This window comes from Myxine glutinosa, chromosome 14 (genome assembly GCF_964187855.1).
Source record: "Myxine glutinosa chromosome 14, kmMyxGlut1.1, whole genome shotgun sequence".
NCBI lineage: Eukaryota > Metazoa > Chordata > Myxini > Myxiniformes > Myxinidae > Myxine > Myxine glutinosa.
The window spans coordinates 43,268,446-43,340,534 of record NC_136274.1 but is presented as its reverse complement, the minus strand read 5'-3'; the positions used below and the strand labels follow the sequence as shown (position 1 = coordinate 43,340,534).

Sequence of the window (72,089 nt, the reverse complement as noted above, 5' to 3'; positions counted from 1 at the left end):
GTTGTGAACTTTTTGGAATTTACACAATGCAATCTTACTCTATCTGCTTTAAAGATTACACTCACCACTTTTTAAAGTGTACACTACAATCCTATTATTGCCTCTGATGACGTGCCTCTAACATTTTCCCTGATGCAGCCATAAATCTATGCTGCATGATTCACACGGTCCGTGCTAATGGGGAAGTGCAAAATGCCGAGGTCTATAGTTTAGCGAATGGACGATTAAGGCCGAATCTGGTTGATAATGCACCCGAGAGGAGAATACACAAATTGTACTGAACGAGATCTAAATGTCATCAGTAATTAATAAATGTAACGAACCCAAACTAGAGAGAGCAATCAGAGATTGCAGACCCTCTCCAGGATGTGTTTCTAGTGGTTTTTAAGGCTTTGCGTTAAAACAAATATGGCGACCATACCACGTAACCAATGATGTAATTTAAAAAAAATTCTCCACCAATTTATCCCTATATGATGCTCAAGAAATTTACTCTTGATCGGATGAAGTTTAGTACTTGTCGAATTATGACGTCATAATGGAGGCACCTATGACATCATCATTAACACATTTTATTCCCCAAGTTCTTTACAATGAGCCATGTCTCAATTTTCTCTATGCAGTGCTTTCGGGGATATAGAGGTGCAAAATTTTTCGGATTTTCCAAGATGGCGCTCATACCGCGTGACCTATGACGTCATCCTTATCGTTGAAAAATTCTACACCTATGGTGAAAATTTCCTGTCAATTAGACCAACGGTTGCAGAGAAAATCATATTTATTCTGTGCAGCCAAACAAACAAACCAACAAACAAACAAAGAGACAAACAAACAAACGGACTCGAATGCAATACCCTCTCCTCTGGCGAGGCTAATGAGACCACCAGAGAAAAGCCAATTGTGCCAAAACAGTTTTACCATCCTGGCAGGATGCGGAACGAGGTGGATGTGTGTTCTTACCCAATGGTTACTTAGTTCCTCCAGTCTTCGTTTTGGGACATTGGGCAGCAAATAGTCTCCTTTGTTTTCTGTATACAGAATCGAGGCTCGTGTAGGAGCTAACACATTGAACATGAAAACATGCACAGACACATAAAAGATGCAATGAAGGGAGTGGGAGAGAGAGAGGGAAGCACACAAGCACAACAGTGGAGAACAAGGACGTCGGTATGTCTGTGGCAGGGGGAGGGCTGAGGAGGAGGGAGGGGTACACGAGATAAAGCAAATGGCAGATTGCATCCGGTTCCAAACCAGCTCTTTTGCTCTACTTCAGGTGATTTCGCTCTCATTTAAATCTTCTTTGAAGGCACTCCCCCGAGTCCTTTTTGGCCTCCCTCTCCTTCTTTTCCCACCAGGTGAAATCCATTGAATAGCAACTCCAGCAGGTCGCCTTGCGGGTAGCTGTAGGACAAGACCTGCCAACCTCAGACATCTCTCCATCACAATATCATTGAGGCACCGTTATCAACTTTATGCCAGCACATCCTCATTGGCCTCTCCAGATGATTCCCATGATGTTGTGGAGACATCGCTGATGAAAGAAGTCCAGAATCTTTGCCACATTTACTGTCCTCTTCCATGTCTCACTGGCATCGATTGCCATTGGTACCATGATCCTCTTGTCGAAATGAAGCTTCATGGGTGGTGGATGTCCATACTTTATATATAGATGCTGGAAGACTGAGGCTGCTTTTCCTATTTTTGAGCAGATGTCAAACATAGCATCACCATCCTTTGAGACGTTGCTTCTCAGATCGGTGAAATGGTTGACATCTTCAACACACTGTTGCCCGATGGTAATAAACGGCCATTGATGCTGGTTGATGCACATTAACTTGGTCTTCTCAGAGTTTATGTGTAGCCCAACCTTTGCACCACATAAAGTAACTCCAGGTTTGTGGTCATATCCTGGAGCTGACATGTCTCTTCGGGCAGTAGTGCAAGGTCATCTACAAAATCCAGGTCCATCAGATGATGTTGGTGCCACGGTATGCCGAACTCTGGTACAACCATCGCCTTCCTTCTTCATGATGAAGTCAATGACCAGGAGAAACAAGAAGGGTGACAGGATTTAGCATTGGCAAACTCCGGTGATGATGTTGAAGGGACAGTTGTGTCAGGATAAGAAAAGGCACAACAGTTGGAGTTGTGGAAGAGGGCACAAAAGATGTTAATGTACTGCTTGGGGATGCTATTGCATGACTCCCTTTTTCTAGTCTGGGACATCTTCAGCTGTGCAAAGTGTTGAAGAGGTCAGTGAGCTTTGATGCACTGACATTCTTACCATGCTTCAGCAGTTCTTACGCAACAAGGACAATCTATTCAAACAGGATGGGACAACATAAACATAACAGGCCTGTGGATGAAAGACAGGAACACTTTTACAATAAATAAATAAATAACTTAACAGAGCAGAGCAATAAAACTAAGGGTCACACTCAACCATACACATGGATCTAGACAGAGAAGGTGGGACATGCGGGAAGCAGAAGTAGTGTGTGGGAAGCATAGAGGGTGGTGTGGAGGAAACAGTAGGGGGTGGGTGGGAGGGTGGGGGAAGCAGAGAGGGAGGCATGAGGGAAGCAGACAGAGAGAGGAGATGTGGGGGAAGCAGAGATAGGGGGAAAACAACAAGAGGACAGAGTATGGGAGAAGCAGTGAAGGGGCAGGGAGTGGGTGAAGCGTATGGAGGGGGCAGTGGATGACGGACATCTGATGGAGAGACCATTTGGGATGCAAAGCATTGGGTGGAAGCAAAGCAGAGGTAAGGGCGAGGGACCCCAAGCACGTGCAGGGGAACCGGGGCATAAAAGAGATGATCTCGGGTGGGATACCAAAGGTAATGGTTTTACCACCGTAATCCCACATTCATTATAAAATGGGTTTGAATTGCGATTTTTCCATGGGTAGAAAACCAAAGACTGATATTAGGATTCAGTTGGTGGGAAGGATTAGGGGCACAAAACCAAAGCACTGTATGAACATGATGGGAGAGGAGACTTCCCGCTTGTGAGCGATCCAGGAATGAAACAAGAATAAGGAGGAAGGAATTTCTGAAACCTCCTACCTACCTTACAACACCCGCTGAGACCCCAAAATGTTCCACAGAAGGTTCTTATGTTACCTTTTAGTAAAATATGCAACTATAATAGTTACTAAACGCTGTCTTTCAGTCATGTGACCAGATGCTCAGCTCTGATTGATGTACGTTTGTGAGGACATACGGACAGAAAAACGCTAATCGAGACAGCATTGCTCTTTGGGCTATGCCGTAGAAAGCGGAGATGAGGAAGCAAATAGTTTTGGGACTGAATGACTTCAGGAATGAGCTTAAAATGAATGGAAATAATGAATAACATTATTATGGTCAGTTTGAGAAGAAAGAAGAAGGAAACGAGGGAAAGGTTTTGAGGCAGGGTGTAAAAAGACGGGTTTGATGAAACATAAAGTTTCGCAAGGAATGAATGAGGAAGCAGGCCTGTCGAACACCTGGCCATCTAAAAACAAAGCAAACCATTGAAACATGAGGTAAGAGGCCTTTTATGTTGTTTTTGTTTTTATTAGAGAAGCTATCAGGAAGGATTTAGGGCAAGGGTAGAAATGGGGATGGCAGGAGATAATATCGGAAGAAAGCATTGTTGTGAAAAACAATCAAGTCCACAACTTTGTCCCATAGGTAGGTTTAATAACAATCAGATCTCTGGCATCATCCTGTAAAATACAATCATGCAATATATATCAGGATCTTTGCATCATATAGGAAGGATCGATAATATTCGTCAATGCAAGCAAGCCTAGAATATGAGCGGGTACGTACCATCCGAGTCTACATGTCATAGAATAATGTCGCAGGAGTGGCCCGGAGTCGCGGACGTCCGAGGTCTTATAGATGCCTCTCAGTGGTTTAAGTGAGCATCACACCTGGGTTCAACTTTGATACATTTTCAATACATTCTCCCCGCCGTTAGAACTACACTGCCGCTAGGCAGGAATCAAGCGTGCGTCAGCATTAATTGATTAGTGATGTCAATCCATGTCAGTTGGTCCATCCGTAGCGGTCAGGGCGGCGAATTACCCTGCCAGCACGGGTCCGGAAACTACTGGGTACGACATCCCCAAGCTCGGAGTCCCCTGCATCGGAGTAGCTGCTGGAGGCAGGTGTCGGAGGGGGCACCTCAGTGCCTTCAGGCAGGGGTGTATCTGGCGAAGGGAGGTTCGGCAGATGCTCCATCGGCGGAGCTTCAGGAGAGTCCATAGACTCGTAAATCGGTTCGTCGATATCCCTATAAGGGTCGATGACCCCACAAGGGGCAAGAAGGCGTATGGAGACAGTGGACTCACGTCCATCTGCCGTCATCACACGAGCATGCTCGGGATTAGCCTGGAGTACCTGCACCTTATCCACTAAAGGATCGTACTTGCTCGTGCGAACCGCACGTTTGAGATAGGCCGGCCCCAGCTCAGCGAGCCAACTGGGTAAAGATCGGATACTACCCGAGCTTCTAGGGTGGTGGAACAGTCTTTCGTGAGGAGTCTGGTTGGTGGCCATACATAGTAGAGCCCTGATCGAGTTCAGCGCCACAGGTAGCGACCAAGCCCATTTATCTAGGCCCCGGCCGAGGGTCCTGAGGCTTAGCATGACAGCCCTCCATATGATCCCATTGAAGCGTTCGACCTGCCCATTCGCCTGTGGTCTGTACGGAGTGGTATAACTCGAAGCGACATTATTTTGGAGCAAGAAGCACCTCACTTCCTGGGACAGGAACACCACACCCCGATCTGTATGCATGTAGGCCGGATACCCAAACATAGAAAACAAATTCTGCAGGCACCGTATGACTGTGGCAGCCGTCATATCTGCGCATGTGAAAGCGAAAGGGAATCGCGAGTACTCATCAACGATAGTGAGAAGATAACAAGAGTTACTCGACACCGGCAGCGGTCCTTTGAAATCCATCGCCAATTTCTCCCACGGTCTAGTAGCCCTAACCAGCGTCCCCATGGGAGGGTTGTAAAAACGCGGTTTGAGTTCCGCACATACAGCGCAGTCGCGGCAGACCCGGCGGATGTCCTCAACCGAGTACGGCAGATTACCACGACGCACAAAATGAGCGAAACGCGTCACCCCAGGATGACACATAGTGTCGTGCAAAGCGCGCAGACCCTCCAAAGTTATGAGACCCGCACACGTAGCCAGCCTCGATAAGGCGTCGGCGACCAGGTTATCCTTCCCCGGGCGATATTTGATGGTGTAGCAGAAGTCGGCGAGTTCGATACGCCAGCGAGTGATTTTCTCATTCTTAATGCATTGAGCATGTAAGGTGTCGTACATAAACGCCATGCTTTGTTGGTCCGTGATGATTTGGAAGCATCGCCCGAGCAAGTACGGACACCATCGCCGAATCGACTCGACGATCGCGTACGCTTCCTTTTCGACAGACGAATGCCTCCGCTCAGCGGAGTTGAGAGTCCGTGAAAAGAAAGCCACAGCGTGCCCCCCCTGGGAGAGAGTCGCCGCTATTCCATGATCCGAGGCATCACTTTCTAAGACGAAAGATTTGCTCTCGTCGATCGTCGCCACAGCGGCGCCAGCGATGTCGGACTTAAGGCCCCGAAAGGCAGCCAAGGCGGCTGGGCTCATGGGGAACGCGTCGCAGGCCACAAGTGGGCGGAGTTTCGTGGAGAAATTTTGCACCCACTTAGAATAATGGGCGAGCAGCCCGAGAGCACGCTTCAGCGAAGCTCGATCGCAGGGCAGGGCCATATTGAGCAAAGGTCGCAGACGCTCCTTATCAAGAGCAACAGAGCCGTGGGTCACGGTGTACCCCAGAAGATCTATCGTGCAGAATGGAGTAACGACACTTAGCCTCATTCATGGTTAAGCGATACCTCTGCGTGACCTCGAGGAAGCGCTTCAGATTCGCATCATGATGCCCCTGGTCATGCCCGCAAACCGTAGGATTGTCCAGATATACAAAGACATCGGTCAAGTTCTCCTTAGCGATGAGGTCGTCCATAGCCCTCTGAAAACAGGAAACCCCGTTCGTCACCCCAAAAGGTAGTCGGGTGAACTGGTATAACCTTTGACCCGATTCAAAGGCGGTATAGATGCGGTCGGCCCCGGAGATGGGGATGTGATGATACGCACTATGTAGATCGAGAGTGCTATAGACTGAGTACAGGGCAACCTGTCGAACCAGGGCGTCCATTCCCGGAAGGGGGTAGGCGTCCAGCTGTGTAAATCGATTAATCGTCTGCGAATAGTCGATTACCATTCGTTTGCGATGCGTCTCACTTCGCACCACTAAGACCTGTGCCCGCCACGGCGACCGGCTAGGTTCTATGATACCTTCCTTTAAGAGCTGGGCTGTCTCTTCCGCAATGAATTGCACGTCAGCTCGTGAGTAGCGCTGCGATTTTACCGCTACCGGTGTGCAGTCCGTGGTCATATTGGGGAACAGCGACAGAGGCTCAATTTCCATCCCTGTGAGTGCGCAAACAACAAGCGTATCAGGACCACCAAATTCCATTTCCAAACGTCCATGTCGCTTAAGAAAATCATGTCCTAACAAGATATCAGCACATAGAGCAGGTAAGACCATGAGATGTACATCTGGAAACATTCGTCCCTTTATCACAAGCTTCAATCGACATTCCCCTTTTGTGTTGAGCCTAAGCCCTTGGGAGGCCATAAAGATCAGACGGCATGTCCCGAGGATCGGCCATCCATGTTTTTGCACCAGACGATGATCGATATAACTATCTGTGGACCCTGTATCGATTAGAGCCCATGCAAAAATTCCCTCGATCATAAGTGGGATGATGGCCTGAGCCAGGCCAGGTGGTCCGGCAGATGCCGAGCCATCAGAGCGAGACGATCGCACCTCGCGTGTAGATCCAACGCCAGCTACAGTTCTCCGTTTGTTCGAGTAGCCTCCGGAGGGCGCTCGTGTCAAGCGCGTCGTTTGAAAGCCATCTGCAGTCTTCCATGCCAAAACAGGAGCTTGTAGTTCGTACGAGCAGCCTGCGGATGGCGCTCGTGTCACGCGAGAAGTTTCAAAGCCATCATGAGACGTTCGGATACCAGCCAAGGACAGTCGCTCCGCGTTCGGGCGTATTTGCGCCATTTGTTGTGGTGGCCCGATGAATCTCACCAAGGTCGAGCACGCAGCCAGGGGCCCACGAGGAGGTACGCCGCTCATCAAAGGACCCCACTCTGTGCTCGGCCTCTTGGCCTGGCGATAAGCACATTCATTGTCGCGCGAGTTCGTTTGCCCCGCGCAGCTTTTCGGCAAACTTTTGCAAAATGCCCTTTTGTTGAACACAGATGACATATCGCTTCCCGAGCCAGGCACGCCGACCGGGGATGTTGTCGATTCCCGCAAAAATAGCATGTAGCGTTTCGTCCGGGCTTTGGACCCGCAGCTGCGGCTGCCGCCAAGCCGGAATCAGGGTCCTCCTCGGGAGAGGCCAGGGGTTCCAGCAGTGATGCCGTGTCGGCTTCCGTGTCCTCGGCGGTAGCTCTCTCCGGTCGTGCTTGACGAGAAATCCCCGCAGTGACACACATATGATCGTAAGCGTCAGATTGTTCACGAGCTGAAGTGTAGACGTGAGCCAGCCGTAAAGCCTCCATGAACGTCAAGTCCTCAACTTCAAGAAGCCTCTGTCTAACGGTTGAAGAGCTGATTCCTGAGACAAAAGAATCACGTACAAGGTCGTCCTGTACTTGCTCGTGTGTCCGTACCTCCGGGGCACTATCAGCGAGCAGATGTCGTAGCTCTTGTGCGAAGTGGTCTAGCGTCTCTGTGGGCTGTTGAGTCCGCTTTGCGAGCAGATGCCGGGAATAGACCACGCTTCGCTTCTTAATGTAAATCCGTTTTAGCTCCATCACCGCTGCATTGAATGTCGTACACTGTTCGATTCCCCTGTAGACGGTATGGTGTACTTTAGTCTGCAGTACCTGTAATTTTGTTTCATCAGTGACATCGGCGTCCTGGGCTTTGAACTGATTGTCCAGGGACTTTAGCCAATGCGTCAGCTCCGATCCCGAATCCATTGCTTGTGGGTTGGCGGAGAATTGCGGCACCTGGATCATCCTGTGTCCCGCCATGTTTGCCTCTGGTCCTCGAGTGGACGGTGAGACTGATTGTTATTAAGTGTTGTGAAAAACAATCAAGTCCACAACTTTGTCCCATAGGTAGGTTTAATAAAAATCAGATCTCTGGCATCATCCTGTAAAATACAATCATGCAATATATATCAGGATCTTGGCATCATATAGGAAGGATCGATAATATTAGTCAATGCAAGCAAGCCTAGAATATGAGCGGGTACGTACCATCCGAGTCTACATGTCATAGAATAATGTCACAGGAGTGGCCCGGAGTCGCGGACGTCCGAGGTCTTATAGACGCCTCTCAGTGGTTTAGGTGAGCATCACACCTGGGTTCAACTTTGATACATTTTCACTACAAGCATGACAAACAGGTGTATGGGTCAGGGAAAAATAATAATAATAATAATAATTCATTTATTTTGTATAGCGCTTTTCCAGAAGCCCAAAGGCGCTTTGACAGAGTGGCAAACATAATGCATAACAATACATGAAAACAACAATTGCAAAAAAGACAAGAATCAATAGGGAAATATTTAAAGCAAAAGGAGGGAGAAGGAGAAGAGATAGTCAGGGGTTAAATGCTGTGGGTTGAATGTTGAATGCAGTGTTGAACAGGTGGGTCTTTAGTGATGTTTTGAATGTGGTGAGTGAGGAGGAGTCTCTGATGGTGTGAGGTAGTGAGTTCCAGAGGGTGGGAGCAGCGATGGAGAAGGCCCTGTCCCCCCAGGATCTGAATTTGGTCCAGATGGAGGGGGTCAGGAGGTTGGTACCAGCAGAGCGGAGGTTGCGGGTGGGAGTGTGTCTGGAGAGGAGGTCAGCCAGGTAGGATGGGGCCAGGTTATGGAGGGCTTTGTATGTCAAGAGGAGGATTTTGTACTGGATTCTCTGGGGGATGGGGAGCCAGTGAAGCTTGTAAAGGACGGGGGTGATGTGGTCACGGGTCCGGGAATGGGTGAGTAGACGGGCAGCGGAGTTCTGAATGTATTGGAGTTTATTGGTGATTTTTGAGGGTGAACCATAGAGGAGGCTATTGCAGTAGTCCAGACGGGAGGTGATGAAGGCGTGGATGAGGGTTTCTGCAGCCGTGGAGGAGAGGGATGAGCGGAGACGGGCAATGTTTTTCAGGTGAAAGAAGGCTGACTTTGTGATCTGTTTAGTGTATTTGTCGAAGGAAAGGGTTTGGTCAAAGATGACGCCAAGATTCCGGATGTGAGGGGAGGTGGATACTGGGATACCGTCGATGTTGAGGGCAAAGTTATGGGTGGATTTTGTGAGCGTTTTTGGGCCAATGATGATTATTTCAGATTTATCACAGTTAAGCTTGAGGAAGTTGATTTGAAGCCAGGATTTTATTTCAGTGATGCAGTTTGTCAGGATAGAGTGGGTGTCGGTGGAGACGGACTTGGTGGAGATGAAAAGCTGGATGTCATCGGCGAAGCAGTGGAATTGGAGACCATGACGGCGGATTAAGTGACCGAGCGGGGACAGGTAAAGGATGAAGAGGAGGGGGCCAAGAACTGAACCTTGGGGGACACCTTGGGGGAGGGGAGCAGTGGGGGATTTGCAGTTATTGATGGAGATGAACTGGCATCTGTCAGAGAGGTATGATTTAATCCAAGAGAGGGCAGTGCCGGTAACGTTAAAGGTGGATTCAAGTCGGGTGAGGAGGATAGTGTGATCGATGGTGTCAAAGGCAGCGCTGAGGTCGAGGAGGACGAGAATGTTGAGGTTGCCAGCGTCAGAGGAGAGGAGAAGGTCGTTGGTGATTTTGAGGAGAGCAGTTTCAGTACTGTGGTTGGACCGGAATCCGGATTGGAATGTTTCATACAGGTTATTGGCAGAGAGATGATGTTTGAGTTGAGTGGCTACAGCGCGTTCCAAAACTTTTGACAGAAAGGGTAGGTTGGAGATGGGTCTGAAGTTGTTTAGGGTGTCAGGGTTTAGACCAGGTATGTGTGTTTAAACTGTTTAAACTGAACTGTGTTTAAAAAAATAGATATGTCTAAACCAGTCAGGCAGACACACATCAAAATAACCAAACTGGCACACAAACAATAAGGCAAGGAGCGCATGATATATAGTTGCCTGCAAAAGTATTCACTCCCTTCTGAGGTTTTCACATTTTCATGCCACCTGAGTATATTTCATGATGCGTTCAAATCAAATTTAATATAGGCCTACAGAGTCTTCACAAACTACTCCAAAGGGATAAAGCTAAAAAATGCAGATAAAATGTGAATAAGTTTGAGTAACAGAGAAAATCAGATAATTCTCAGTTGTATAAGTATTCAAACACTTTGCCCAATTAACCCTAAATAATTTCAGGAGCAAATTATTTGTTTGAAAGATTCCAAAATAAGTGTAATAGGTTTCACCTGTATGTAATCAAAGGTTTAAGTTTAAAATTAAACTCCCTCACTTATCTAAGGAGTTTTAAGGTGAAATTCGCTTTGTCAAACAACAAGGCAAACAAGAAGACCAAGGAGCTTTCCAAAGATGTCAGACATAGAATGGTGGAAAAGCACCATTCAGGAGAGGGTTATAATAAGATTTCAAAGTCACTCATCATCCCTTTGAATATGGAGAAATCCATCATTAAGAAGTGGAAGATGTATCATACAACCCAGACTCGACCCAGATCAGGTCACCCATCCAAACACACCAGCCGTACAAGCAGGAAACTGGTTTGGGATGTCACTGGAAGTCCAACAATTACTTTGAAAGAACTGCAAGGCTCGATTCTCGAGATGAGTGTCAGTGTTCATCAATCAACAATATCCAACAATATCGACAATAGACAAAGCTGACCTCTATGGATAGGTGACAAGAAAGAAGCCATTACTGAAAAAGACGCATCTAAAAGCCCGTATAGAGTTTGAGAAAAAGTATCTTAATGACATTGCAGACATGTGGAGGTTTTGTGGTGGGACAAGACGAAAATCGAACTGTTTGGTCTAAATTCAAAGTGTTACATCTGGCACAAGCCTAACATTGTACATCACCCAGTCGACTGTCAAGCCTGGTGGTGGCAGCATCATGGCATGGGGATGATTTTCATCAGCAGGGACAGGCAAAGTTTGTCAGGATAGAAGAGACTGGATGGTGCAAAGTACAGGAGAATCCTTGATGAAAACCTGCTCGAGTCAGTCATTAATCTGAAACTGGGTAGGAGATTCACATTTCAGTAGGACAATGATCCGAAGCACAAAGCTAAAGCCACACTAGAGTGGCTGAATAAGAAGAAATAAATGTTCTTGAGTGGCCCAGTCAAAGTCCTGACTTGAACCCAATGAACATTTATGGCGAGACATGAAGATTGCAGTCCATTGACGATTCCCCGTCGAACTTGGCAGAACTAGAGCAATTTTCACGAGAAGAATGGACAAAGATTCCACCATCTCACATCTCACTGTGCAAAGCTGGTAGAGGCCTACCCCAAAAGACTCAGCAGTCATTGCTGCAATTTATCAGTCATTGTATCAATTTATCAATTTATCAGTCACTCAGCAGTCATTGTGTCCGTGAATAGAGCCTTCAACCTTAAAAAAAAAAAAAAAACTCAATAATGATAAAACAATAAAATTAGGCAATATTTTGATATATTAACATATTATGAAAAAAACAATTTTACCATCACTTTCATTACATGATGGTCTTCTATGCGTGTATAAACTTTCAAGTTCATCGGACCATCGACAGCCGAGATCAGTCAGGGAAAGCTCAAAATCACCCAATCAAGTTAGGGTTAAAATCTTTATTTAATTATAATTGAATTACATAATTGAACACTGTAGAACACAAATCCCCTTATTGGCACTTTCAAAAACCTTTCGTTTAGCAGTACTTGGACAAAATATTGCTGCATTTTACATCATCTCGACCAATCAAATTTGCTGCTCGCAGACACCGTCCATGTCCTTTTTTCTCAAGACTGTGTGGGGTAAGGGTAAAGTGTTCTATGAACTCGGTAGTTGATAATGGTTTGTACCTCGTGGCCATTCTGTGCAGGCTTTTTTTGTTTGTTTTGTATACATAATCGAGGCTCGTGAAAGAGCTAACATTTATCACACAAACAAATCAAACAGACAAACAAACAAAGTATATAAAAAGGGGAGCGGTAGACAAGATGGGGAGAGAAGGGGAAGCACATAAACACAACATTTGAGAGCAGGGACATCGGGAATGTGTGGGAGGGAGAGGGCTTGGGGGGAGGCGACGTGGGAAGGGGGTGGGGGGTGGGAGAAGTATAAACACAAGGGCACCAAGGACTTCCAGGAAAGAAGTTGGTATTTCAAAAAAGTGGATTTGCGGTGAAATTAGCGGGGGTAGAAAAGATCAAGGTTTTGGATGGGGGAAGATAAGAGATGGTGGTGAACAGCTGTTTTAAAGACCTGGAGGGTGGAGTGGGATTGAAGAGAGTGAGGGAGTTTGTTCCAGAGGTGAGAGAAAAGAGGAATGAAAGAGTGAAGGTGAGCAGAGAGTCTTGATTTTGGCAGTTTAACCATAAGAGGGTTGCAGGCAGATCTTGTGCGACCTGTAGGAATATTTGGGGGACAGAGCACAGAGATAGCTGGGGGAGCAAGGCCGGAGAGGAGTCGGTAGAAGACATAAAGACCACCAACCTGCCTGCGGTGAGTAAGTGAAAGGCCCTCGGAGGTAGCATTACTGCTTTACAGTAATCCCATGGGCTGGCAGGCTAGCCACGAGGTGTGCGTACTCACCTCTTAGCTGTGGAGCCTGAGTGTGAATCTCGCCGTGCCTTGCCTCGGATAACCAATAACAGAGTGTCCCATAAGATAACATTAGTTGGTGTATGTCGAAGACCCCATAGCGTCTTTCACGAATAGGAGGTAAGTTAGTGCCGTCACTCTTGCCAAATTTCACATTCCTGCTCTAACCTATAGAGGGCACTACATCAGCGCCAACAACGCATTCTGAGTAATAAGACAAACAGCAGCTGCATGTGAAATGATGATGGAGTAATCCCATCTTGACCACCATGTGGATAATGAAAGATCCCATGGTACATTTTGAAAATAAGTATTTGGGCTGGGATACACAGCTAAGTATGGAATATATTCACAGCTCTCCCAAATTCATGGAGACAAGAGTCAAGATTCATCCTACATCTATGCATTACAATATTCAACATAATTCTTCACTAAAATCTCAGTAACCGTACTAGTCATAGGCCTTGTTGCAAGTTTAAGGTCACAAAGGAAGTTGCTAAAATTAGTGCGAATAAAGTTCAATACAGAGACTGCCCACACGCTTGATGAAGCCTTCCTTGTGGTCAAAACATTGGAAAGAACCTTTCTATATTTAAGGCAATCTGTTGGCATATTTACCTCGCAGTTTGGCCTTGAGTTTTGCTTGCTTGCCTCTAAGCTGTCTAGGCTGGGTTTGAATCTTGGTCGAGCTATAAACTGTCATCCTGGTGTTTCACAGGCAGGCCGATTCATCGATGTGTGCCGCCCCTCGGATGGACGTTAAACCGGGTGTCCCGTCTGGCGGAATTAATTGGTGGATGCTAAAGATCCCATTGTATCCTTCGTGAGGAGTAGGCAAGCTATTGCCTGTGCCTTGAATTCCAAATCCCAAATTCCTGCCCTGACTGACTGCTGGGAATGAAATGACAAACCACCCAATAATAAATAACACGTGCCAAAAAATCCACTTTAACGACATTTTACATCTCATCTCTTCATTGGCACATTGTTATTACCCCGCGCGCACGAAGCGAAAAGTGGGGTTAAGCAATTGTCTCACTTCTGTCTGTCCGTCTGTCATTGTCTCGATTTGTGATCGAGGAACACCTTGATTTCAATTGAATGTTATATTTTGAACACAAGTACACCCGCTCACTCCAGGAGCAGCAGGGGGAGTCATGTTATTATTCTTTTTATTATTGCCAATTATTATTACTTTTACAATATGTTAGATCACGTCATTGAAAGGATCAGACCATACATGACATTATCACATGTTAGATCACGTCATTGAAAGGATCAGACCATACATGACATTATCACGTGCTAGATCACGTCATTGAAAGGATCAGATCATACATGACATTATCACATGTTAAATCAGGTCATTGAAAGGATCAGACCATACATGACATTATCACATGTTAGATCAGGTCATTGAAAGGATCAGACCATATATTATATTATAACATGTTAGATCAGGTCATTGAAAGGATCAGACCATACATTATATTATAACATGTTAGATCAGGTCATTGAAAGGATCAGACCATACATGATATTATAACATGTTAGATCAGATCATAGAAAGGATCAGACCATACATTATATTATAACATGTTAGATCAGGTCATTGAAAGGATCAGACCATACATGACATTATCACATGTTAGATCAGGCCATTGAAAGGATCAGACCATACATGACATCAGATGTTAGATCAGGTCATTGAAAGGATCAGACCATACATGACATCAGATGTTAGATCAGGTCATTGAAAGGATCAGACCATACATGACATTATCACATGTTAGATCACATAATTGAAAGGATCAGATCATACATGACTATCACATGTTAGATCAGGTCATTGAAAGGATCAGACCATACATGATATTATAACATGTTAGATCAGGTCATTGAAAGGATCAGACCATACATTATATTATAACATGTTGGATCAGCTCATTGAAAGGATCTGACCATACATGACATTATCACATGTTAGATCACGTCATTGAAAGGATCACATCATACATGACATTATCACATGATAGATCAGGTCATTGAAAGGATCAGACCATACATGATATTATAACATGTTAGATCAGGTCATTGAAAGGATCAGACCATACATTATATTATAGCATGTTAGATCAGGTCATTGAAAGGATCAGACCATACATGACATTATCACATGTTAGATCAGGTAATTGAAAGGATCAGACCATAAATGACATCAGATGTTAGATCAGGTCATTGAAAGGATCAGACCATACATGACATCAGATGTTAGATCAGGTCATTGAAAGGATCAGACCACACATGACATTATCACATGTTAGATCACGTCATTGAAAGGATCAGATCATACATGACGTTATCACGTGTTAGATCAGGTCATTGAAAGAATCAGACCATACATGATATTATAACATGTTCGATCAGGTCATTGAAAGGATCAGACCATACATTATATTATAACATATTAGATCAGGTCATTGAAAGGATCAGACCATACATGACATTATCACATGTTAGATCAGGTCATTGAAAGGATCAGACCATATATTATATTATAACATGTTAGATCAGGTCATTGAAAGGATCAGACCATACATTATATTATAACATGTTAGATCAGGTCATTGAAAGGATCTGACCATACATGACATCAGATGTTAGATCAGGTCATTGAAAGGATCTGACCATACATGACATTATTACATGTTAGATCAGGTCATTGAAAGGATCAGACCATACATTATATTATAACATGTTAGATCAGGTCATTGAAAGGATCAGACCATACATGATATTATAACATGTTAGATCAGGTCATTGAAAGGATCAGACAATACATTATATTATAACATGTTAGATCAGGTCATTGAAAGGATCAGACCATACATGACATTGTCACATGTTAGATCAGGACATTAAAAGGATCAGACCATACATTATATTATAACATGTTAGATCAGGTCATTGAAAGGATCAGACCATACATTATATTATAACATGTTAGATCAGGTCATTGAAAGGATCAGACCATACATGATATTATAACATATTAGATCAGGTCATTGAAAGGATCAGACCATACATTATATTATAACATGTTAGATCAGGTCATTGAAAGGATCGGACCATATATTATATTATAACATGTTAGATCAGGTCATTGAAAGGTTCAGACCATACATGATATTATAACATGTTAGATCAGGTCATTGAAAGGATCAGACCATACATTATATTATAACATGTTAGATCAGGTCATTGAAAGGATCAGACCATACATTATATTATAACATGTTAGATCAGGTCATTGAAAGGATCAGAACATACATGACTATCACATGTTAGATCAGGTCATTGAAAGGATCAGACCATACATTATATTATAACATGTTAGATCAGGTCATTGAAAGGATCAGACCATACATGATATTATAACATGTTAGATCAGGTCATTGAAAGAATCAGAACATACATGACATTATAACACGTTAGATCAGGTCATTGAAAGGATCAAACCATTCATTATACTATAACATGTTAGATCAGGTCATTGAAAGGATCAGACCATACATGATATTATAACATGTTAGATCAGGTCATGGAAAATATATCATTAATATTATGCCATTATCATAAATGTTGTTATTACTTTTGTAATGAGAAGCGGCTCTGGAGAAACACGACAAAAAAGCCTTGGAAGAACTCCACGTTAGCGGCAGGTAGGATCGTGTTATTAATCCTTGTGGCATATATAGACTACAGTAGATCTACGATCAGGTGCATTCGGCGCCGTGATAAGCATTGGGTGATGTCCGGATTCCTCCAAATTTCTTTGTTTACTGTTATAAAAAGCATTAGCAACTGTTTAGAAAGGTAATCAAACGTGTTTGTGGTTTAAAATATTTTTTACTTCTGAAAGGCCATTGGCCCGTTGCTCACACGAAAACGCCATGATACGCTATTTATAAACGTTGACTCGACGTTTGTTCAAGGAGGAAAAAACCCTTGGGGAGGTGGGATATTATTGGTATTAATATTGTTTTGTAATAACATTAATATTTTGCTATTATCATTCGTTTTGTTATTAGAAGCAGCCTTGAAAAAACGCCACGATCAAGCTAACTTTACACGGATATACGCCTCAACACGCAACCCCTTTGGCGGCAATGGCTCGGAAACCCCCCTTGGTGAGCGGGGGGCAAATTAATGCGCTACAACCTTCATTGTGTAACCCTTAGTCATCCTGTCAAGTTTGGTTGAGATTGGATAAGTAACGATCGAATGTATCGTGATCAAAAATCATCAGACAGACACCAAATTGCGTATTTTAGTTTGATGAATCGGAAAACAAACCTGTAGTTTAACAGTAGATCATTCAAAAGTTTGAAAATGATTCCAAACTGGAAACTTACTGTTTTTAATGATGTCATAAAGGACAAAAACAACAAGGGCTTGTTCCATTACCAATCAGCTTGCTATCGCTTACCAATTAACCAGTCGTTCCTTGTCAACCATTTCGTTTGAGTGCTTTCTCATGTGCTTAAGCCACTTGGTGAACGCTCTACAAGCTGAATGATAATGGAACACACCCCATGCATCAAGAACTAATGTAACGTGTTAAATAAGGTGCTGTAAAAGATGCTGCATCAAGAGGTGTAAACTTCCCCAAAAAATGTTTTCTACAACCTAAAAAATATTTGATCTCAATTGAACTATATTCTTGAACACTGAAGAACACCGGTCGCCCTTTTGTTACTTTCAAAAAACTTCCGTTTAGCAGTACTTGGAAAAAATATTCATGCCCTGAGGGCAGCATAACTATGCGAAAAGCGATGAGAATCAACATTTACACCATCATGCCCTGAGGGCAGAATAACTGTATGAGATTCTGACAAATATGGCGGCGCATTGTGCTGTGTGGTTACCATTATACCTGTTATGCAAGGTTCAACAGCAAAATAAAAAAATATGTAGATCGTGTTCGGAAACGCAAAGAAAGAGTTGAAAAGACCCTTCAGGTGCCCTTTTTCTCAAGACTGTGTGCGTTTAGGTGTTCTATGATCTCTCTAGTTATGAGTGTTTTTGTTTTTGCTCCTTGTATTTAGCAAAAAACCTCAGGCCACAACCAACTAATCAGAAAGATCATATGATGAACCACGCTCTATACAAAGCGCCGAAGCCGTTTCTATGACTACGGTCACATTATTTTATGGGTCGTCACTCCGACACATGAAGTCAGGAAAGGAATTTTGTAATTTGTTCAGGATGCCGGTGAAAGCTCGCCTTTAACATCCACCAACGAATGCTGACAGACGGGACGCCCATTTAACGTCCATCCAAAGGATGGCACAAACATCGATGAATCACCCTGCCTGTGAAACACTGGGATGACAGTTTATAGCTGGGTCGAGATTCCAACCAATGTGAGACAGCTTAGAGGTGAGTGTGTGTATCTCTAGGCCATCCTGCCAGCCCAAACTGGCAGCCCATCTGTGTTCTGCCCCCCAAATATTCCTGCAGGTCGCACAAGATCTGCCAGAAACCCTCTTTTGGTGGAACTGCCAAAATCAAGACTCTCTGCTCACCTTCACTCTTTCATTCCTCTTTTCTCCCGCCTCTGGAACAAACTCCCACACTCTCTTCAATCCCACTCCACCCTCCAGGTCTTTAAAACAGCTGTTCACCACCATCTCTTATCTTCCCCCATCGAAAACCTTGTTCTTTTCTACCCCCGTTAAAACACCCCAAATCTGCCTCTTTAAGTCCCCAACATCTTTCCTGAAATTCCTAGTAATGTTAATTTGCTTTATACCGTGTATCCCCTCCCTCCTCCCCCAGCCCTCCCCCTTCCACACATCTACTGACGTCCCTTTTCTCTACTGTTGTTGTGCTTGTGTGCTTCTCTCTCTCTCCCCCTCTTGTCTCCCGCTCCCTTTATTGTATGTTTTATGTGTCTGTGCATGTTTTCATGTTCAATGTGTTAGCTCTTACACGAGCCTCGATTCTGTATACCAAAAAAAAAACAGAGAGAGCAATTACATTGATAAAAACATTTTTTCATCATGTGCAATTTAAATCTGTTAACTTTCAAAGGGAAACAGGATACTCAATTTTGAGCTTCCATGTCTTGTATTTGAATCCTGCAAACAATGATATCATTATGGTTTAGCATCCACAGGTGGTGCTGCATGTTGAAGTACATTACTTTGAAGCTGACATTAAGCTGGCAGTCCTGGTTTAAATGTAAATGTGAACTATCTCGTGTCATTCGTTTTGGTGTTGCTTTTTGCAAAGCAGCGATGGACAGTTGGTTTTAGAAGTCAAATTCAAAATTCCCTTTGCCAGTTGAGCACTGGCTTGACCATCCCGCCTCATTAAGAACCCTCCAGGTGGTGGCCTGTTGAAAACATGCCCTCCACTGGTGATCAGACGAGATCATTTTCATCTATAATAATAAATGTCAGTGTGTGTCAGTCAGTATGTCTCCTCCATAACTCTAAATCCATGAAATCTAGCGGCCCAAACCTTTGCATGCAAACTATAAGTATAAGAGAACTCAAAGCACTGACGGATCCAGGGGGTGCGCAACCCCCCAGCCCCCCTTCGGATTTTCGATGATAAATGATAAGCTATGAATATCCTGGAGCGGCCCTCGTGTCCAGATTATTTGGAAATAAGGAACGTTCCAGGCAGCTTACCAACGCTCAGAGGTTTCAAATCACTTTGCTTTATTATAAAACACTCCAAGCACGACGGTAAAAAAAAGCCATGGTTTCGTCACATAAATCCACCGTCCAAAGGGAAATCATCCGCAGCAGCCGCTCCAGCGTATATGACGCGAAGATCATGTGGAGATGGCGCAACACATGAGTGGAGCATGAATTGAATATGTGATGAGGCAAACAGTTGTAGTTAATTAGCCTCATTAACTCAGGAGATCATAACAAGCATTTCGGTAGAACTACACAAATCAGAAATTCCACATCAGAAGCTCCAGTAGAACTACACAAACAGGACCAAAAGTCTAACAGCGGCATAGCTGGGCTTGTAAAATATTGTTGCGGTTTTGGGAAAGCACTAAAAAGTAATGGCAACCACCATACCACCAACTAAAAACCACCAACATACCAACCACCAACTAAAAAGTAATCGCAACCCTTCGAATCGTTATTTCTTAACAGTCGATGAATCGACTTAACAGTTATCTTAGCCCCTTCTTCTTATTTCGGGTTAGCATGTTATGCGTTGGGGAAAGGAAAGATAGGTCCTCCACTCATAATGAATAATTTGCCAGTCAATGCACCAGGCTCAAAGGCACAATCAATCAATCATGTCGAGTCTCCTCGGGCAATGATGGCATGCCAGACTCCACGATCCTCCATATACGACCTAATTTCTGCAGTGGTTGCAAGTCCTGTGTTCTGTCTCAGCTGGTCGACGTATGTCAAGTGAAGCCCCCTCTTGAGGCCTGTCCATGCTCCGGCTCCCAGAGCACCAGCTTACTAACTGCTAGGTCCTTATGTCCTCCTGTACGTAGTGTCCTGCCATTCATGGCCTCCGAGTCCTGACCTTTTGAGAGACACGTCGTAGTCCTCTATACAGTATGGTATTTCTGACATGATCTCTCCATGTCACATTCAGGGCCATCCATAACATTCAGGGCCATCCATCAAAGGCACACCATCCAAGCACCAGGTAAAAGTTCCTTTGAGAGAGTTTGTGGGGGCAGGGGAACTTTTCAACAAACCCACCAATCAGGGCCTGAGTCACTTCGGGGGAGCTTGTGGGGTGGAGTAATGGGCTCCAGCAATCGGGAGCCAGGGCATCTCCAGGACACCCCCGCCCCACCCTCGGTGAGTGTGAACAAAGGAGATTGAACATGTTTTTGCAGACGCTGGGCTTGTCTCTCTCTGCTGGGTTCACTGAACTCATTTTTGACTCTCTTCGGCCTGGGACATTGTGATATTGCCACTTAGCACATGTGCTCCACTCTTGTGCCTGGATTGTTCACCCAGCACGTGCCTGCATTATTGACTCTCTTGGTTTTTTGGACATTGTGGACATCCACTTTTGGGCGGTCTCTTTCTGCCCCCTCAGCACGTGTGCATCTGCTCCTGACAGGCCTCTGCATTATTCTGACGCTCTTGGTTCTTGGACATTGTTGACCTGGAGATTGTTTGGCTTGCCTCTGCACGTGATTGACCCACTTGGCGGGTTTCATTCTTGCACGTGTGCACGACGTACACTCTTCTCAGCACGGTCCCCTGGCACTCACTCTGCACAGTTCCCGACACTTCTCACCTGCTCGTGTTCGTGCTGGGATCGACTTTACCTGCCCGTGCTGCTTGGCGGTGGCACCAGGACGGCGGCTGTTGCGAGGAGAGGTATCTAGAGCATCGTAGCCATTTGTGCTAGCAGGTTTCCAACGTTCGTTCGTTCCCCTCCCCCTATCCTTGTGAAAGTGTGCTGGACCCATGTCATGTTTATTTGTAGTAATCGTAGTAAGGCGTAGAATAAGCGACATTTCTGCCTTTTGTCCCTTTTTCTTTCCTATCGATAAGTTTCATTGTAAATATCCATAATAAATCAAATTGTTAAACGTTTTCCTTTCCCTCTGTCCGTGAAAGTATTTTCCTCCATTGATCCGCCATTGCTCGCACCCAGGTTAATAATCAGCCATAACGGATTCAGCATTACCCCGGCGGTTACCAACGGTTTTTGCTCGGCCATCTAAAGTGGTGTACTGCCAGAGGGAACAAGTGGTTACTCTATCAAAGTTCCCCGATTGAAACCATCACGTGGTACAGGTAAGCTATCGCGCGACTGTCCAATTGGCGTTCGTAGTTGCTGGTTCGCAACCTGCCAAAGTACGAAGTTATTCGTGCACGGCAGCCGCGCTTCACGTACCTCGAAAATTTGTTAGGAAAATTTTTATTTTTATTTACTGGTGTGAACCACGGCGGACCAATGTGGACAGATCCCGGTGGGCCTTAGTAATGTGAAAATGGATAATGAAATTACGGTCCAGGTTCGAGAAACGAGAGAGGTGCTCAGTAATAACAATGGCCCCTCATCCCAATCAGAATGGATCACGATGAGGTGGAAGGTACGTGACTTGGGGAGGCGTCCGTAGAGACAGACGGTTTAGTTTTAAATTTAAAACGGCTTCCCCAGAGTGTTACGGATTCGAACCCGGTGCGGAGAAAGCCGACCGGAGGGGTGGTGCAGGGAGTGCTGCATGTCGGAGCATGCATGCAGGCTGTTATGCTTGGAATTCACATGTTGTAATTCACACGTAATTCATATTGGGAATTCACACATTATAATTCATGTTGGGAAAACGGCAGTGACGTCAGGGGAAACAGAAGTGACGTTGGGGTTTGGAGAGTGGGAGGAGCTGAAAGGACAGGGGTTTTTGTGGGCTAATGCTGTGCCGTGTTTCAAGTTACTGATTAAACCGTTGATGTTACAAGCAAGTACGTTTCGCATGAGTGCTGGATACAACATTTGGTGACGAAGATAGCTGATATTTCGTTACCTCCACCTGCACCGTTCCCAGGCGAGCCCACTACAATGGCGGCGATGGTATCAGTCGTTCGAAACTTACTTAATTGCGCTGGATTTACAAGACACGGCGGCCCCACATAAGTGAGCCATTCTTATACACTGCTTGGGTGCGGAAGGCCAGCGGATTTTCTCTACTTTGGAACCGGCAAACGACACATTCCAAGCAGCCTCGGCAGAGTCTTCTCAATCGCTTTCAGTTTCGTCAGCGATCTCAGCGGCCGGGTGAGTCAATGATCCAATTCGTGTCTGCACTGCGAGAGCTAGTACAGTACTGCAAATTTGGAGCACTGCAGGACGAGTTAATAAGGGAGCAGCTCATTGAAAAAACGTCTTCGGTGCAGCTGAGGGAACGGAGCGCCTGTTGTTAGAATCTGATGATCTATCATTGGGGAAAGCAGTGGATATCGCGAAGCAAATTGAAGCAGCTTTAGCAGCGGCATGTACACTGGCAGACACCTCTACAGCGCCATCTCTGGATACTACAGCACAAGTGCTTGTACAAAAAGTACAAAATACCTCCCGGCGTTTCACTAACTGTGGATCATTCAAACATGCAGCCTGGTCCCCGGAGTGCCCTGAAAATGGACAACGCTGGAGGAATTGCCAAAAACTGCACCACTTTGCCCGGTGGTGCCGCTCTTCACCCGTCCTATCGGCTACCGCATCTGACACAGCAATTGCGTCATGAGTCGCAATCAACTCGGTGACCCAGCCAGTTACTGCATTCAAAACCTGTGGATGTTATGTGAATGACAATTTAAATCCGCTTCTGGTTGATACATGGCCAAAGTTTCGACTCTAAATAAGGCAACTTATGACAAAAAAATTTACGCATTCTCCTGACACAGACTTCAGTGGCTATGTCAGGTTATGGCATTACCAACATTACTGTGCTGGGAATGGTCAGCCTACTGGTGCAGTACAAAAACCACACTGCTGCTCCTTCAATTTTCTACATCACCACAATTGGTGCCAATCTGATGGGGCTGGACTTATTCCACAGTCTTCACTTTCGCCTGGCTGATTCCTGTGGCACAGACGTCCTACAGGTCACGACCACCTGGCAACACATGACTCCCACATTGTTTACAGGCCTGGGGTGCATCTCCGACTTTGTACACCAGCCTACAGTTAACTCTGATGTTGCACCGGTCATTCAACCCCTGCACAGGGTGTCCCTGTCCCTCCAGGACCAGGTCACAGCCGAACTACAGCGCCTCTGTGACGCTGATGTCATTGAATCCATCAATGCGTCCCCTTGAATTTCAAACATGGTCGTTGCACGAAAAAAAATCTAGGGAGCTGTGACTGTGTATAGACCTCCGGGCAGTCAACAAAGCCATCATTCCAGATAAATATCCCCTTCCCACCACATAAGAACTCGCCACACATTTCCATGGATCCACTGTTTTCAGCAAACAGGATTTAAAGCAAGGTTACTTACAAGTGCCCCTGGCACCAGCCAGCAGAGACCTCACAGCCATTGTCACGCACATGGGGGTTTTCCGTACAAGCGCATGCATTTCGGCCTTTGCTCGGCTCCTAGCTGTTTTCAGAAAATAATGTCTCTTCTCCTAGTCAGCATACCTGGGGTGTCAATCTACTTGGATGATATTGTGGTGCATGGTGCCTCCCAGCCTCAACATGATGCTCGACAACAACAGGTTCTTCATCAGCTCTCTGCCCATCACGTCACACTCAACCTCCTCAGGGTTCCAGAGATATAATTTGTGGGGTACAAGATCTCAGGGCAAGGAATCACTCCTATCTTATCACATGTTGACACCATCCATACACTTCCGGAACCACAGTCAGTATCTCAACTGACATCCTTCCTGGGTATGGCCACATATTATCTCCGTTTCCGACCACAGTTTGCCTCTACTACAGCCCCACTCCTCAAAAAGGATGTACCTTGGGAATGGACCACGGCTTGTAGTCACGCTGTACAGACGCTTAAACATCAGCTCACTTCTGCTCCCACGCTAGCGCACTTCAGTCTCACAGAATCCACGATGGTTACCTGTGATGCGTCCGGGGTGGTACTGGGTGCTGTACTGTCACAGCTTAATGATGGTGTTGAGAAACCAGTGGCATTTGCTTCCCGTCCCCTCACTCCGGCTGAACAAAAGTTATCGGTGGGTGAGAGTGAAGCATTAACATGCATTTGAGCATACGAGCGCTGGCATCTTTACCTCTATGGCAGAACCTTCACGATGCGAACTGACCATGAAGCTCTCACAGCACTTTTGACTACCAGCGGCTCAGGACATAAACCACACTACGGCAACTCAGGTAGTCAGACCGTTTGAATCAGTACAATTTTACGTTACAATTCACGCCGGGCCGCCAGAACACAGTTGCAGACCTTCTGTCAAGAGCAGTGGTTTCACCATCAACTGTTCAGCAGAACCTGATCTGGTGCAACTGCTTCAGGCACCCCTGTCCACTGTCGTCTCCATGGAATCGCTTTGGAAAGGGTCGCAGGATGACGCTCTGTTTACCACGCTCCATACCTACATCAGAGGGGGGTGGCCGTCCAACGTGGAAGGGGAACTGTTACCCTACTACAGAGTGAGGGCAGAATTATCCTGCTGGGTGGATGTCTGTATTGCCAAGGGTCACCGCACCTTGATTCCAGTCTTTTAGAGGGCCGGTTTTGCGAATGGCACATAAGGGACACCTTGAAGTAGTAAAAGTTAAACAGCGCTGCAGGGACATTGTCAGGTGGCCCACCATCGATCACAACATCAAACTGATGGTCAACGATTGCACTGCACGTCTCCTCAGCGGAAAATCCTCTCCACCAACTCCGGCCTCTCTATCCCCGGTGCAGTGGCCATCCGCACATTGGAAACACCTCCAGGTGGACCTCTGTGGAGAAGTGCATGGTGCACCAGCCCATGTCCGTTACCTTCTCGTGGTGTGTGATTTCCATTCAAAGTGGCCTGAAGCTTTGCTGCTAGGGTCAGTCACCACTCAATCGGTTATTCAAAGGCTTGATTCATTGTTTGCCCGGTGGGGTCTCCCAGATATCATTACCACAGACAACGGGCCCCAATTAATTTCCACTGACTTTACAACTTACCTGGCAAAGAGAGAGCTATCAAGCACATTAGAACAGCTGTATACCATCCTCAAGCTAATGGAGGTGTGGAACACCTCAACCAGACGCTAAAGAACAGCATCCGTGCTTCCTGACCAAAGGTTGGCAGTTTGAAGCAGCTCTCCTGCAAACACCCCTACGGCCTACACCTCCGTGCCTCCAAGCACACAACTACAGAGGTATCTCCAGCATCACTGATCCTGGGAAGGGAACTACAAGAGCTTAAAATGTAATCTTTTACTCGGAGAGTTTCAGTTGCAGAGCGGGTACACAGGAGGTGGCAACCGTAGTTTGAGTCGCATCCTCAAGGGAAGCCCATGTTATAATCTTTTAAAATGGTATGTGCTGTTTGAAAGTGATAGGTGGTATTGCTATCCTGTTTGAAGGTGCTGTTTTAACATACTCTATTTCTTTCAATCGAGTACTAATGCCGACAGGTGTAACATAGTGTGATGTCATATCCTTTTTCCAGGCTCCGCTACCTGTTGGGCACCCCGAGGGCTTTTTCCTGTGTCGTCACTTCCGGGAGTAAACCGCTGTTTGGACGTTTGCTCTGTGTCTCTGAATCCCTCGATTTGCAATGCCATTAATCTCGTAAGGACTTTACAACAGGTGAGACCAAACCCCCAACCCCCCACTTCCAATAAAGTATCCCTACCAAATGCAAATTGAAACCCATCCCCCTACCCCCTTTCCCCTCAAGTCCCACCACCAAACGCAAATCAGGAACCCCTCCTCTTTCTCCCTGAAGTCCCCTACCAACACAAGTCCAGAACACCCCCCTTGCCCTCTCTACTTTCCCTCCCCTCCTTGGTCCCCCACACTCCTCGCTCCCACTCCCTCCTCGCTCCCACTCAAACTCCCTCCTCGCTCCGACTCCCACTCCCTCCTCGCTCCCATTCTCACTCCCTCTTCACACCCCCTTCCTCTCCTCTCTTCCCCCTCTCTCTAGTTCCCCTCCTCCTCTCTTCCCCTCTCTCTAGTTCCCCTCCTCCTCTCTTCCCCTCTCTCTAGTTTCCTTCACCCCCCCCCCCCCCCATCCTCGCTCTCGCTGCCCTCCCTTCCTCACTCTCCCCTCCCTCCTCACTCCTCTATCCTTCCCCCTCTCCCTCTCTTTTGCCCCTCTCTCCCTCCCCCCACCCTCTCCCACTCTCGCCACCCCTCTCTCACTCTCCCCACCCCTCTCTCACTTGCGCCCATCCCCTCTCTCCCCTTTCTCTCTGCCCTCTATCTTTCACTCTCGCTCTCTCTCTCCCACTCCTCTCGCTCTCACTCCTCTCTTTCTCTTCCTCTCTCTTCCCCCTCTCCCCCTCATAATATTCCTGTCAGTGAAGCGATGGATTGTATGTGTGTGAGTATTTAAATAAATTCACATGCATGTGGTTCCTATTCATATAGAGCAGAATCCATTTACATTTGAGGGACAGAAGGTGGGAGGGCTATTTACAGTCAATTGGACCTACAAAGACAAGACATAGCTGCTTCCACAGAAATTACTGGGAGAATCAATAAATTTAACTTGCTATGTAAGCAGGAAGAGAGTGAACATTTTTCAAAAGCAAAGTGCATTGCCTTGGTTAAAGAATGGTTGTAATAAATAGGGTGGTTAATGGGGGATTTTGCAAAGACAAAAACGATTCATAAAACTCTCAATGATGATGAGGTGATCAAGAAACGTGCTTAGGTTATACGAAACAAGTCTAAATGGTATTCATTTGTTGAGCCAACATCTACCAGTTGTAGTTTGACTAACTCCAATTACCATTTTCACATGCAGTTGGCTGACGTCAGGTTTACACCATTGTGTCACCCTATCGAGATATATTTGAGTGTGTGGAGTGAACTGTGTACACACCATGTCTGCTGTGACATATTCAAATACTAATGAACAACCTTGAAGGCCTCTGGATTCCTATGCTAGACTTCTGTCTAACACTTAGCATTGCTGGCTTGAAAGACCCAATTATATTTCTCACCTGCAATTGACAGAAACCATTGATCATCTCACCTGTTCGATTTCCTCTTTCTGTGAATGGGATTTCATAATTGTACTTCCCAATTATTTTTTTAACTGGATACGAGCAAGCTCACCAACAGTTCTCATCCAACCTCAGTGGCTCCAAAGCAAAAACACAGACAAGTGGCGCAAATACAGGCAAATACCCGCCTTATTAGGTTTGTCCTATAGCCGCTTCCTGCCTGCAGGAGGTGAGGAAGCATTGCTCCCATGTAGAAGAGGGTGCAAGAAGGGTCTTAACTACAGACGAGTTAGCTTGCTTCCACTTTCCTGTCTTCAAACAACCTGATCTCTGATCATCAGTTTGGATTCCATCCTCATCACTCAACTGTGGATATGCTGCTGCTCCTTTATCAGCAATAGATGGAGGCCCTAAATCTTAATCAAGAGATCGGGACCGTTTCCTTGGATGTATCTTGGGCATTCAAAACAGTCTGGCATCCCTCTTTGCTTGGCAAGTCTGTGGCATAGAAGGCAGCCTTCAATCCTGGATTTCCGACCTGTCCTCCCCACTCATGCAGTCAACGCATTGCTGTCAATGAAGCCCTCATCTCCCCTCTCTAAGTGGAGACTGGAATTCCCCAAAGCAGTATTTTGGGCCCAGTGTTGTTCCTCATCTTTATAAATAAGCATTCTGATGCTTTGGAAAACTATGTCCAACTTTTTTCCAACAATCCACATTGTGTGTGAATCCCACTGTTAGGCAGACTGCAGCGGCGTGACTCTCTGCTGATCTACAATTGATTCGTTTCTAGTCAGATAAATGGAACACGTCTTTCAATCCAGAAACATCTCAATGTCACACTATCGCTCTGGAAAGATTGTCAAACAAACTTACCTATCTATTTCAATGGTTATCCACTGAAAGAAGTGCAGTCTCTTGAACTTCTAGGCCTCAGCATCAGCCATGACTGCTCCTGGGACAACCACATACCAAAGCTAGCCCCCAAAACCAGCCGCAGATGGGGCATCCTCCGTCGATCCAAGTCTTTCCTTGGAAAATCAGAGCTATTCACAGTCTTCAAGGCCTTTACCCATAGCTCTGCGGAGTAATGCTCTCCTTTATGGACTGTTACCCCAGCATTGCTTGCATGTCTCTTCTGGATTTCTTGGAATCTAAAGCTCCAAACATTATTGCAATCTCCCATGACGAGGCCACAGCACAAGGTTGGTTGCTTTCACACCGCAGGCAGGTTGATGGTCGCTCTGTTGTCTCCGGCCTCTTCTCCGATATCACTCCTCTGCTCTCTCAGTCCTCCGACCTTCCCCATCAACTCCAGGATGTACAAATTCATCTAGTAACCCGCTCCTGGGTAATCTTCCAAAATCCAGGCAGACTGCACACCTCAACTCTTTTGTTTCTCATTTCTCCTTTCTCCTGTCTGTGGAACTGCTTTTAAGAGGCCATTTTTACTCACTCTTCCCTCCATTGGCTTCAAGCAGACAGTGCACCGCCACCTCATGTCATCCACCATCCTGACCCATGATCTTTATTATCCCCATTAACCCTTGATCATCTGACCCTGTTGCTTGCTGATTTAAGTACTCTCTCTCTCTTTCTCTTTCTCTCTTTCTCTCTCTCTCTCTCTCTCTCTCTCTCTCTCTCTCTCTCTCTGTCTCTCTCTCTCTCTCTGTCTCTCTCTCTCTCTCTCTCTCTCTCTCTCTCTCTCTCTCTCTCTCTCTCTCTCTCTGTCTCTGTCTCTGTCTCTGTCTCTGTCTCTGTCTCTCTCTCTCCTGTCTCTCTCTCTCCTGTCTCTCTCTCTCCTGTCTCTCCTGTCTCCTGTCTCTCCTGTCTCCTGTCTCTCCTGTCTCCTGTCTCTCCTGTCTCTCTCTCTCCTGTCTCTCTCTCTCCTGTCTCTCCTGTCTCTCTTCATTTCCTGCTCCAAATACTCTCTTGTGGTTGTGAACAATTGTTGCCTGCTACCCCACTTTCAATTTAATCCATGATCCCCACTTTTTCAGAGAGAGAGAGAGAGAGAGGAGGGAGAGGAGAGGAGAGACAGAGGAGAGACAGAGGAGTAAAAAAAGAGAAAGAAAATATTACAAAGCTGTGCAGTCATTCAACTGTGAGACTCATTTTGCCACCAGTTGTTGGTACGACATTGTGGAATGACCCTGCAACATACATGTTACAAGAAACACACCAGAAGCAAGACAAAGACAACCTCACATATTCCAAGTACAAACGGCGTTAAAAAGGCAAAAGGATGTAGGGATGGCAATACCAAAACGTATGCATACACGGTAGAGATGGAACCATGAAAAGACTAGAACTGCATTTGGTGGAGCGCATACCTCTGCCAGGATAAACAGTTCACGTTTTGTATCCCACTGATAGGCCGGATCTGGATCTGGACCAGAACCAAAATCTAATCGGCTTGTTCTTGTCAACTAACCACCTCATCCGCCAAGTTTTGTCAAAATGTCGTCTACAACTTTTTGAGATATCCTGCTATATATTGGCTTTGGCCCTATTTTTCAAAAGTGAAGAATCGCTTCAAAAAAAAATCGAATCATTCGGTCTGTTTCACACACCCAATCTCTCCACCAAATTTCATCCAGATCTGCCCACGACGTTTTGAGATACCCAGCTCACAGAAAAACAAAGAAACACACAAGAAAGATGCCATGCGGAGCACAAAAGATGCCGTGCAGGTAGCGAGACTGTTCTGGCAGTCCACATTCCCTGTTGAGCTTGGCGAACGTGGTTAAATGGGAGTAATTCTGGATGTTCCACCGAGATGCTGCCAACACTCCTCGGAATCTGGGTCGAAAGTCTCGGTGGGTAAACACTTCGAAGAATGTTGATTTTCAGCAGCGGTAAAGATAAAAAATAAGCAGTGGTGAAACGAGGGGTGGGAAAGATGAATATTCCACCAGCTAAAGGCGATCCGAAAATGGCGAAGGAAAAAGCATGCTCACGGAAGTGTCTTTCGTGGGGAAAAAATACCCAGGAAGAAAAAAAATTGGCAGGTCCACATGGATAGTTATCCACATGGATAGTTAGGCCGCAGCAAGGGACATCTCTGCCGATAGTCCCGGGGAAAGTGAAACACGGTGCAGTCTGGTGTTTGACCAACTCCACGACACTTGTCTTGAAGCTCTCAAAACCACCAGAGAAGTATTCTCCCACAAGAATGTTCGTCCTCTTTTTCTTGTTCTTCTCTCATTTCTCATGTTCAAGTTCTGGGAGTTGATTGGTTGTTCCTGGTTTTAGACCACACCTAGCTATCAGAACGTCTGCTAGGAGCATCAGTATGTGAGGGACAAGATTGGTGAATTAATTCCGCCCTGTTGTTTGGTCATGTAGAAAATGATGCATGTAAATATGATGATGGTGTGACTCGTCGTTTTCGCCAAATCGCTTCCCTTCATCGGCATGCTCACTAAGCGTTGTGCGATGGCTGTATAGTCCAATGCGGGACACACAGAGTCTACCACAAACATCACATGCATAGACTGGTCCTTTTGGAGATGGACGTCAGCAGGTTTTCCTTTCTTGCCTTCACTGTCTCTCGATAGCAAGTCTCTCACATTCAAAATGGTCCAGACCTTTGCCGCAAATGTTACGCCAAACGGACCTGTGTGTAGCCTGATGTTCCCAGGTGACAAATAGAATGGCACAAGACTTGAGCGTAGACTTAAGGATGTCCTAATAGCACTTTCTTTGTCAGCCACTTGACCGTTTACCAAATTTAAGTTGGCCGTAGAAAAGCGTTTTTGGCATTCTGTGTTCTTCCATGTGTGTGCGGTGTCCTGACTTGCCAAGCTGGGCCTGAAGCAGGAAATACTCAATTCCTTAGATACCACAGCGGTCTAGGATTGAGGTGTTAGGGATTCTGTGTCACCAGACGATGCCAATTAATCTTACGCTGGCATCGAATATGGAATATAAATATAGAAGCCACTTCAAACTGATGTTTTGTACTTTAATAATTTACATTAGGAGTTGTTTTAAACTTTAAAACCACAAAACAAGAATGATATGTGCTAAAAGCTTAACAAACATGATTTTGTTAACTTTTAAAAGATATTTTGTGGACGGCAGGTATTTGCAAAAGATACTTGGACTAGTTGGTCATTTCTCTGTATAATTATTTTTGACAAACAACTTTTATATCAATCAATCAGCCATGCCTAGATTTGGTAATCCCTTTGTACAGAGGTACCGCGATAGTTGTACAGCAACCAAATGTTGTGTCTGTGTTTATTGTTGTTGTTGTTGACCATTGATTAGAGCTTTATTTCAGACTTTACCTTTAAGTTTATGAAATAATCTTTTTGAAATTGCCATTTCTCCAAACCGATCCATCAGGATGTACTTTGGCGTGAGGCTTTTCTTGCTGGTGTTGATGTGCCGGATGGGCTGGATGGGCTCAATGCGCCGGTGGTGGGCTGCAACTCTTCCCTGTAATGTCACACAATTACATTCTGGTTTTGAAGTCGATTGCAGTGGTCAAAAGCTCACTAAAATGCCCAAGGATATACCGATAAACACAACCAAACTAGTGCTGGCACAAAACCATATCCGGTAAGTGGTGCAAGTCAACATTTCATTTGTCTTTAAATGTTGTTGCTGCGATGAGTTAAACACTTCCTTTCAATGAAACTGAACTCAGGAAGACCAATATATCATTATTATTATAAAAACAGCTTCATCATCCTTTTTCTGTCCTTTCAGAACACATTGCCCCTTAACGTCCCGCTCTTCCCACATTTTCTGTTCCTTTACTTTAATCTCTGCGCTTAGGCATCCTACATCACCACTTTTCTTTGTGGATTGAATAACCCTTCCCTCAACCTAGTTACTATATCCGTCTTTATTTGGTAGAACTTGGTTACGGCCAGTAACCCTTTCCTATCTATACCCAATGCACACCCTGCCGCCCCCTTCCTCGCCCCACAGCATGTCCAGCCTCCCCCCATAGTGAACCGTGCCCCCCTCCTCCACAGCATGCCCAGCTACTGCCTTATCTACCCATCCCTCCTCCATAACAGTGTAGTCCAACAATATTTGCAGTCTCCATTCTAATATTACTGATCTTTTCATTCAGGTTACTTTTGCAGCTGCGGACACAGTATTCCCAATTGAAACGTTGCTTGCAAAGGATGTCTCTGCTTCCTTGGATAGTCTCTTTTCTCTCGATGTTCTCTCATATCTCTCCCTGGCCAATGGACAGTCTCTCTCCCTGGATGTTGTCTTTTCAGTTTTGACAGGCCCCGCACCCATTGCAGTGGTGGTGTTGCTGTCTATGTCAAGGATTCCATTGTCCACAACTCCTCCTATCTTCCTGGAATACATTATGCCTCTCTGAAACCACCTAATGTGTTTGTCTGTGTCGTATTGTTCACCAAATTAAGATTACTTATATATTTATATGTATGTGTATACATACATTACCGGTCAAAAGTTTTAGAACGCCTCAATTTTTCCAGTTTTTATTGAAATTTACGCAGTTTAACGTCCAATGAATAACCTGAAATGGCACAAAGGTAAGAAGTAAACTGCTCGAGGTTAAAAAAAAGTTTAGGTAAGCAAAAACGGGAAAATAATGTAAATTGCACAGTTACAGTGCATTCAGAAAGTATTCAGACCCCTTCACTTTTTTCACATTTTGTTATGTTGCAGCTTTATGCTGAAATCGTTTAAATTCTTCTTTTTTTTCCCCTCATCAATCTACACTCAATACCCCATAATGACAAAGAGAAAACAGGATTTTAGAAAGTTTTGCAAATTTATTTTTTTTTTTAAACGGAAATATCACATTTACATAATTATTCAGTCACGTCATCATATATATATATATATATATATATATATATATATATATAAAACAGTTTGTGTGTGTGTGTGTGTGTGTGTGTGTGTGTGTGTGTGTGTGTGTGTGTGTGTGTGTGTGTGTGTGTGTGTGTGTGTGTGTGTGTGTGTGTGTGTGTGTGTGTGTGTGTGTGTGTGTGTGTAATGTTACCGATAGACTCCGAAACGGAGAGGCTCACGTGCTTGATATTTGGCATAGACATGGCCATTGAGCCTGGGACGAACATGGCTGAGACTGTGGCGGACACAAAAGCCCACTGGCGTGGTGACATCATCCCGCGCACCAAGTGGGCGGTGGCCACGCCCGAGGGGTAGGCGTGGCCTCATGATATACACCGGGCGCCCAGCCCGGAGCGGGCCAGTGTTACAGTGAGCTCCTACAATAAAGACGTTTATAAGTTACCGCTTGTCCGCTTCCTCCTTGCTCGCAAGCAGCGCGCGTAACGCCGCGCTTTACTGGTGACCCCCTCGACGTTGGATCTGCCGGAGCGATCCTTCCACACGCGACGCCATTGCCATGGCCAACTTCGTCAAACTTCCGGAATTTTGGGAGGCTCAGGCCGAAGTCTGGTTCGTCCAGGCCGAAGCCCAATTTCAGCTTCGGCGCCTCACCGGCGATGACACGCGCTATTGCCACGTCGTCGCCTCCCTCGGGCCCGGCACGGCCGCTCGAGTTGTGTCCGTCCTTCGCCACCCACCGGACGGCCACAAGTACGAGGCACTCAAGCGGCTACTCCTAGCCACGTTCGGCCTCACGGACGACGCACGGGCCGACCGCCTCCTGGATCTCCCCTAGCTCGGTGACACGCGCCCGTCGGTCCGAATGGACCATATGCTGTCACTGTTGGGCGACGAAGCCCCCGGTTCTCTATTCCGGGCGCTTTTCCGGCGCCAACTTCCAGCGCAGGTTCGCCTCGCGTTGGCCGGGACCGGGCTAACGGAACCCCGAGCATTGGCAGCCGAGGCGGACAGGTACTTCGCCGCTTCGGACACGTGGGCGAGAGTCGGCGTGGCCGTCACGGCCCTCGAGGCTGATGCTGCTGATGCTGCTGATGCTGCTGTTCCACAGCATCAGCTTCTACAGCATACGCAGCATGTTCCACAGCATCAGCTTCTACAGCATGCGTATACGCACCTCGTGAACGCCGCCACGCCCCGCCCACCGCCACGCCCCGCCCACCGCCGCGGCGAAAACCGCCACCGCGGGGAAACCCGCCAAGTCCACCGGCCTGGCGGAGCCAGCCGCGCTCCTCCAGCTCCACCACCTGGTGCTGGTTCCACGCCAAGTTCGGCCACGAAGCTCGGCAGTGTCATCCGCCATGCTCCTTCAACAGGTCGGGAAACGCCGGGGCCGGCGCTCAATAGTGGCGATGAGCGCCGGCCGTTCGAGCAGCCTGCTGTTCATAACGGACACCTTCTCCGGGCGCCGTTACCTGTGCGACACGGGAGCGCAGGTGAGTGTCATTCCCGCCGGCACGTCAGACAAGCACGCCGCGGGTGGGGGCCCCGCGCTGCTTGCCGCGAACGGGACGCCCATCCGTACGTACGGAGAACGCTGCCTCTCTCTGCGGTTTGGAGGGCAGGTTTTCCGATGGACGTTCGTCACCGCCGACGTGCCCATGGCACTGCTTGGCACGGACTTCCTGTGCGCTAATGGGCTCCTGGTCGACGTCAAGCGCAGACGTCTTGTCCAGGCCGAGACGTTCAGCTCGCTCGCTTGTGCGTTGCCCAGCTCAACGAGCGGCTTGCCAAGCGGCTTGCCGAACGGTTCGGTTCCGGCCACGTTGGTCTGTACGCTTCCGGCAGCGGACGCATTCACCCGCCTCCTCGCCGGCTTCCCGGCCCTCACGCGGCCCACCTTCTCGGCGGGGGCCGTCAAGCACGGGGTGGCCCATCACATCCCCACCGTCGGGCCACCGGTCTACGCCCGGGCACGCCGCCTCGAGCCGACGAAGCTGGCGGTGGCAAAAGCGGCGTTCGCTACCCTGGAGCGACTCGGCATCGTTCAGCGCTCAGAGAGCGCTTGGGCGTCGCCGCTGCACATCGTGCCGAAGCCCGGCGGGGGATGGCGACCGTGCGGGGACTATCGCCGTCTCAATGACGCCACGACTCCCGACCGCTACCCCGTCCCCCACATTCAGGACTTTTCCGCCCGTTTGGCGGGCAGGTCCTTCTTCTCGAAGGTGGACCTCATACGCGGCTACCATCAGGTCCCCGTCAGGCCGGAGGACGTCCCGAAGACGGCGGTCATCACGCCATTCGGACTCTTCGAGTTCCTGCGCATGCCCTTCGGTCTGAAGAATGCGGCTCAGGCGTTCCAGCGACTGATGGACAGCGTCCTGCGCGACTTGGATTTTGTCTACGTCTACCTGGACGATATCCTCATCGCCAGCGCGTCCCGCGAAGAGCACCTACGCCACCTCCGCACGCTCTTCAAACGCCTGGGCCAGCATGGCCTGATTGTGAACCCCGCAAAGTGCCGGTTCGGCGCCTCCACAATCGATTTTCTGGGGCACCGTGTCACCAGGCACGGAGCCGTCCCCCTGCCGGCCAAGGTGGAGGCGGTGAAGGGGTTTCCGCGCCCCCGCACGATCAGAGGGCTGCAGGAGTTCCTGGGCATGGTGAACTTTTACCATCGGTTCCTGCCCCGTATCGCCCAGCTCCTGCGCCCCCTGCACGAAGCTCTCCGAGGTAAGCCGGGCAAAGGCGACGTTACCTGGACCGAGCAGATGGACACGGCGTTCACGGGCGTGAAGCTCACCTTGGCTAACGCCACCATGCTCGCGCACCCGGCGCCCGATGCACCGATCGCCCTCACCACCGATGCCTCGGACTACGCGGTGGGCGCGGTGCACGAGCAATGGGTGCGTGGAGCTTGGCAACCGCTGGCGTTCTTTAGCCGGCAGCTTCGCCCGCCCGAACGCCGTTACAGTACCTTCGACCGCGAGTTGCTCGGACTTCACTTGGCGGTCAGGCACTTCCGCCATCTGCTCGAGGGCCGTGCGTTCACTGCCTTCGTCGACCACAAGCCGCTGATCTTCGCGATGGGCAAGGTCACCGAGCCGTGGTCGGCCCGGCAGCAGCGTCACCTCTCGGCCGTGTCCGAGTACACGATGGACATCCAGCACGTCGCGGGGAAGGACAACCTGGTGGCGGATTGCCTTTCCCGGGCCGTCGCCCACGCAGTCCACCTCGGCATCGACTATGCCCGGATGGCAGCGGACCAGGCCGCTGACCCCGACGTCCAGGCCTTGCGGACCGCCGTCACGGACCTCCGCGTCACCGAGGTGCCGTTCGACGGCGTGGGCGTGGCCCTCTTGTGCGACGTCTCCCTCGGGCGTCCTCGCCCCATCGTGCCCGCGGGCTGGCAGCGCCAGGTGTTTGACGCCATCCACGGCCTGTCCCACCCGGGCGCGAGGGCCTCCCAAAGGCTGATCGCCGACAAGTTCGTCTGGCATGGCCTCCGGAAGGCCGTCCGCGGCTGGGCCAGGACGTGCCTCGCGTGCCAGCGCGCCAAGGTGCACCGGCACACCCAGGCCCCGTTGGCCCCGTTCACGGTGCCGGAACGCCGGTTTGACCACGTCCACGTGGACCTGGTGGGACCTCTGCCCCCCTCACGGGGTTTCACCTACGTTCTCACCATGGTGGACCGCACCACCCGGTGGCCGGAGGCCGTGCCCTTGGCGTCGACAACGGCGGCCGATGTCGCGCAGGCTTTCATCGCCACCTGGGTCGCCCGGTTCGGCGCCCCCTCAGACATCTCATTCGACCGCGGCCCCCAGTTCACCTCGGAGCTCTGGGGGGCGGTTGCGCAGGGGCTCGGGGTCCGGCTGCACCGAACCACGGCCTACCACCCCCAGGCTAACGGCCTGTGTGAGCGATTTCACCGCTCATTGAAGGCCGCGCTCCGTGCCACCCTCCGCGACGGCGGCTGGGTCGACAGGCTCCCCTGGGTCCTGCTGTGCCTCCGGACGGCGCCCAAGGAGGACCTGCGCGCATCCGCGGTGGAGTTGGTCTTCGGGCAACCGCTGCGGGTGCCTGGGGAATTCCTCCCCGACTCCACGGCACCATGGTCCGCGGCACAGCAGCGCTCCGCTCTGCAAGAGACCGCCCAGAGGTTCGCCCCGGTGCCAACGGCATGCCACGGGCACCCACCGACGCACGTCGCCCCGGAGCTTCGCGCGGCGGAGTACGTCTTCGTCCGCCACGATGCCCATCGGACACCACTGCGGCCCCCGTACGACGGGCCTTTCCGCGTGCTGGAGACCGGGGCGAAGCACTTCACCCTGGACATCGGCGGTACTCCTGACCGCGTTTCGGTAGACCGCCTCAAGCCGGCCCACCTCGATGTGGACCATCCACCGCCAGTGGCCCGACCCCCACGTCGGGGCCGCCCTCCTGCGGGCGGACCCCCGGCACCGCCCAGCCCCGCCGCCACGCCGCCCCCCGGTCCTGCACCCATCCCAGGGGCAGCCAGGGGCATCCCACCTGGCATCCCTGCACCCCGGACGCCGCCGATCGCCAGGGGGCGCTTCGACCGGGTCATTCGTCTGCCCCGCAAACTGGCCCTCCAGGTGCGCGGGAATTCTGGGGGGGGCGCGTGTGGTGGACACAAAAGCCCACTGGCGTGGTGACATCATCCCGCGCACCAAGTGGTCGGTGGCCACGCCCGAGGGGTAGGCGTGGCCTCATGATATACACCGGGCGCCCAGCCCGGAGCGGGCCAGTGTTACAGTGAGCTCCTACAATAAAGACGTTTATAAGTTACCGCTTGTCCGCTTCCTCCTTGCTCGCAAGCAGCGCGCGTAACGCCGCGCTTTAAGACCATATTTGACGAGATCCATATTTTTTATTCATATTTACCTCAGCGCATTTCAGCGAAGTACCCGCTAATCTCAGCCAGTGCGAGCAGCTCGCTGATTCGCTCAGAGCGATCACGTGATGTTCCATCCCGTCACACGTCACACGTTTACACGTAATTCAGGGCGAAAAGCGATTACGGTTTTTCACCTTTATGCGATCGTGTTTTGTGTCGATTTTGTGCGATATGAATTAAATTTTAATTCATATTTCGTGTTTACGAATTCGAATACGAAGGATTTCCCCTTTCCCCTTTCGATTTCGAATACGAATCGAATACGAGCTTGATAGGCCATGGGGCATACCATTAAAATCCACTTTTTCGTGCAACAGGAATGGGGATTACTTGATTTATTCATGAAAATCAGCAAAATATTCGTTCCATTCGATATAATAATGTCCCCAATAAATATACCTGCACATTAAAATACAAATAAAGAAAGAATTTCGATTTAAAAAATCAGGTTTAAAATTCGCGGACAAGGTTGTTCACGTGATAAATTCAGCGAATGAGCGCTCCAGATACGTCAGGTGCCGTAATTGGCCAATCACGCAGCTCATACTAAGCTCCGTTCTGTAGCTGACAAACCAAGATGGCGACGCCCATTGCTTCGGCAGTGACAGGAAAACCTGTTCAATTTTCGTCCAAATTTTGCGTGATGCATGTTGTCCATAAAACTAAAAGCAATTTCATTCAATTCAATGATAAAAACTGGGCCCGCTTTGTTGAATTTGCGAGTAAATGGTTGCTCTATGACTGTAAAGAACGCGATTTACTGGCCGACTGTGCGGTAAAGCTGGGGCTTGATTTTGCCGATACACAATCCTGCATTGAAGCCAAACCAGAAAATCCCAACATTGGCTACCATTATGATTGTTCACGTCGCTTTTGTGACATCAGTAAAGTGAACAGGCTGAAGGAGAAAAAGACCGAAACATCTACATCTCATGGTATAAGGTCGAAATCATGAACACAGGACTTTCATTTAAAAAATGATTGTACTTAAGAATAAATTAATTTTAAACATGTCAACCACACAACATCAATGACAATCAGTGAAAAAATCACTGATCATACAGGATCGAACCTGGGAACCTCCGCTTTACTAGTAAGATGCTCTAACCTGAAGTTGAAGTTGAACTGAAATATACGATCAGATGGAGAAGAACGGATGATTTTAAATCAATACGCTTCTCAGATGAGAGGATGTTAGAGGAACGGGACTAGAACTGAAGACCTATTGATTTAAAATCATCCGTCCTTCTCCATCTGATCGTATAGCTCAGTTGGTTAGGGCGTCGCACTAGTAAAGCGCAGGTTCCCAGGTTCGAATCCTGGATGATCAGTGATTTTTTCACTGATTATCATCTATGTGTGGTTGACATGTTTAAAATTAATTTATTCTTAAGTACAATCATTTTTTAAATGAAAGTCCTGTGTTCATGATTTCGACCTTATACCTGTGAATATAGTTAATAGTACAAATTTCTCAAACTTGAAAGCTGTAAATTGAACAATGATGTAAATTATAATGTAATGGATATCATAAACAAATTTGATTGTCTCAATTATTTATGTCTGTCTGCCTTATCCTGGCATGTATACATTATCTATTGAACATGGAAACGAAGCAAAAGTAACAGTACTCTTAAACACTGTTAATCATGCAAGCACTTTCCATGACATGCGTAATGTATACATGTTGTACTGTTTTAAATAAATAAGTTGAAAATGAATCTTCTAAAAAGTAAAAGGAGTCAGCCGTCAACTGCCACTCATTGCCATTCTTCAAATCAAAGAAGATGAACTGATCATAGAAGGTAGAAGTGAGAAGTTAATTTAAAAAAAGTAAAATGAAAATGATTTATTTGCGGCACAACATGTGTTTCAGCTGCGGCGGACCATATTTTCAGATTGGATTCATTTTGAACTTATCGCTATGACTATCTAGATACAAAAATATCATGTTTATTGGTGTATTTTAGTGAAAAGGAGGTCTAGAAACAATATCACAATCAATTTTTTTCATTTTACTCCTCAAACTATCCAGAAATAAAAGAAAATGCAGTAACGTATAGTTGATGAATATATATTTACTTGCATTTTCATCAAGTGCGCGTTAAAAATTAATGAGCACCCCTGGTGTCTGGGGACATGGTGTTTCTTGTTCAGGAGCACATCCCCAACCCATCTATAGCAATTTTAAGTAATCCCCTGCGTTGTTGCACGAAATTGTCAAATTGAGCACATTTTAGCCCTATGCCCCATGGCCCATGAGTCGAGAGGGCGAATGTACGGGTTGGGAATGTACGGGTCTCCCCTCCCCCACCCGGCAATGCCGGGTACTTCTGCTAGGATCACGTGATGTTCCAACTTTGCCGCCATAATCTCACAGTTATGCGTTCGCACGTAATTCAGTTTTTTCACATTTCAGCGAGGAACATTGCCATTCACACCACATAGGTTTTTTTTCACTTTCATCTGATATTTGTGATTTATTTCAAACAAACTGTATTTCCCATCTACACGGCCATGTATTCCTATTAACGTTATGTAAAGTACATAAATTGTGTGGATTACATCATTTCTGGATGTGATCAATTGTCAGTAACCATCTATATCCCTCCCCTCCCCTTCCCTCCTCCCGCTTCCTCCCCCTCCCTTTCCCCCCTCCCCCTCCCCCTACCCTTCCCCCTCCCTTCCCCCTCCACCCTACCCTCTCCCCTTCCCCCCTCCCCCTCCCTTTCCCCCATGCCCCTCCCTTTCCCCCCTACCCCTTCCTTTCTGCCCTACCCCTTCCCCATCCCCCTCCCCCCTCCCCCTTCCTTTCCCCCATGCTCCTCCCTTTCCCCCCTACCCCTTCCTTTCCGCCCTACCCCTTCCCCATCCCCCTCCACCCTCCCCTCGCCCTTCCTTTCCCCCATGCTCCTCCCTTTCCCCCCTACCCCTTCCTTTCTGCCCTACCCCTTCCCCATCCCCCTCCCCCCTCCCCCTTCCTTTCCCCCATGCCCCTCCCTTTCCCCCCTACCCCTTCCTTTCTGCCCTACCCCTTCCCCATCCCCCTCCCCCTTCCTTTCCCCCATGCCCCTCCCTTTCCCCCCTACCCCTTCCTTTCTGCCCTACCCCTTCCCCATCCCCCTCCACCCTCCCCTCGCCCTTCCTTTCCCCCATGCTCCTCCCTTTCCCCCTTACGCCTTCCTTTCTGCCCTCCCCTCCCCCCTCCCCTCACCCTCCCCCCTCCCTCTCCCCTCTCCTCCCCTCCTCCCCTCCTCCCCTCCCCCCTGTTCCCCTCCCCTCCCCTTCCCCCTTCCCTCCCCTCCCCCGCCCGGCAATGCCGGGTACTTCTGCTAGTATATATATATGTATGCACTTATAGTATCCTTAAACAGTATTTGCAAAATATCATCAAATTTTTTTTATCTCAAAACAAATTGAGAATTTCTACCCACATTGTTTTATTAAATCTCTGTTGTGTCCCCATGCAGGTCCATCTCCCAGGCTGATTTTAAAGGCCTCGGTGAGCTTTTGGAACTGGACTTCAGTCAAAACTGCCCACACAAAAGCCGTTGCAATACCAGCATTGATATTGGAGGGAGAGTTTTTGGTGCTTTAGGGAAGCTTAAAAAGCTATATCTCAATGATGACTATCTGCAGAGCATTCCGAAATTCCTCCCATCATCACTGGAGGAACTCTATGTGAAGTCAAATAAAATTACACATCTAAACAAGAGCATTTTGGAAAGTGCAATTCACCTCCACGTGCTGTACCTGGATTTTAACTGCTTTGCCTTAAACCAGTGCTCTAACTTCACAGTGGAACATGATGCCTTTGCAAAGTTTAAACATCTGCGGAATCTGTCACTGTCTTCCAACAACATGTCAACCATTCCACAAAATCTTCCTTGCTCCCTCCTTTTCCTGAATCTCAGCAACTGCAACCTGAAAAGGGTTGACAAGGAGGATTTCAAAAATCTCAATGACCTTGAGATTCTAGACTTAAGTAGGAACTGTCCACGTTGTTACAACGCACCTTATTTGTGTATACCTTGTCCCGGCAATGTACCTATGCTCATTGCCGATGACACCTTCTCTGAAATGCCCAACCTGACACACCTGGTTCTCCGAAGCATGTCCCTTCACATAATCTCAGAAAACATGTTTCAGAACAACACGCGGCTCACGTACCTCGACCTTTCACTTAACTATCTTGCGAGGCCCATTGCTGAAGGCACCTTCCTTGTACACCTCAGCAATGTAACTACTCTAGACCTTTCGTTTAATTACGAACCTTCTCACTATTTTAAGTCGCTCAATTTGTCAAATAATTTCTCTAGTCTGACTTCTCTAAATAAGCTGTTCATTAGTGGATACGTTTTTGAAAAGCTGGAAATGAAGCAACTGGAGCCTCTTCGACATCTCCATAATCTACAATACATTGAAATGTCCATAAACTTCATTAAGCAGCTTGAGCTGAAATCTTTTGACATTCTTAAAAAGCTCAACCACATTGTGCTCACAGAAAACAAGATATCACCACCGACTGACAAACAGAGTTCAAAAGGAAGTACAACACCCGTGAGGAAGAGACGGCGCTCCGGGTTGGAATGGGAAAGGGCAACGATCAATTCAGGTAATGGATACCAGCAAGCTTTGAAACGTTCGTGCACTCATTATGGCAAATCATTGGACCTAAGTTTGAACAACATCTTTTTTGTGACACCGCAACTCTTCGCCAATATGACAGACATCAAATGCCTCAACCTCAGCACAAATGCAATGGGGCAGACCTTAAACGGTTCTCAGTTCAATCCGCTGACCCAACTGAAATATCTCGACCTATCGTTCAATCGACTTGACCTGTTCTTCCCATTTGCTCTCACCGAGTTGACAGCTCTTGAAGTGCTTGACCTGAGCTTCAATGCACACTATTTTGCGATGGAAGGAATCGTACACAACATTAATTTTATCTCGAACATGCACTGCCTGAAAGTCCTCAACCTCTCGAACAATGGCATCCAGAGCCTCTCGCGATCTAGCAGCATCAACAGTTCAACTCTGACGACGGTGATATTTCGAGGCAACCGCCTAGACGTCCTGTGGAGCCCAGGTAATTATTGTTGTTTTTAGGAGACCAAGTCTATCGACTGGGTCTCCAATTGTTATTAGACTTATATTATTATTATTGTTATTATTATTATTATTATTATTATTCTTTCCGCCGAATTCTGTGGAAGCTGTAGCATTGGAACTGTTGCTCTGATTAAGTTGAATCTTTCCAGGAATGTTGGGCCAATGGGAATTGATGCCATCACCATGGCAACGAGCTTGGATTTAAGCGAAAACTTTAAAAATCCTCTTCTCCGAAACCGCAAATGCTATCGACTCAATTCCTATCAGGTTATGATTGACTACCCATGCTGCAAAAGGTTGTTCAAGATGACATCATCGGTGAAGCGGTTTGGCAGCTACGTTGAGGTTAAAAAACAACAACAAATTTCTCCGATTAACACAAAACATTTTTTGTGGCATCTATGCATCAATAAGAACTTAAATATGAAAAAAAAACATTGATTGGTTGCATGGTCGGGCAATGAAAAATAAAACAAAATTGATGAAGTTTGAAAATGTCATAGGTCGCGTGACAAGGCGGCTCTATTGGATTTCATGAAAACCTTTAAAATGCATCTTCGCCATCATTTTTCGATCGATTGAGTTGAAACTTGGACCACTTATAGTATGCCACTTGACTTGATGTATACCCTCTGGAGGACAACATAGGTCACGTGACAAGGCGGCCATATTGGATTTCATGAAAAACCTCGAAAATGCATCTCCTTCATTTTTCAATCGATTCAGTTCAAACTTTGCATAATCGGTTCCGGGCTGTAGTTGTCAATGACGTCATCGTGCACTTGTCCAATCAGAATGGGGCGTCTTGGTCCCCGGGGTATCACTGCTCCCAGTTTTAATTTATGCTTATTATTCTTATTATTATTGTTGGTAACCCTGGTAACCCCAGGGTAACCCTGGTGTTGGGCTAGCGGCTAGGGTGTCAGCTTAGGATCCTAGGATCCTGGGTTCGAATCCCGGTCGATCGCTGAATTAACGCCAGGGGGGTTGACTCAGCCTGATCATCCTTCCGAGGTCGGCTAATTGAGGACCAGTTCACTGGTAATTCCCTGTTTGTCGTTAAAGGCGGCAAAAAGGGTTGGCGTCAGGAAGGGCATCCGGCCGTAAAACATTGCTTCAAAAGGGGGACCGAAAAACAACAACAACCACGGTTCCCGAAAAAGGCCAACCCCCGCTTGCGGGGAAAAATGGCCTCTAAAGGTGGTTATATATTTATATATTCTTATTATTATTGCCGGTGTAAGTATTAAATTGTACCCGGTTTAGAATAGGTACACCGTATCCTTGCGTGTCATAAGAGGCGACTAAAGGGTTGGCGTCAGGAAGGGCATCCGGCCATAAAAACATTGCCTCAAAAAGGAAACCATGATGATTGTCATGGGGCCCGCAAGGCTAACCCCCGCTCCAGCGGGGAAAATGGCCTTAAAAAAGGAAAAAAATAAAAATTTATATATATATTATTATTATTATTGGCAACATCATTGTTGTTAAATAAAAGACCTTTGTGGGGAGAGTACAGAACTCGCTTCCCATCGTGCAATGGAAAAATTTAATTTGCCTACATGTTAAGTGAAGTTAAGTTGCTTACATTTTAAGTGAAAAACACAATTAGGAATATTTAGAATGAATACTTTTAATACTTTTTTTTGGTTGTATTGTTTCTGTGAGAGGATCTCATCAAAATGTAAAAGTGCTTTGGGTGTTTGTTCATTCTTCACCCAAAACCCTCTTCATCTCTACCCCATTATATAAATAGTGAAAAACTAGCCGAAACCCGTGGAACATCCACGGAAGGGAGGATGTGGTGTATGGATAGAGTGTACCATTATGGATGGCATAGGGGATTTGCTTGTCCGAGTAAGAGTTAGGAAGAAAGATCAATTTTCACTTGTGCAAAAATGCTACTCACAATTACATCGCCTGTGCGTCGGCCTGTGATTGAGCCAGAGAGTTGGCCTGTGAGTCAACTTCCTTTCCAATGTCTGCAAGAGTTGAAATACTGATTGTGAATGTGTAAAATTATATGAAAGAAGAACATGCATATCAATAGACGATGCCATCGAAAAGGAGAGCAGCTGTCCATAGAAAAGGATGTCTGACTTATCAATTTGACATTATTGCACAGGAAATGACAAACAAAGAAACAGTTCATTTCCATCGGGTAATATTACGATGAGAGATCAGCCGATACCTTTATTATGTCCATCAGCATCCATGGCACTTAGAAAAAAAAAACGTGGCATCAGCCAGCCGCAGCCAACTATCACGTACCGTCTCGAAGTCAATGCCATCCTTTTATCTCTTTGTATACAACTCACTGATCGCAACGTCACTCCATTTAACTTTATTAAAATGACGATAAAGACGTGAAACCCGTGGAACATCCACGGAAGGGATATCGTTCGTCTGTTTTCAGCTCGTTATCTTTAAGCTTCCTTACGTCTCGCCACCTGCTACACCTCTCTGAGTTACGAGGATTTATGCAATGCACCCCGAGTATCGCAACGTCACTCCATTTAACTTTATTAAAATGACGATAAAGACGTTTCCTTATATATCCTAATTTCAAATGTTCAAGGGAATAAAAAAGCTTCCTTACATCTCGCCACCTGCTACACCTCTCTGAGTTACGAGGATTTATGCAACGCACCCCGAGTATCGCAACGTCACTCCATTTAACTTTATTAAAATGACGATAAAGACGTTTCCTTATATATCCTAATTTAAAATGTTCAAGGGAATAAAAAGACCATTTGGTTCACACCACCCATCACACCACTCGACTGTCGAATCAGCGGACGGCTCGCATCGCCTTCGCCCAGCAGACGCCAATACGATGGTGTCGAAAGATGGCGTCGTATCGGCCGATAATCGGATGCTTTTGGGTCCCAAAGTCGGCGAATTCAGATTTTTCGAGTATGGCTGTACGTGATAAACAAAGAGCGCGGTTCGTAGATGGAAAATGCATTACTGCCGTGGGCATCGGGTCACTGGGTGCGGCGTAAAAGGGATAACAAAGTCGAGTCCTTACGGTATTATTATATAGATAATTGATATATCTTGTGGTTATGGCTCCTTGGGTTAAATAATGAATCTTTAGTATGACGATAGTTATTCCTGAAGTATCTGTTTAGTTAAACTTTATTGTATTACATGTGGATAGTTATGCATTGCATATGTATTAGATATATGGTCTTCACTGCCGTGGTGTTTCTTTTCTGAATCCATCTTGCATCTTTCTTTCTCTCTCTGAATTGGTTCAAACTGGCCTGTTTGCCATCGTAACACGGTGGGATAGAACCGTGGGTCAAGAATGATACACGCCCCTCGAGCCCAGAAACAACCAGGGCAAATAAGTCAAAGGGACTTAGCACACCACTTCTAAAAGTGTGAGGTCAGCAACGACATGTGCCCATCGAGACACCCGCCAATGATAACAGGACAATATGCAACTATGTGGATCAGGAGAAGAAGATGGAAGATGGACTCTCCATGAGGGAAGCTTTCACTCTGCCCAAGCCTCCGTCTAATCATCATCATCTCTCTGCTGTGGTGATTGATCAGGGTTTTGTGGCACTTTTGATGGTGGTGCGCTCCGGAGACAAGAACATCCTGCTGCTTGGGTGTTGCGCCAGGTTGTAAAGAAGCACCGTTGTGAATGAGAGAGATGAGCATGGAGCAGCCGTACATCTCAGTGCCCTGGGAGATCGTTGGTAATGACCTCATGACTGCTGATGTCTGGTGCGACCCAAGAGCATCGACAAATAAAGAACAGAGCACAGTGGCACCAGTCACCACGGACATGGGCGACATGCAACACCCTTCAGAAGCAGCATGCGCTTGCTCATGCAACTGCCCAGATAGACACGTCGTATCTCCAGAATCATTGCATCGGGTTTGGGGGGTAAATTCTTCTTTGCCTCAACTGTCTCTATCTCTCTGTTGAACTAATGCGGGCCCTGTATAGATCGTTAAGTTGATTGTAAATATCCAAATTCACATCTCTTTCTCAAACAACATGGACCATCTTTTAACCACTCATCTCAACTCTCTCTCTTCCTTATATGTGGTGATTTCAAGTGTCACTATGCAAAATAGATGGGCGTTGCTACCTCTGTCACCAGCAATTGTAGTTCAGCAAAGGACTTCTGTGACTTCATGGGACTGACTTGATCTGTGAACTTTCAATCCCAGATTTCTTCCAATGGCAAATCCTCCTTTCTGGATTTGGTGATACTAGCTTTCCCGCTAATGTCTCATGCTCTTCCTCTGCTCCAATTTGCTCATATGATCATATGCTTATGAAAGTGAATAACTTTGGCTATTATCAGAGAGCAGCCTCAATGCTAGTGAGTTTGGCATTTCACTCAAGCAGAATGGCAGGAACTGCCAGCAGCCCTCTCTCTTCAGGACTGGTCTCCCATATCGACTGCCTCTGAATCTCTGATGTTGATTCAGCCTGGGAATTCTTCCACAGAAACATGATCGATCGATCGATCTCTCTCTCTCTCTCTCTCTCGTTGTCCCTCTATCTCTCTGCCCTCCCTCCCCACACCCCTCTCTCTCTCTCTCTCTCTCTCTCTCTCTCTCTCTCTCTCTCTCGCCCCCTGCCGGCTGTTGCGATTCAGGTGTGGCGTCATGGCGGCTGTGAGCAACTGCTCTGTGTTGTGGTGAGTCCGTTGTGTGATTTTCTCCTCTCCTGCCGTCCCGTGCCCCTCCCCCCCCCTCTCCTTTTCCATCCTGTGTGCTTTGGCATTTTGTTTTCATCCGTTCCACACCTTTGTCTTCGAGAGAGAGAGAGGATTGAGAGCGGGCCCATTTTGGGTGCAGCCTACTGGCTTTGACGGCGCTTTGTAAGCCATTTTTGTACTTATAATGCACGTTTATTATTTACTTTAGTTCGATTAATTTCGGTTTGACACCTTCTTGTCCGGTTCGGACAAGTGGGAAGAGGGGGGGGGGGGGGGGGGGTAAATTCGCTGGTATGGTGAATACACGCTCTCGCTATGAGGCGTTCGAAAATTTAACACGGAAGCATGCATTCGCATGTGTTCTGCCTGAAGGAGCTCCTACTGAGGACATTATCCTTGCCGTGGGATCCATCATAGGAGACGGCAATGTTCGAGCGGCATCACGAATGAACCAGAAATTTGTAGTCTTCGTGTCAGAAAAAAAGTTCGTTCATGACGTCGTTAGTACCTGTCTAAACTTAAAAGGGGGTCATTATATTACGGTATCCCCGCTATGGATATGCCAGCTACCAAGATAACAATATCCAATGTACCACCGTTCATGCCAGGCGAGAAACTCCTATCCGTTCTGTCTCGTTATGGTAAAATTGTCTCCCGAATCTCAATGATTCCGCTCGGGTGTCGCAGCGATCGTGTCAAACACGTAATGAGCTTCAGGAGGCAAGTTGATTCTCCCGGATCGCGGAGCCGATACGGGTTTAAATATATCCTTTAAAGTATCGTTGGACGATTGGGAATACCACATGTATGCTTCCTCAGCCTCCTTAACATGCTTTAATTGTGGAGAATTCGGACACGTTAAAAGGTTTTGTCCTAAGACCTCTTGTCCAAAGTGTGGTGAATCGGGACATAACGAAAGAGATTGTAAGGCCAATCCCTCCACCGCGCCTTCTGACACCCCGACCATGCTCTCTGACACCGGACCGTATCTTCCATCACCCCTACCGTACCTTCCATCACCCGGATCGTATCTCCCGTCACCCCTACCGTACCTTCCGTCACCCGGACCGTACCCTCTGGCACCCCGACCACACCTTCGGACACCCCGACCATACCTTCTGACACCCCGACCGTACCTTCTGACACCCCGACCGTACCCTCTGACACCCCGACCGTACCTTCTGACACCCCGACCGTGCCTTCTGACACCGGGACCGTACCTTCTGACAACCCGACCGTACCTTCTGACACCCCGACCGTACCTTCTGACACCCCGACCGTACCTTCTGACACCCCTACTGAGTTGTCTGACACACCCGTGCTCTCAGATTCCAATGTGATGACACCCACCGATGTGACTGACACAACTAGCATTGCCCCCTTTCCCGAACCCATGAACGAAGAATCCATAGTGTATTCTAAAAAGCGAAGAGCACCAGTGCTAAGCAATTTCGCTGGTGCTGCAAAGAAGGCGGTCATGGGCGGCACCATTCCCGGTGCACAAGTGTTTGAGTGTCCCTCTGACATTCCCTCACTAACCGAGTATATAAATACCGTTGCCAACGATACTAACGAGTCTTATTATGTAAATGAGCAACAACAAACAACAACATGCATTTTAAGGCCATTTTCCCTGCTAGAGCGGGGGTTAGCCATGTAAATGAGCCTAAAAATATAATTAGTACCTCTCCCCTGGAAGTTTCCGAGTGCGAAACCTCCAGTGAAATTACTACTATTTCAGAGCTGCGGAATGGTTTTCCACTTGTTTGCCCTTTAAATACCGAGCAGACTGAGGATTCAATAAACGTTCCCACTTTAGAAATGGGGCCAGTAAATCTGAGTTTGCTGGGATCTCAAACCCAAGCTCCAATACCAGATACAAAAAATATCCACCAAAGTGTTAACGAGTGCTCACGGGAACACCTTGGAAAACTTGTGAAGGTTCCACCGGATAAGATCGCGGGGGCAGCAGGTAATACCCCAGAACCTGACGACATGTTATCTGACGTGTCTGAGTCCGAGGATGACATTGAGGCAACCGAGCTGTCACAATCGGTGACAGGTCACTCACAGGTATCCCTCAACTCATTTTTATCTTCCTTGACGAAACGTATCGTCACCGTAACATCGTAATTAAAGACTATTTCCCTGACTTGGCAGCATTCATTTGCACCGCAAAGTCAATAGTCAAAGCGCATGAGGATTTTGACCTGACGAAATCTCAATTCCACAGGTTAAGAAAGTTTGTTACCCGAGCAGGTGCAGAGTGTTCCCAAGCACAGGGCGATTTCATTAACACGGAATGAAAAACATTTCCTTTGCGACCTTAAATATGAATGGTGGGGGTGCAAGTCACTTCCGTCAGGCCCAAGTTAAAAACTTGTTTGATCGTAAAAAGGCAAATGTTCTTTTACTGCAAGAGACCCACATCACACCTAACGTGGAACATGACTGGTGCCAAACTTTCAAAGGACAATGCTATTTTAGCAATCTGTCAGCCTCATCTGCTGGGGTTGGGTTTTTTTCTGAAGCCAGGTCTAGCTTTTGAGTCTTGCTATTTTCAGGAAGTCATAAAAGGCCGGCTTATTTCCCTTCAGCTTGTACACCAAAACTTCCGCTGCACCATTTTCAATGTGTACGCACCTAGTGAGAGCAGGGATCGAAAGTCCTTTTTCACCTCCATGATAAATCACCTGAAATCAGTTGATCTCGACCAATGTGTGTGCATCGGTGGTGACTTTAATTGCACCTTTGACCCTTCGAACGACAGAAATTCTGCAGAACCTCACCCCGAGTCCCATGCGGACCTATCCCGTTTCTTTAAGATGGCCGGTCTACTGGATGTTTGGCGATTGCACCACCCCAACGTAGCCCAGTATACCTGGTGTCGATGTGCCAATGGTCGGGTGTCTTCGGTAAGACTCGACCGCTGGTACATTAATGTACCCTTTAGGAACGTCGTGGTTTCTTCAGGTTGTTTTCCGTCATTGTTTTCAGACCACCATATGGTAACCTTAGATCTTTCTTTTCCTCGACCCACATGCAGAAATAGTCACTGGAAGTTTAACGTTAAACTGTTAGAAGATAGTTTATTTACAGATTCCTTTCGTGATTTCTGGGCTGAAATGAGTACTAAAAAATCTTCTTTCTCCTCAATTAGTCTTTGGTGGGACAACCTAAAGGCCCAAATTCGAGTATTTTGCCAACAATTTAATTCACACTGTACCAATGTAAAACACATCATGATGGCTTGCTTGGAAGCAGATATCTTAAGGTTAGAGGGCAAGCTGGCTAATGAGAGCAACGCAGTGAACTATCGGTTGCTACTCGAGAAGAAGGCCCAATTAAGGGATTTGATCCATGAAAAAGCAGCGGGCACACTGGTTAGGCTATGAATACAGAATATCAAGGTTTCAGATACCCCGACTAAGTCTTTCTTTCATCTAGAAACTGTAGATAAACCAACACGACTTATATCTTCGGTTTTGGACCCAGGGGGGAACATCCTTACTAATCCAAGCGATATAAGATTAAATGTAATCGATTTCTTTTCTGATCTTTTCAAAGCCAAAACGGTTTCTCATGAAATGATGAATGTTTTGACCTCTCATCTTCCTTCTGTGACTGAGGCCCAACGTTTGGAACTGGATGCTCCAATTACCCTTCCAGAGTTAACCGGTGCACTTGCTGAGATGGAGTCGGGAAAGGCCCCAGGCATCGATGGCCTACCTGCCGATTTTTTTTTGGCATTCTGGGACATTTTGGGCCCAGAGTTGCTCAACGTTCTTATCCAGAGAATTACCGCTCAGTTTTAGAAGAGCAGTACTCTGCCTGCTACCAAAGACCGGCGATCTCCGACACCTGTCAAACTGGCGTCCGATCTCTTTGTTGTGCACGGATTACAAACTGTTTTCCAAGGTCCTTGCGAACCAGTTGAAGACAGTTATTGGTGATCTGGTGTCACCTGATCAAAGTTGCAGCATCCCTGGCAGATCCATCTGCGACAACATATTCCTAATCAGAGATTTGTTAACTGGTAAATGTGTCAAAGAGGATTTTGGATTGGTGTTTCTTGACCTTGCAAAGGCCTTTGATAGCATTGATCATAAGTTTTTGTGCCATGTGTTGCAAGCTTGTGGGCTCGGTGCTAATTTTAGAGCCTACATAGCTTTGTTATATGCAAACATCTCCAGCTTGATCAAAGTTAACAACGAATTTTGCCCACCCATAAAGGTTCAGAGAGGGGTAAGGCAAGGTTGTCCACTTTCAGGTCTATTATTTGCCCTCGCCTTGGAACCTCTCTTAATCGCTCTCAGAAAAGATATCCCTGGACTTGTTCTTTCTCCAGGACACCCACCTTTGACCCTGTCTGCATATGCCGACAACCTATGTGTCATCATAAAAAGAAAATGCGACAGTGACGCTTTGGAAAAGTGTTTGTTGGACTTCAACCTTGCCTCATCATTAAGATGCAATTGGGGGAAAAGCAAGGCTCTATGGTTCCCTTTTCCCAACAATGACTTACCTGTGCCACCGTTATTACCACCAACCCCCCCCCCCCCTTCCTGCAGAGCTAGTGTGGGCAAACGATGGCATCAAGTATTTGGGCGTCTTCCTCGGTCCTCCTCAGTATGTCCAAAACAATTGGGAGAGGATCATTGACCAGGTGGATAAGCGTTTGAGCCGATGGAAAACAGCTCTACCCCACCTTTCCTATAAAGGTCGTGTGCTGGTTGTCAACAACCTAGTCACTACCCTTTTGTGGCACAGTTTCATCTGCCTGCAACCACCGGAGGTTTTGCTTCAAGCTATTCAGAGAAAACTGGTGGATTTTTTTTGGGAAGGCTACCACCTCTTCGACCCAGCGCCATATGTTGTCCCTCAGCCGAGGGTGGTCATGGTCTCGTTGACGTGAAATGCCACCTGTTGGCCTTCTGGCTCTGCTCCATCCAACGCTTGCTTTATGCAGAACACTCACCAGGCAAGCCCTTGGCCTGCTCTGTTCTTCAACGAGCTGGGAGGCTCGGTTATGGTCAGGAACTGTTTTTGACCAACCTACAACACGTTGATGCATCTCTGCTTCCAGTCTTTTATCAGAGCCTCTTGAATGCCTGGCAGGGCGTTTCGATAAGTCGTCAAACAGACTCATATGGCATTAACATGTTTGCACATGAGCCGTTATTTTTCAATCCACTTTTCCCCGATATCCCGAGAAGTCGCGATTTCTGCCAACATTTTATAGTGGCCAACATTTTAAAAGTGTGTCATCTCTGGCATGACTCTGGACATGGATGGAAACCTGCGAACGAGCTGGCGGACCTAACAGGTGTTCGGTCCAGGAGGTTAATCGGGAACATACTAAGAGCGGTGATCCGAAGAGGCCACCAGCTAGGCCTACATTGGACCCAGGATGCAGAGGTTGAGCCCACAGTACCAAAATTAATTGTGTCTTTTACCCCAAATGATCTGCCCCCCATGAGTACAGGGTCACCCCCCTTCCATGCAATGAGCAGCAAGAGCATCTATTAGTCTTGTGTTAAACGTCTTCTTGGGGACCCACCTCTAACTGGGGTTACCCGGTGGAAAGGACTCTTGCCTCCCGGTCCCCCCTCTGAGCCTTTATGGGATACAATGTATGCTGGACTTATATCTAAAAGAACAGGTGACCTCCAGTGGCGTTTGGCCCACTGGATTGTTCCTTCCAATGCTGTCATTCGGTTTTTTCCCCCCATTTCTGGCTGTTGCCCCTTTTGTCCGGAGAGGGAAGACTTGTTTCATGCCTTCATTAATTGTGAAAGACTTTCTCCTTTGCTTTATTGGTTAAATTTTATTTCCCATAGATTGTGGATTACCTTTTCTTTGAAGGCTTACATCTTTGGGTTTCCTCCCAAAAAGGAAACTACATCTATTGTATTCGGTTTCCTAACTGCTACCGCTACTTGCCGTATACCTGTCACGGAAGGCGAGACTGGGCGGTAAACCCATGCAAGAATGTAGTATTATGTTTGTTTTTTTAGTTCTTTGGTGTCAGCAAGGCTCAAACTTGAATTCAACTATGCCCAAACTGCAACATGGCATCATGGTGGCTATGCATGTTGAGCTGTGAGTTCTCTGTCGTGTTGGTTGGTTTTCCTATCCCCCATTGCCCTCCCTTGTGTCCTTCTTTATGCTTGTAAAGCTTCCCCTGTGTGGCCATGATCTTTTTTGTCATTTAATTGTGCTATTAGGATGTGTGTCGTTATGTGTGTAGAAAGATGTCGTTTTCCTTCCCACATCAAATAGTTGTGTACTGAACTGAAAGTGGAATTTAACTGAATTATATACCATGCTGTGATGACTCACAACGTCGTACGACCGTCGTACGACCACGTGAGACAATCGTGGGCCTATCGCAAGATGTTCGCGTACGTCGACGTACGACTTTATCAAGCTATATCGGATGGTCGTACGACGACGCAATAGCATAATATTTTATTGTCTACCCATCGTGGGCCATCGTAGGTTTGGGCCATCGTAGCCCATCGTATACCAACGCAGGCTCTATGGGACCGTGGCTTAATGGGGGCTGACAGGTATAACACCTTGCCCACAGGTGACCTGGGATTATGCAAGGCAGGGGCATTCATCTCCCTGAAGTATCAGAAGACACCCGCATACAAGCTGAGTCTTAGGTGACAGTCCCCTTTGTCTGAGTTTTAGTCCCCTTTGTCTGTATATGTGACAATGGCTGGGATAGTGCTTGGCTCAAACAATCTAGTGTAATCATTAAATTACTTGCAGTGGATTACAAAGATAGTGCTTTGTGACACACCTGATTCCCATTGCGGATGTCTTGTTGTCGAGGCCAAAGGTCAAATGGCATATTAAAGCGCGGCGTTACGCGCGCTGCTTGCGAGCAAGGAGGAAGCGGACAAGCGGTAACTTATAAGCGTCTTTATTTCAGGAGCTCACTGTAACACTGGCGTGCTCCGGGCTGCGCGCCCGGTGTATATCATGAGGCCACGCCTACCCCTCGGGCGTGGCCACCGCCCACTTGGTGCGCGGAATGATGTCACCACGCCAGTGGGCTTTTGTGTCCGCCACACGCGTCCCCCCAGAATTCCCGCGCACCTGGAGGGCCAGTTTGCGGGGCAGACGAATGACCCGGCCGAAGCGCCCCCTGGCGATCGGCGGCGTCCGGGGTGCAGGGATGCCCCTGGCTGCCCCTGGGATGGGTGCAGGACCGGGGGGCGGTGGGGCTGGGCGGTGCCGGGGGTCCGCCCGCAGGGGGGCGGCCCTGACGTGGGGGTCGGGCCACTGGCGGTGGATGGTCCACGTCGAGGTGGGCCGGCTTGAGGCGGTCTACCGAAACGCGGTCAGGAGTACCGCCGATGTCCAGGGTGAAGTGCTTCGCCCCGGTCTCCAGCACGCGGAAAGGCCCGTCGTATGGGGGCCGCAGTGGTGTCCGGTGGGCATCGTGGCGGACGAAGACGTACTCCGCCGTGCGAAGCTCTGGGGCGACGTGCATCGGTGGGTGCCCGTGGCATGCCGTTGGCACCGGGGCGAACCTCTGGGCGGTCTCTTGCAGAGCGGAGCGCTGCTGTACCGCGGACCATGGTGCCGTGGAGTCGGGGAGGAACTCGCCCGGCAACCGCAGCGGTTGCCCGAAGACCAACTCCGCCGCGGATGCGTGCAGGTCCTCCTTGGGCGCCGTCCGGAGGCCCAGCAGGACCCAGGGGAGCCTGTCGACCCAGCCGCCGTCGCGGAGGGTGGCCCGGAGCGCGGCCTTCAATGAGCGGTGAAATCGCTCACACAGGCCGTTAGCCTGGGGGTGGTAGGCCGTGGTTCGGTGCAGCCGGACCCCGAGCCCCTGCGCGACCGCCCCCCAGAGCTCCAAGGTGAACTGGGGGCCGCGGTCGGACGAGATGTCTGAGGGGGCGCCGAACCGGGCGACCCAGGTGGCGATGAAAGCCTGCGCGACATCGGCCGCCGTTGTTGACGCCAAGGGCACGGCCTCCGGCCACCGGGTGGTGCGGTCCACCATAGTGAGGACGTAGGTGAAACCCCGCGAGGGGGGCAGAGGTCCCACCAGGTCCACGTGGACGTGGTCAAACCGGCGTTCCGGCACCGTTAACGGGGCCAACGGGGCCTGGGTGTGCCGGTGCACCTTGGCGCGCTGGCACGCGAGGCACGTCCTGGCCCAGCCGCGGACGGCCTTCCGGAGGCCATGCCAGATGAACTTGTCGGCGATCAGCCTTTGGGAGGCCCTCGCGCCCGGGTGGGACAGGCCGTGGATGGCGTCAAACACCTGGCGCTGCCAGCCCGCGGGCACGATGGGGCGAGGACGCCCGAGGGAGACGTCGCACAAGAGGGCCGTGCCCGCGCCGTCGAACGCCACCTCGGTGACGCGGAGGCCCATGACGGCGGTCCGCAAGGCCTGGACGTCGGGGTCAGCGGCCTGGTCCGCTGCCATCTGGGCATAGTCGATGCCGAGGTGGACTGCGTGGGCGACGGCCCGGGAAAGGCAATCCGCCACCGGGTTGTCCTTCCCCGCGACGTGCTGGATGTCCGTCGTGTACTCGGACACGGCCGAGAGGTGACGCTGCTGCCGGGCCGACCACGGCTCGGTGACCTTGCCCATCGCGAAGATCAGCGGCTTGTGGTCGACGAAGGCAGTGAACGCACGGCCCTCGAGCAGATGGCGGAAGTGCCTGACCGCCAAGTGAAGCCCGAGCAACTCGCGGTCGAAGGTACTGTAACGGCGTTCGGGCGGGCGAAGCTGCCGGCTAAAGAACGCCAGCGGTTGCCAAGCTCCACGCACCCATTGCTCGTGCACCGCGCCCACCGCGTAGTCCGAGGCATCGGTGGTGAGGGCGATCGGTGCATCGGGCGCCGGGTGCGCGAGCATGGTGGCGTTAGCCAAGGCGAGCTTCGCGCCCGTGAACGCCGTGTCCATCTGCTCGGTCCAGGTAACGTCGCCTTTGCCCGGCTTACCTCGGAGAGCTTCGTGCAGGGGGCGCAGGAGCTGGGCGATACGGGGCAGGAACCGATGGTAAAAGTTCACCATGCCCAGGAACTCCTGCAGCCCTCTGATCGTGTGGGGGCGCGGAAACCCCTTCACCGCCTCCACCTTGGCCGGCAGGGGGACGGCTCCGTGCCTGGTGACACGGTGCCCCAGAAAATCGATTATGGTGGCGCCGAACCGGCACTTTGCGGGGTTCACAATCAGGCCATGCTGGCCCAGGCGTTCGAAGAGCGTGCGGAGGTGGCGTAGGTGCTCTTCGCGGGACGCGCTGACGACGAGGATATCGTCCAGGTAGACGTAGACAAAATCCAAGTCACGCAGGACGCTGTCCATCAGTCGCTGGAACGCCTGAGCCGCATTCTTCAGACCGAAGGGCATGCGCAGGAACTCGAAGAGTCCGAATGGCGTGATGACCGCCATCTTCGGGACGTCCTCCGGCCTGACGGGGACCTGATGGTAGCTGCGTATGAGGTCCACCTTCGAGAAGAAGGACATGCCCGCCAAACGGGCGGAAAAGTCCTGAATGTGGGGGACGGGGTAGCGGTCGGGAGTCGTGGCGTCATTGAGACGGCGATAGTCCCCGCACGGTCGCCATCCCCCGCCGGGCTTCGGCACGATGTGCAGCGGCGACGCCCAAGCGCTCTCTGAGCGCCGAACGATGCCGAGTCGCTCCAGGGTAGCGAACCCCGCTTTTGCCACCGCCAGCTTCGTCGGCTCGAGGCGGCGTGCCCGGGCGTAGACCGGTGGCCCGACGGTGGGGATGTGATGGGCCACCCCGTGCTTGATGGCCCCCGCCGAGAAGGTGGGCCGCGTGAGGGCCGGGAAGCCGGCGAGGAGGCGGGTGAATGCGTCCGCTGCCGGAAGCATACAGACCAACGTGGCCGGAACCGAACCGTTCGGCAAGCCGCTTGGCAAGCCGCTCGTTGAGCTGGGCAACGCACAAGCGAGCGAGCTGAACGTCTCGGCCTGGACAAGACGTCTGCGCTTGACGTCGACCAGGAGCCCATTAGCGCACAGGAAGTCCGTGCCAAGCAGTGCCATGGGCACGTCGGCGGTGACGAACGTCCATCGGAAAACCTGCCCTCCGAACCACAGAGAGAGGCAGCGTTTTCCGTACGTACGGATGGGCGTCCCGTTCGCGGCAAGCAGCGTGGGGCCCCCACCCGCGGCGTGCTTGTCTGACGTGCCGGCGGGAACGACACTCACCTGCGCTCCCGTGTCGCACAGGTAACGGCGCCCGGAGAAGGTGTCCGTTATGAACAGCAGGCTGCTCGAACGGCCGGCGCTCATCGCCACTATTGAGTGCCGGCCCGGGCGTTTCCCGACCTGTTGAAGGAGCATGGCGGATGACACTGCCGAGCTTCGTGGCCGAACTTGGCGTGGAACCAGCACCAGGTGGTGGAGCTGGAGGAGCGCGGCTGGCTCCGCCAGGCCGGTGGAGTTGGCGGGTTTCCCCGTGGTGGCGGTTTTCGCCGCGGCGGTGGGCGGGGCGTGGCGGCGGTCACGAGGTGCGTATCAGCATGCTGCGTATGCTGTATAAGCTGATGCTGTGGATCAGCAGCATCAGCAGCAGCATCAGCAGCATCAGCCACGAGGGCCGTGACGGCCACGCCGACTCTCGCCTGCGTGTCCGAAGCGGCGAAGTACTTGTCCGCCTCGGCTGCCAATGCTCGGGGCTCCGTTAGCCAGGTCCCGGCCAACGCGAGGCGAACCTGCGCTGGAAGTTGGCGACGGAAAAGCGCCCGGAATAGAGAACCGGGGGCTTCGTCGCCCAACAGTGACAGCATATGGTCCATTCGGACCGACGGGCGCGTGTCACCGAGCTCGGGGAGATCCAGGAGGCGGTCGGCCCGTGCGTCATCCGTGAGGCCGAACGTGGCTAGGAGTAGCCGCTTGAGTGCCTCGTACTTGTGGCCGTCCGGTGGGTGGCGAAGGACGGACACAACTCGAGCGGCCGTGCCGGGCCCGAGGGAGGCGACGACGTGGCAATAGCGCGTGTCATCGCCGGTGAGGCGCCAAAGCTGAAATTGGGCTTCGGCCTGGACGAACCAGACTTCGGCCTGAGCCTCCCAAAATTCGGGAAGTTTGATGAAGTTGGCCATGGCAATGGCGTCGCGTGTGGAAGGATCGCTCCGGCAGATCCAACGTCGAGGGGGTCACCAGTAAAGCGCGGCGTTACGCGCGCTGCTTGCGAGCAAGGAGGAAGCGGACAAGCGGTAACTTATAAGCGTCTTTATTTCAGGAGCTCACTGTAACACTGGCGCGCTCCGGGCTGCGCGCCCGGTGTATATCATGAGGCCACGCCTACCCCTCGGGCGTGGCCACCGCCCACTTGGTGCGCGGAATGATGTCACCACGCCAGTGGGCTTTTGTGTCCGCCACAATATATCCTTTTATTGACAATCAGTTTGCTCCCACAATAACCTGTGAACCACTGGAGGGAGTTAAACCAAACTTGGCACAAGTATGTACTGTAATACAAAGAAGAACCGATTCAATTTTAGATACAAAAGGTCAAAGGTGACGTGGGCTTTGAAAATCATTCTGCAGACCATAACTCGAGATAGAAGCATCTGATATTGTCTCTCTTCTACTTATCTCTCTTGTCTATCACGCTCTCACATAACCTTTATTTTAGTGTGACTTTTCATTGAGATGAAGCGTAACAATGGCTTGACATCTCACTCGAGCCGAGGCATATCCATCGACATTTTTTTCATCGATTTCTATTTTGGTGAACGATTTTTACCCTCGCCAGAGGAGAGGGTATTGCACTTGAGTCCGTTTGTTTGGTTGTCTGTCTGTTTGTCCGCACAGAATAAATATGATTTTCTTTGCAACCTTTGGTCCGATTGACAGGAAATTTTCAACATAGGTGCAGCTCCTACTGTAGAATTTGTAACGATAATTATGACGTATCAGGTCACGTGGTATGGGCGCCATCCTGGAAGAAAACAAAAACCTTTGCACCTCTATATCTCCAAAAGCGCTGAATAGAAAAAAAATCAGACATGGCTCATTTTTAAGAACTCTCCATGGGGAATAACTTGTGTTAATGATGATGTCATACTGTCATACTGTCATAGGTGCCTCCATTATGACGTCATAATCCGTCAAGTACAACACTTCATCCGATCAAGATGAAATTTGTTGAGCGTCATCTAAGGATAATTGGAGGGAAAAAAATGGTGACGTCATCGGTCACGTGGTCTGGCTAACATATTTGTTTTAACAGGAAAGCCTTAAAAACCACTAAAACACGTCCTGGCGAGGGTCTGCAATCTCTGATTGCTCTTTTATGATATTTTAATGTGTAAAAGGTATGTGTGTAAGTTGGCTACCTTCCCCAAAACCATACCTCATACAGTTTACTTAAATAATGCATTAGTTTGTATCCGAAGATATATTACTGTTGGCTGTACAGCAATTGCAGGAAGGAAGAAGGAATGAAATATGAACCTTTAGGGGTAATAGATTTTGATGGAATTTGGGCGTTAAAAAGTTCAGGACTTTTGTTGAAGTGGATCCAGACAAATCGGAAAGTAATGGAGTCACCTTTGTGAAGTCATCTCTGGTTCATTGATAAATCATACCCTTGATTATTCGGTGCCAGGTTCCCATGCACAAAGGGAGAACTCTTGGGCAGATGAGTGGCGACAATTCCCTGACAACACAGCATTCCCAACAAATACCAATGAGTATTGAGGCAGGCTCAATGACATCATTAGGTATTTCAGCCCAAACAGTGAAAACAGCATTGGGGACTATGGAGTAAGGGATGCTCACACAAAAAGACAAAATGTCCCCGAAGTGGAACAGCAAAAGAAAAGATTAATTTTTGAAAAGAGAATTGCATAATAAATTAAAATATTTATTATTTATTCACTCATTAATGTCAGTAACCCTTTGAAGGCAGCCCATTAGCATTTATTCCTTTTTACAGTAGATAACGGTTAGGGTTAGGCATGGATGGATGATTATGATGGGCTCGGAGCTGGGGCGGGGGGGGGGGTGAAAAGGAGCGGGGGATCGTATGGGGGGTGGGGGGAGGGGCTATTTTCACAAAACAGTTTGAAACCCTGAATTTATTGTTTTTAATGGCCTTGTACTAAATTATATAAAGCACTGGATTCTGTGCTTTCGAACTCATCTTTACTCTTCATTTCTATTATCTATCCTCCATCGAACGTGCTGGTAATAAGAAGCTTAAAGAAAAAATTAATCTTGGAAACAATTACATGATCTGATCGAGCTGTTCTATTCAGAGGCATTTGTTGGCAGTCACTAACGAGATAATGTTCACAATTACAATAATTATACCGCCATTCATTATGTTAATTCAAATAATCATAATGATCTTTATGATGAAGAATAAGCACAACCCTCCCTAACAAGGATGCCAATTTTGATAATAAGTCGTGTCCCTAGGGCCTGGGCCAATCAAATCACAGAATATTAAAATTACATACGGCTTACACATATGGAAAGTAGGGAGGGAGGAATATTTAAGAGACAAGAGAGAGAGTTGGTCAGTGGGGATGGGGCAGGGATGTTGGGGGAGAAACTAGACAGGAGGTTAAAGAGGAGTAAAATTGCGCAATTTGTGTTTATCTAATATGCGCTCTAATTGTTTATTCGCCTTGTTTAATGATTGTTCTCTCGTTGTTGCATTGCAGGCAATAAAAGGTTTGTCAACCTGTTTGGAAACTTCACAAACCTTGAGTACCTGGACCTGTCCAGCAACAGCCTGAAGTCTGTGCTGCTCGACCCTGTGCTGTCACGCCTGTGTAAAATCAAAACTCTTTTGCTTGCCTCAAATTCCCTCTCCTTTTTCCCTTGGTCAAAAGCACTGTTGCTGCCGAATCTAGGAATCCTCGACCTCAGCGACAACAACCTCGTGACCCTTTCACCCAACGTCAAAAATATAGCTCTCTATCACCTCGACCTCAGCCACAACCAAATCACTTCGCTCCCCAATTGGTTTTTGCAAAATTTGCCAAACCTCACAGTGCTCGACGTTTCCTTTAACAAGCTTACGGCCTCGAATGCCACCGATTTTCCGACATCCGAGCTAGAACGCCTGGACGTGCTGGGTCTTCGGGGAAACCCCTTTGGCTGTACATGTGGCAACGGCTGGTTTAGCGCTTGGCTCAACGACTCCAGTGTAATCATTCCGTTGCTTGCAGTGGATGTGCTCTGCGACACACCCGACTCGCATCGCGGATGTGCTGTTGTCAAGGCTCTGTATACAAAGGCCTGCAGCTTGGTCACGCTCGGCCGAGGCCTTTCGCTCTTCTTTGCCACCACCATTCTTATCATGGTCTTTGGGGCGTTGGCAGGAAACCGATGGCACTGGGAACTTGCCTATGGTCTCGAGGTTTTGAGGGCACGTTGGCGTGGTGGTTACTGGGACGTTAAGGCGATGGCTGATGACTACGATGCCTACGTGGATTATGACGTGAACAGCGTAGAGGTCTCAGAGTGGGTTCTCCACGAGCTTCGTATACAACTAGAGGAAGGCACGGGGCGCCCACTTCATCTTTGCCTGGAGGAGAGAGATTGGGTGCCTGGCATTTCAGTTGTGCATAACCTGTCCGAGAGCATCCTACAAAGCCGCAAAACTATCTTCGTGCTCACTCGAGACTTTGCTGGCTCTTGCCGTTTTCAACAGGCCCTGGGCATGGCTCAGCAGAGGTTACTGGATGAAGGCACCGATGTCATCGTATTTGTCTTGCTTGAAGAACCTCGTATACCCTCTCGCTATCTTCAGCTGCGCCAGCGCGTTGTGCCTGGTTCAGTACTTCATTGGCCACTTAACCCACAGGCTCAAGGCCTATTCTGGCATGATCTTCACAAGGCCCTAGCACCTCCTCTTCCTCCACGCTGCCGCAAAGATGTAATAACCTCACGCCAGCCATTAGATGGATTGCTGTAGGGTTGTGAAGGGGATCAGACTTTGCTGAGAGGACGTGAAGGGCATTTGATAAAGCATAACAACAAATGTAGTTTATTCGTTTGCGGCCTGTGGCTGCTTGTTGAATCATTTCTGGAAGTGCGGCTGTGCTTTTACCAATGAAGTTACCTCTTACCAGTAAGCTGGTACTCATTTTGCCAACCACGGAAGGATGACGGGCTGAGTCAACCCACCTAGTTTTATTTCAATGGCAGGGGCAGGGGCTCAAACTCAAGACCCTAAGATCTCAAGCCAGCCACCTTAGTCAGGTTCACTGTTTTTTCGTTCAAAATTTTTGGAGATTAGCAAAACTATACATTTTTGGAATATTCAGAGCATGAGGAATCCAAAAATTAATGTTGGCATTTGCGTAGACACCTGCATGGCCGCCATTTAGGATTTTCAAAATGGCCACCATAAAATACATAATTTGCGCTATCTCGGCTTCTCGTCAACCGAGAATCTTATTTTTATGTATGCTAATCCTATGTTTTCTGGGTCAAGAAAACCATTGGTGGGATCATTAGACTTCTAATCCTAACACTCGCTTCAGTTTTAGGACTTTCCAGATGTTAGTGATACAAAAAATATTCCGCATATTCAGCATATTCCTGAACGGTATAGACCTAGTAGATCCTGTGTATAGGACTTATAGTTCAATCTGATACTAACAAGGCTGCTTTCTTGCTTTATAACCCCAAACCTATAACTTCAAAGGACTTGCAATATCATGTATTATGTAATACAGTTATATCACAAATATAAAGACCATGGTTTTCAATTACCTTTGTTTGTTGTTTTTCTATAACCCTGAGCACTATTTGGAGGCTTTATTGGATTCCTTGACCCAGAAAACATAGGATTAGCATATTTAATTAAGTTTTTAGGTTGACTAGAAGCCGAGATAGCGCAAAATATGTATTTTATGGCGGCCATTTTGAAAATCAAAAATGGCGGCCATGCACGTGTCTGTGCAAATGCCAACATTGATTTTCGGATTCTCCATGCTCTGATGATTCCAAAAATGTACAGGTTTGCTAATCTCCCAAAATTTTGAACGAAATTATATTTGTTAACATAGTGAAGCGGACTATCTTAACCGTTAGGCCAACACCAGGCGAAAAATAATTGTAATTATCAAGCATTCCTGTTAAGCCATTGTTGTCACCCGATCTCAGCGCATCCCTGATATACAAATAAGAGTAAACAGAAGGTCAAATGATAGAAAACTTTGACCTCTTGATTGCATGAATCACAATATCCGTACCACTGGCTTGAACTTTCATGATGACCTTTTCATCTCGACTTCTGTTTTATTCGTACGTTGTAGATATTAATTCAGGGTATTTTTCTGTGGCTGCAACTCTAAATTCCATGAAGTACATCCTTCCGTTCTGCACTGTTCCCTCCTCCTTCCTCTGAAGAAGCACTTCAACTTCTTCAATGGCGCAGAGGCTGTGTTTGCCATGGCACCTCTAGTTAGATAGGCAGCATCTTATCGGAATCACAAACACTTCTATCGCATTTGCGAAATGACACAAAACAGCAAATCAAAAAACCATTTGCCTCGTGAAGGAATATCGAAAGCTTTCTCCGACATAATCTTTGCGAGAATCTTCACACTGAATGTACGGATGAAAGATTTCTTCTTGCTCGCCATATCTGCCCCAAAGGCTGTCTTGCTGCTCATTTTTATTACTTCATTTTTGGAGTAGCAAGTTTAAACTGCTTGCCTGGCCCTATTCCTACTATGACCTGTTGGAAGTCCTCGCACTTGTTTCCTAATGGGATGGAAACGATGAGAAAGTGGCATCTCCTCGCATTGTGGAGCCAAACTACGCAGCACAACGGTTGTAAATAGCACAGTGGTGACATTTCAATCAGCCCCAGGCGTGATCATCTGTGAGGCCTCGTCTGTGACTCTGTTGGAATAATCGCTGCCTCCTTGCTTTATCTTAGCCGCAACAGGCCTGGCTGTGCCGACAGCACTGTGTGACTGATGTGAGCGTTCTGCAGTTCTGCGGACGGTGAGCTAACAAGCATTTGCTTTCATGGTATTGTCCGAGACGTCGCTTTGATCTGGCATCACCTCACTGTGCCGCCCACGGCTTCTTGTTCAGAGTTCACCTGGGTTGAACCTTCTCGTCAGGCTTGTCCACCATATGTTTCAAAACTGTGCATGTCAGTGATGTACATCCATACTGCCCCCTCTCACTCTCTCTCTCTGCAGTACGAATCAAGAATCGAAGTCAAATCAAGAACGGTAAAATTGTTGGAAGTAGTAATTTGTTCAGGGTGCCGACGACAGGTCGCCTCCTCTTCGCCAATGACGTCGTGGGGTCTTTAACGACCACCAACTGATGCCACCTGATGGGTGGGGCGCCAGTTTCACGCCAAACTCTTGCCAGCTGATGGGACGCCAGTTTACCGCCCAACTGATGCCAGCAGACAGGATGCCAGTTTCATCCCCAACTGATGCCAGTAGACGGGACGTCAGTATTAACGCCCAACTGGTGCCAGCAGACGGGGCACCAGTTTAACGCCCAACTGATGCCAGCAGACGGGGCACCAGTTTAACGCCCAACTGATGCCAGTAGAGGGGACGTCAGTATTAACGCCCAACTGGTGCCAGCAGACGGGGCACCAGTTTAACGCCTAACTGATGCCAGCAGACGGGACGCCACTTTAACGCCCAACTGATGCCACCTGATGGGACGGCAGTTTAACGCCCAACTGATGCCATCATACAGAATTCCCGTTTTATGCCCAACTGATGCCAGCAGATGGGACACCAGTTTAACGCCCAACTGATGCCAGCAGACAGGACACCAGTTTAACTCCCAATGGATGCCAACTGATGGGATGCCAGTTTAACACCTAAATGATGCCAGCAGACTGGATGCCAGTTTAACGCCCAACTGATGCCAGCTGACGGGACGCCAGTTTAACACCTCACTGATGCCAGCAGACGGGATGCCCAATTTAACAACCAACTGATGCCAGCTGACGGGATGCCAAGTTTAACGCTCAACTGATGCCAGCAGATGGGACGCCCAATTTAACAACCAACTGATGCCCGCTGATGGGACGCCAAGTTTAACGCTCAACTGATGCCAGCAGACGGGACGCCAAGTTTAACGCTCAACTGATGCCAGCAGACGGGATGCCAAGTTTAACGCTCAACTGATGCCAGCAGACGGGACGCCAGTATTAACGCCCAACTGATGCCAGCAGACAGGACGTCAGTTTAATAGCCAACTGATGCCAGCAGACAGGACACCAGTTTAACGCCCAACTGATGCCAGCAGACAGGACGCCAGTATTAAGTCTCAACTGATGCCAGTAGACGGGATGCTAGTTTAATGCCCAACTGATGCCAGCAGACAGGATGCCAGTTTAACGCCCAACTGATGCCAGCATTAATGCTCAACTGACGCCAGCAGACAGGACGCCAGCATTAATGCCCAAATGATGCCAGCAGACAGGATGCCAGTTTAACGCCCACTGATGCCAGCAGACAGGATGCCAGTTTAACGCCCAACTGATGCCAGCAGACAGGATGCCAGTTTAATGCCCAACTGATGCCAGCAGACAGGATGCCAATTTAACGCCCAACTGATGCCAGCAGACAGGATGCCAATTTAACGCCCAACTGATGCCAGCAGACAGGATGCCAGCATTAATGCTCAACTGATGCCGGCAGACAGGACGCCATTATTAATGCCCAAATGATGCCAGCAGACAGGATGCCAGTTTAATGCCAAACTGATGCCAGCAGACAGGATGCCAGCACTAATGCTCAACTGATGCCGGCAGACAGGACGCCAGTATTAATGCCCAAATGATGCCAGCAGACAGGATGCCAGTTTAACGCCAAACTGATGCCAGTAGACGGGACGCTCGTTTAACGCCCAACTGATGCCAGCAGACAGGATGCCAGTTTAACGCCCAACTGATGCCAGCAGACAGGATGCCAGTTTAACGCCCAACTGATGCCAGCAGACAGGATGCCAGTTTAACGCCCAACTGATGCCAGCAGACAGGACGCCAGTATTAAGTCTCAACTGATGCCAGTAGACGGGACGCTAGTTTAATGCCCAACTGATGCCAGCAGACAGGATGCCAGTTTAATGCCCAACTGATGCCAACATTAATGCTCAACTGATGCCAGCAGACAGGACGCCAGTATTAATGCCCAAATGATGCCAGCAGACAGGATGCCAGTTTAACGCCCACTGATGCCAGCAGACAGGATGCCAGTTTAACGCCCAACTGATGTCAGCAGACAGGATGCCAGTTTAACGCCCACTGATGCCAGCAGACAGGATGCCAGTTTAACGCCCAACTGATGCCAGCAGACAGGATGGCAGCATTAATGCTCAACTGATGACAGGACGCCAGTATTAATGCCCAAATGATGCCAGCAGACAGGATGCCAGTTTAACGCCCACTGATGCCAGCAGACAGGATGCCAGTTTAACGCCCAACTGATGCCAGCAGACAGGATGGCAGCATTAATGCTCAACTGATGACAGGACGCCAGTATTAATGCCCAAATGATGCCAGCAGACAGGATGCCAGTTTAACGCCAAACTGATGCCAGTAGACGGGACGCTCGTTTAACGCTCAACTGATGCCAGCAGACAGGATGCCAGTTTAATGCCCAACTGATGCCAGCAGACAGGATGCCAGTTTAATGCCCAACTGATGCCAGCAGACAGGATGCCAGTTTAACGCCCAACTGATGCCAGCAGACAGGATGCCAGTTTAACGCCCAACTGATGCCAGCAGACAGGATGCCAGTTTAACGCCCACTGATGCCAGCAGACAGGATGCCAGTTTAATGCCCAACTGATGCCAGCAGACAGGATGCCAGTTTAACGCCCAACTGATGCCAGCAGACAGGATGCCAATTTAACGCCCAACTGATGCCAGCAGACAGGATGCCAGTTTAATGCCAAACTGATGCCAGCAGACAGGATGCCAGCACTAATGCTCAACTGATGCCGGCAGACAGGACGCCAGTATTAATGCCCAAATGATGCCAGCAGACAGGATGCCAGTTTAACGCCAAACTGATGCCAGTAGACGGGACGCTCGTTTAACGCCCAACTGATGCCAGCAGACAGGATGCCAGTTTAACGCCCAACTGATGCCAGCAGACAGGATGCCAGTTTAACGCCCAACTGATGCCAGCAGACAGGATGCCAGTTTAACGCCCAACTGATGCCAGCAGACAGGACGCCAGTATTAAGTCTCAACTGATGCCAGTAGACGGGACGCTAGTTTAATGCCCAACTGATGCCAGCAGACAGGATGCCAGTTTAACGCCCAACTGATGCCAACATTAATGCTCAACTGATGCCAGCAGACAGGACGCCAGTATTAACGCCCAAATGATGCCAGCAGACAGGATGCCAGTTTAACGCCCACTGATGCCAGCAGACAGGATGCCAGTTTAACGCCCAACTGATGCCAGCAGATAGGATGCCAGTTTAACGCCCAACTGATGCCAGCAGACTGGATGCCCAGTTTAACGTCTATTTGAGGGACGGCACACACATTGATGAATCACCCTGCCTGTCAAACATCAGGATGACAGTTCACAGCTGGGTCACCATTCGAGCCCACGCTAGACAGTTTTGAGGCGTGTGTGGGTACCTCTAGGCCATCCTGTCAGCCCTTGCCCTATCGAGGTGGATTTAAAAAATTCAATTTGCTGTTGTACAAAGTGCTACAAATGAAAACAACCCCAGGTGATGCTTTACTGTGTGCACTGCCGATAGTATTACAAGTCACAGGGTCGCTCAGAGTTCGGGTTTCGGCCTCGCTACTCGATTCAGAATCGGTTCGCTTCGGTTTGATTCCCGACTACAAAGTTTCACCCCGGCCATTCGCATGGCCATCAAATCGAAAAGCGCGCCATCCTTCAGAGGGACAGCCAGCTGTGCCATTTTGCATCATTGCCATAAAAGATTCCGCAACACCTCATAGCAAAGAGTGGGAAATCGTCACCTGGCGAGGGTGGTTAAATTCCTGCATTTTGATTCTCCGCTGGAAGGAGACGGCAAAGCACTAGGTGCATTCATTGCCAAGACCTCTTCGGCAGTACCTGCCAGCCCTTGGCTCGGATTGATGGTGTACAGTACTGTGCGGTGGAAAAGCTAAAATAACTCCCATAATGCACATATTGAAGTCACGTGATTGATGTTTGTTTTGCATGAAAATAAAACCTTGTTTTTCCATTGTCTTTGTGGTTATAATAGTACCTGTGCCTTCGAGCTCGTTCAATCTACCCATATCGTTTATATTGAGGTTTTTTTCCCCCTGGAAAAAGCCAAAATTGATTTGGGATTATTGATATCTAATTGACGCTTTAACGTCAGTGTTAATGACTCATTGCTACAAGGGGCAAACAAGGAAGGGGGAGTGGGGCAATGAGAAAGTTCAACAATCAAAACGATTTAACGTCAGAAAGACATTTAATACCAGATGTGAATTGACCATTAAATTTGGTTGAATGGATGCCTGATTGGTTTTCGTAAACTGATTCAGAATTGTGAGTCACATCCACACATTTCAGGCTCCTCTTTAGAACTACATTCCAGCAAATGCTAGAAGCTTATAATTAAATACTGGTATAAAGCCCGTCAAAAATGACGGGTTGGCATAGTTTTTGACGGTACAGCCGCATGAGCATGCCGAAGTCTGAATTCTGGGCCGAGTGTCAGGTGTACTTATATCATCTTTATTTTTTAGACATTCTACAGGCGTAAATGAACACTCGTTTTACTCTGCGCACATTGCACATCACGTGCAGCAAATTTCACCTCCCTGTGCCTTGTATTTATTGTGATTTCAAAAATACCGCTTCTGTACACCGACCTTGAGGCTCAGTTTGCAAGCCACAGTCTACAATTGCAATGTAAGAGGCAGAATTACTCTTCTTTTGGGTCTTCGGAGTCCTTGCGGTCTTTGGGGTCTTTTTGTGTCCTCTGGGTCATGTGGGTCCTTGGGGTCTTTTGGGGCTTCAGTGTCTTTTGGGTCTTCTGGTTCATTGGTGTATTTTGGGTCATTTGAGTCTTTGAAGTCATTCGAGTATTTTGGGTCCTCGATCTGGATATTTGGGGTATTTAAGGGTCTTCAGGGCATTTTGTGTCTGAGGGGTAATTTGGGACCCACTGGGTCTTTAAAGGTCTACGGGGTATTTTGGGTCTTTGGGGTATTTTCAGTCTTCTGGGTTTTTTTGATCATTTCGGTCTTCAGGGTTTTTTGGGTCTTCTTGGTCTTTAAGGGTCTATTTGTATATTTTGGGGCTTGGGGTCTTTTTGATCCTTTCAGTACCCGGGATAATTTGGGTCTTCTGGCTCTTTTCGGTCTTTAAGGGTCTTGGGGTATTTGGAGTTTTCAGGGACTTGTCGGTCTTTTAAGTCATCTGGGTCATTTATGTACTTGGGGTATTCAGGGTATTTTGGGTCTTCAGGGTATTTAAGGATTTTTGGGGTATTTTGGGTCTTTGGTGTATTTTGGGTCTTCTGGGTCTTTTGGGTGTTTAGCAGTCTTCAAGGTATTTTTGAGTCTTCGGGGTTTTTTAAGGATATTTGTTGTATTTTGGGCCTTCGGGGTGTTTATGGGTTTTCAGGATCTTTAAAGGTCTTCAGGGTCTTTAAGGCTCTTCGGGGTCTTTACAGACTTCGTGGTCTTTTGGATATTTAAGGATCTTGGGGCCTTCATGGTATGTTGGGTCCTTGGGGGTATTGTGGGTCCTCTGGGTCATTTGGGTCCTCGGGATTGTTTGGGTCTTTTGGATCCGTGGGGTCTTTTGGGTCTTTGGGATATTTTGGGTCTTTGGGGTTCATTGGGTCTTCACGGTCTTTTCAGTCTTTTGGGTATTTGGGGTCCTCAGGGTATTTTGGGTCTTCGTGGTATTTTGGATCTTGAGTCATTGGGGGTCTTCTGAGTCATTGGGGTATTTTGAATCATTTGGGTCCTTGGGGTTGTTTGGGTCTTCGGGGTATTTTGGGTCTTCAGAGTCCTTGGGGTCTTCTTTGTGTGTTTAACAGTCTACAGGGCATTTTGGGTGTTTGGAGTCCATTGGGTCTTCGGGATCTTCTGCTGGGTCCTTGGAATATTTTGGGTCCCTTAAAGTCTTTTCGGTCTTTTAACCGGCTGACACACAGTCGTGTTCAAAGATTGCCCCTTAAACCCCCCCCCCCGTCCCCCGTCCCCACACTCAAATCCACCCTAAAGCACAACTCAAACCCTTTAAAACCTAACCGGGGGATAGACACACACACACACACACACACACACACACACACACACACACACACACACACATTGTGTTCTATATGGTACATAATGTACAACAGTTGTGACTGGCTGGCAGAATGACCCACTGGACTCTAGAGGTATGACCACTCACCTGTAAGCTGTCTAGCCTGGGTTCGAATCCTGACCCAGCTATGACCTGTCATCCTGGTGTTTCATCGATGTGTGCGCCGTCCCTCGGATGCACCTTAAACAGGTGTCCTGTCTGCCGATATTACTTTGTGGACATTAAGGCGAATAGTCGCCGACACCCTGAAGAAATGACAAATCTGCCATAACTACGGCAATGGCAAACCACCCAGTATAATTCTTGCTCAGGAAGCTTTTTCGGCAGCACCAATGGAGGTGGAGGGGGTGGGGAGAGATATACTGCAAATGCTGGACATCTTTTGGGTGGGGGGCGGCTTTGACAGGCCCCTCCATTTTGGGGGGGGTGGGGGAGAAGAAGGGAAGGAGGACAAATTGTCAAATTTACCCATGCAGAGTGCTTTAACCTCAGCATTGCCCAGGTAAAGGAAATTGTAACTCTGCCACCACCACTATATGTGGCGCTACACGGTACACATTCACATAGAGAGTTTATGACTCCCCGACCACATACACGGGGCCCCCCACTTCCCCACATGAGGCTGCGGCCACATGACCTATGTTACCCCCCACCCCCCACACAAAGTTGTATTTGCACTCCGAGTTTGGAGTTTGTAACTTAAAAGATATGGTCGTGCATAAGGAACAAAGGAAGACAGACAGTCACAGAGAGAC

At 48.2% G+C, this 72,089-nt stretch overlaps 1 protein-coding gene across 1 annotated transcript; it reads left to right on the top strand.

Moving 5' to 3' along the window:
- Positions 1–21,114: 21,114 nt before the first annotated feature.
- On the top strand, positions 21,115–62,981 carry LOC137439712 (toll-like receptor 7). Its single transcript, XM_068135748.2, has 5 exons — positions 21,115–21,233; positions 25,995–26,134; positions 31,855–32,070; positions 41,704–43,325; positions 61,720–62,981. The coding sequence occupies exons 3-5, from the start codon at positions 31,856–31,858 to the stop codon at positions 62,976–62,978; spliced, it is 3,096 nt and encodes a 1,031-aa protein (XP_067991849.2). The 5' UTR covers positions 21,115–21,233; positions 25,995–26,134; position 31,855; the 3' UTR covers positions 62,979–62,981.
- Positions 62,982–72,089: the final 9,108 nt, after the last annotated feature.

Excerpts from the sequence above, each read along its gene's own strand:
- LOC137439712 (XM_068135748.2), top strand. The coding sequence starts at position 31,856 with ATGTACTTTGGCGTGAGGCTTTTCTTGCTGGTGTTGATGTGCCGGATG. Across the intron at positions 32,071-41,703 it reads CTGGCACAAAACCATATCCG|GTCCATCTCCCAGGCTGATT; the intron begins GTAAGTGGTGCA and ends GTCCCCATGCAG. Across the intron at positions 43,326-61,719 it reads AGACGTCCTGTGGAGCCCAG|GCAATAAAAGGTTTGTCAAC; the intron begins GTAATTATTGTT and ends GTTGCATTGCAG.